The sequence below is a fragment of the Monodelphis domestica genome, chromosome 4 (genome assembly GCF_027887165.1).
Source record: "Monodelphis domestica isolate mMonDom1 chromosome 4, mMonDom1.pri, whole genome shotgun sequence".
Taxonomy (NCBI): domain Eukaryota; kingdom Metazoa; phylum Chordata; class Mammalia; order Didelphimorphia; family Didelphidae; genus Monodelphis; species Monodelphis domestica.
Genome location: NC_077230.1, coordinates 15,977,427 through 16,049,515, shown reverse-complemented (window position 1 = coordinate 16,049,515; position 72,089 = coordinate 15,977,427).

The window sequence follows — 72,089 nt, the reverse complement described above, 5'->3', positions numbered from 1 at the left end:
TCAGATGCTTTGTAGCTATGTGATCCTGAGCAATCACTTAACCTCTTTCTGCCTCAGTTTCCTCAACTACTGCTTCTCAGGATTATGTTGAAGATAAAATGAAATTAATATTTGCCAACTATTTATTACAAATCTATTGCTTCCTTCTTTCTTTCTTTCTCTCTCCCTCTCCCTCCCTCTTTCCCTTCCTTCCTTCCTTCCTTCCTTCCTTCCTTCCTTCCTTCCTTCCTTCCTTCCTTCCTTCCTCCCTCCCTCCCTCCCTTCCTTCCTTCTTTCCCTCCCTCCCTCCCTGCTTCTGACACAGTGGTGGTGCCACCCTGTACAAGTCACAGTGTCTCTAGGCAACTCTGAGATTCTATAAGTTGCAGGAAAAGTGACAACCGTTTTAGTAGAGGGATGTGCCTATATCAATGAAAATACAGGTTTGTACCAGGCACTGTTAGACATGAATACCAAGAAACATCTGTAGTGTTTAGAATCAAGGGGAGGGGAGAAAATGAGACACGTGCTATCCTCATATCATTATCTGACTAAGTGCACACAAGAAGACAGAGATGCATCAGAGCTCCAAGGAGAAGAAGACCTGCAAAGGAATCAGGGGAGGAATTATAGAGCAGAGAGGTATGGGGCTACGTTTAGAAGGAATAGAAATATATCAATAGACAGAGATGAGGAGGAAGAGCCTTTCAGACAGAGTAATTCCAAAAAAACGGTTGAAGGCATGACAAAACTAGTCCAGAAATGGGCCAACGCCAGTGTGAGGAAAGGCTGGGATAGGACTGGAGCAAGAGAAAGAATGAGTCCTGTCACTCTGAAAGATGAAACTTAATCTTAGCACAAGGTTCTAATCCAAGAGCTAAAACATAGCCATGAAGTAACATAAGAAAACTTCTGCTACAGATTAGAACCTAGAGGAAAGAAATAATTCAGAAATTAATCACAAAGAAAACTTAAGGAAAATAAGAAAGAATGAATTGGCCACAAGACTCCAAAAATAGATGGAAGACTTGAAGAAATGCTGAAACAAAATAAAAAATGAGTTGAAAGCTTTGAAAGAAAATAAAAAGACAAGAGCAAAAAATTGACCACCTGATCCAATGACTAAACTCTGAAAAAACAGAACTCAAACAGAACGTGATTCAATGATTCAATTAGAAATGCTAGGACAAAGTCTAAAAAATAGACTGAAAAATTAGAAGTGTAAGGATAGAATTCAATGATTTAATTAAGCCACTTAAAGGGACAAAATGTCAGGTGAGAATAATGAATTAATTCATCAATCAGATGTGTGAACTAGGTTTGAAAGCGGTCTAGACATCTCTATTGAATCAATGAGTCAATGAATCCTAGGCTTTAATCTAAGTTTTTAAAGTTTTTGATCAGCTCAGACCTCCTCAAAGCCTTGGATAAAATGGACTATCGGGAAGCTAGTGGTGGAAGTCTCTAGCCAAGTCCCAGGAATTCACTGACCACATTTTGGGGACCTCTGAATTAGAATATTTTTTAAAAGACTATATATTCTGGCTTATTTTATTTGGTGTTTGCTAAGTTAGGATTTTTCTTTAAAAGAAAAAGAAAAATCAATATACAAGCATAGAACAAACAGAATACTCAGTTTTAGGAATAGGAGCTGATCAACACAATAAAAATATGGCAGTTTGTGATTTTCCTGCTTAGATATTAAAAAGGTAGGTTCACTGGTACTTCTCTTTTCCTTAGGGCAGCAGCTAGGAGGAGAGCCTTGAATAAGTCCAAATTGACTGTCTATTTTATCCAAAACCTATAGGATATGGCCAAAGCTCCTCAACTAATCTGAATATACTCCCTGTGTAGTATTACTTGGTAATTTTTTCCTCCAATGACTTTAAAGAACTATTAAATTCATTAAGAACATTTTGCACTTAGTCTAAAGACTTTGATTAATTAATTCAGCAGAGATGTCTGGGCCTTTTTCACACCTAGTTCACACCTCTGATTGATTGACACAGTGGAGATGTTCTTGCTTGGCAGAGTTGTTGGGGCACGGCATATTGTCAGTTACTTTAAGTGGGGTAGGTTATTTGATTGATTGACTCATTGCCCCCTCCCCCAAACGTACAAATACATTTACACTAGAAATCACAAAAGAACATGTAAAGATAGAAAGAACATACCAGCCAATCCCTGAAATCCCAAATTGAATACATAAGAAATAGCACAACCCAAATCCATACAGTAAGTGCAAGGATATAAACTACTTGGGTAATTGCTTCCCTATTTGACAAAAACTACTGAGAAAACTGGAAAGCAGTCCATCAGAAATTAGGTTTAGACCAATCTCTTAACCCTATTCCATAATGCATTCTAAAAGGGATAAAAATTTAGAGGCCAAATGGAGGAGATACTATGGCTAGGGGGGAGACTTCTTACCTAAATAAGGATAGAGATGATTTAAAAAAAGATAAAATAGGCAATCTCAAAAAATATAAAATTAAAAATTTCCTACACAAGTAAAATAATTGTAGTTAGAATCAGAAGGGAGTGGTGCCTTGATGAAAACAGTATCAGCACAAGCAAAAACACTATTTTCAAAGAGTGGTTGAATATCAGGTGTTAAAATGCAGCTACATGTCATAGAAGGGAAGATGTGGTTCATTCTACTCTCCCAGTATAAAGGAATGTTACTAAGAAATAGTACTGGGGAACCCCAAGTCAAAGTTTTTATAAAAATGACTTAATCACTTTTTATTTTCTTCTTTTCCTCCCTTCTTTACTCTTTTCTTCTTCTTGTTCTTGTTCTACTTCTTCTTGTTCTTCTTCTTGTTCTTCTTGTTCTTGTTCTTCTTGTTCTTGTTCTTGTTCTTGTTCTTCTTGTTCTTGTTCTTCTTGTTCTTCTTCTTGTTCTTCTTCTTGTTCTTCTTCTTTTTTCTTCCACAGAAATGACTCTGAAAATAATGTTTTAGTTTGTGCTGATAGCATTTTCAGCAAGGCTCCACTCTCTTCTGATTCTAACTACATTAATTTTATTTGTGTAGGAGAATTTGTGGGCAAAAGTTATTGTATCTATTATAAGCAGATAATGAACAAATTTAAAATGATTACATATGCAAGTAGCATATTAAATTATCCTGGGGGTTCATGACATATTTTTGTTGTTCTTGTGTTGAAAGGAATTGGAGAAACTATCTTGTTTACTCTCCTGAGGTATTAGTATGAGATGATATACATAAAACAGTTTGTATACCTTAAAGCTCTATGTAAATGCTAATTTGTGTATTTGGCATTTTTATAAACATTTATTTCACCTAAGTTATTGGTCTTTTCAGATAACTTACTTTCTAATAATATGTACTATTTCTTTATTTGTGGATGCTAGTAATTTGATTTTCCTCTTCTTTTAATCAAATTAACTAATAGTTTATTTTATTTTTAAAAGTTCCTATCTTTACCATTTAATGTATTTCTTTATTTTCAATTTTATTAATTTCCTCTCATTTTCTGAATTTATGTTTTGGTATTTAATTGAAAATTTTATTTTATTTTCTCTTTTTTGTCAATAAAAGTGATAGAGATATACAATTCCCCACTGCAAATTGCTTTTTCTATATACCAAAAAATTTAGAATAATGACTCATCATTATCTTTAATAAAAAATTTTATAATTTCTATGATTTATTCTTTGATAGCAATTCTTTAGGAATAACTTACATATGTTGTCTCCAGTTGATATATAATTTTTTCAATGACTCTTTAATATAACTTTTATTGAGCTGTGGTAAAATAAAAGCAATTTATACTGTTTCTGCTTTTTTGTTTTTGTATTTTTTAAGTCCTAAGACATGATCAATTTTTGTATAGCTTCCATGAATGATTGAGAAATATGCATGATTTTTTCTGTTTCCATTCAATAATAACCAGATGTCCATCATATTCCATTTTTATAAATAAAATTTAGATATTTCTAAAATTCTAACTAGGCCATAAACTATCATTTTTCCTTTCCCCCTTCTTCTCTGTAACCCTGTTCAGTTGAACATATTTTTATACCAAACTTTGTGTTCTCTTCTTTTGACAAAATTAGATGAAAATGAAGTTCAATTCTATAAAAATGAAGTGCTTCTCCCACTGATCTTAATTACATGTCAAATGTATTTCTTTTCAAAATAATTTTAATCTATATCTTGTGTTTTCTACCACCTATGTTTTTTCCCCAGTAGCAACATATACTGTTAGAATTGAAGTATAAGGAGACTATATATTGAATTATAAGGAAACTATAATTGAACTGTAAGGAAAACTGAGCTCCGAAGAATCAAAGTTTTCAAATTGTGGTGATGGAGAGGACTTTTGTGATGATAGAGAGCAAAGAGATCAAATGAGTTGAACCTTAAAGAAATTAATTCAAACTATTCACTTGAAGGTCAAATATTGAAGCAAAGTTTTAAACACATTGACCAAAATGAGAAAAAAAATATATATATATACATGCATATATATATATATATATAACTCTAATGTTAGGAAGCTTGAAGGCAAAAGAAGGATATAACAGAAGGTGATATAGAAAGATAGTGTTATGGAAGCAATGAAGATGATTTTGGACAGACCTTGAGAGATAATGGAATATAGAAGGACCTGCCGCTTTGGCCATGGGGTCATGAAGAGTTGGACCCAACTGAACAAGTCATGTGTATTGTTTTTCTGTTCTAATCCTGAGGTAAGTGGTAAATTGGATAGAACACAAGACATAGAGTTGGGAAGATATGAGTTCAAACCCATCCTTAGATATTTACTTACTATGCTACCTTGGTCCAAATCACTTAATCTCTTTATGCTTCAGGATCCTCATAAAATGGAGAAAATAATAGAATATATCTCCCAAGGTTATTGTGAGGATAATGAGATAATATTTGTAAACCTTCTTTCAGATTTTAAAGAACTATATAACAGTAACATAGCTATATGTTATATATATGTATGATATGTATATATTAGCTATTATCATTGCTTACTTCACTTTACAAGAGTTCATATTTCTTCTCATTTTTTGTATTTAGATTCATCATTTCTTATAGAGTAGTTATATCCACTATATTTAAATACCACAACTTGTTTAGTCATTCTCTAAATTAAAATAGGCATTTACTTTGTTTCCAGTTGTTTGTTATTGTAAAAAGAACTGGTACAAATATTTGGACAAATATCAGATCTTTTGTTCTATTTTTGGCTTCCTTGAAGTATATACTTAGCAATGGCATCTTTAAATCAAACCATGTGGGAAATTTTAGTTATTTTCTTAGTATAATTCCAGCATGCTTTCCAGAATGATTGGACTAATTCACAGCTCCACCGGCAATGCATTAATGTGTCTGTCACTCCACAACCTGTCCAACATTGACTATTTACATCTTTTGGTATTTTTAGTAATGTATTTGTTATAAGGTGAAACCTTTAACTTGCGTTTATGTTATTATTAGTAATTTGGATCGGTGTTTAATATGATTCTTAATAATAGGTAATTCTTATGAGAATTGCTTGTTCACATCCCAAATATTTATTTTGAGTATCAATATATCTTGATATCAGACACATTTTTAATATGTCTTAGGAAAATATTTTCCCCAATCAATTGATTTCCTTTTTATTCTAGTTGGGTTACTTTTGTCATACAAAATCTTTTCAACTTTATATGATCAAAATCATCTGGTTTGTTTTGTTTTGTTTTGGTGATTACCTCTATCAGTTTTTTGAGGCAAGAATTTACCTTCTTACCATATCTGTGAAAGTGATCTCTTTCCATTCTCATTGTTCTGTAGTAAGACATTTAATATTCAGATCATATATCCTTTTAAAGTTTAATGTGAAATAGGCTATGATTTGTAGGTCTAAGCTTAGGAATTGCCTAAACCAATTAAATTAACTTCCTATTCCTTATTCCTACCTATATTGAAGTGTGCTTTGGAATATAGACTCCTAGACATTTTATGATTCTTGTAATTATTTTATTTTATTTATTTATTTTTTAAAATATATTTTATTTGATCATTTCCAAGCATTATTCATTAAAGACATAGATCATTTTCTTTTCCTCCCCCCCACCCCCCATAGTCTTGTAATTATTTTAAATGAATTTCCCTTTTCTATTATTTCTTTGAGGATTTTGTTATTGTTATACAGAAATAATATTGACTAGGGAAGTTAAGTGGCTCAGTGGATAGAGGGTCAGAGCTAGAGGAAATTTGGCCTCAGAAACATTTTATCTGGATGATTGTGAGCAAATCATTTAATCCCAGTTGCCTACCCCTGACTGCTCTTTTGCCTTGGAACAGTTACTTAATATCAGTTCTAAAGCAAAATATGGGGGATTAAAATATTTTTGATTTTAGGGATTTTTTCATATCCTGCCACTTGATTGAAGTTTGATGATTATGAATTCATTACTTTGTTGATTCCCTAGGTTCTTGAAGTACCTATAATCTATTATGTCACCAGTGAATGGATTCCATTTTTAATTTTTTTCTGCCTTTCTTGTTTCTCTATTCTTATTTTTTACATTAATTTTTAAATATTTTAGAAGTAAAGAATGAAGTCTGCTTGACATTGATTGGGAAAGCCTGGGTTGTATGTAATTTAAAAAAGATATTATATTGGTGATACTGTTTTCAAACCACTGTGACCTTCCTTTAAATTCTCCCCATGAACTTATCCAATCTAATCATGAAAAAAAATTAATCAAAACAAAACTACATAGTGCCTTCATCAGACACCATGTGCAATAACCTATACAAACAACTCAAAAAGTAGTGCTTTATAATTATGATGACAAATATTAATCCATAAAATAGATATAAGGTGCATGTTCTGCTCTTTGTAGAGTTAAAGACTACTTATTACTCTAATCTGGATGTATAATACTGCATATATTGATGAATTTCATCAATGAGTTTGTTTTACTAAACTTTTTTCTTTGTTATAAAGGATAGCAAGGACAGGGCATATATTTGGAAAGGAAGATGATGTAATCACAAAAGACATGTAAATTTTTTTTTAAATTTACCCTTTAAATGGTTTGTCATATTCTCCCCTAATTTTTATTTTTTAATGAGATGACCTTTTATATTTAGGTTGAATATATTCTTAAGATTTATTTTTGTATGTGTTCTACTGTTTTTTGTTTTTTTCCAGAGGTTCTCATTAAATCGAAAAATTCTTGCTATTATAGTTTGTGTTGCTTCATATAATTTTAATTGGGTCCTCATTAGCTACTTCCAAGTTCTAGGAATAGTTGTTATTACTAGAAGAAATGAGAGAAACTTCCAAAAAATATTTCACCCAAGACATTTTCAACATGTCAATGAACAAAGTCAATTAAATTTAATTTAAGTTTAGGATATGTTAAACCCAGAATGCCTCATAATCACTGGCCAATACTATGTCTAATGTCATAATCATAAGCAGCTTTGAAGTTCAATATGGGTTTAAAATTGAATTATTTTACATTTTACCTATCATGCTTTGTGTTTTTCTTTAAAAAAAAAAGCAAGCCATAAATCAATTTACAAACAGACCAACAATAGTAAAACCCAATATGTTTAAATTTTATATTTAAAAAAATATTTTAATTGGTATCCTTTGGTATTACATTTCCTTGATTAAATGATATTTTATTGTACATTGTATTTTCAATTAAAGAATGAAGAGAAATTTTGTCCTGGTGTTGTACTGAATCATTGTGTAGGGTAGGATTGGCAGCATTTAAATATTTCCATGAATGGTAAATGTGAACATTGAAGTAAAAACATCTCTTTGCCATAGAAAGCTCGATGACATCACATGTAAGAATCAAAATAGGATAGGCCTTTTTGCTAAAGTTTAAAATGGACTTTTATGAAAATGGAAAAGAAAAAAAAAACAAATGAGAAATCAGTCCATAAGAAATCTATCATCACATTTCTCTCCATCCTTCTTTCTGTCTCCTCAGTGGCATACTTCCCTATCCAAAATCATGAAGCTGTTTCCACTGTCACTTTCTATATTTTAGATGAAAATAAAGTATAAGGCACAATCCTATATGCTTCCATATGCTTCCTGTATTGATTTAAATGAATGACAAATGTCTCCTAGTGATCAATTTGGGTCTTGGATGCAAACTGTGCTTGTTCTGTAAATAAGGTTAGGGTTAGTTGGAAGGAGACAATACTTCACATTAATTATCATCAAAAGGAGTTTTAAATGTCAGCCCACATATAGAGAAATGCAAATTGCTTCTCTGAGTGAGCAGCTGGTTGTGGGTCCCTCGACTAACAAAATCTCCAGTGTCTAAAGAACTTTTACGGTCCTTCTCTAGTCAACTTCCTACCTAATGCAGATTTTTCTTTATATTTATTCCCTTACAGTCTGCTACAAACAACACTGATAGACATGAAGGACAAAAGGAGCCCTGGAAGAACACTAAACAAATAATGCAGTAATATACTATAGAAACTTATATATTGTGGGATTGGTGTGAAAGACAGAGTTAACTCTTGCTCAGTTTTCATCTGGGATGGCAGAACTGTTTCTACATTTCTACACTGTCCCAGTCATATCTAATTACCTAAAAGACCTGTCAATGTGATGGTGTGGTCCATGGGAACCTGGAATCATCAGTTGCCCCTTCTCTACTATCATGAAGGAAGCCATCAGTCTGCATCAATTCAAATGAGAGTTCTACTAGTTTGGGACTTTAGTCAAAGTGTTGTTATAAAGAAAGTTCATCTGAAGGTACCATATAAATGAGTTATTACCAAGAAATACCTAGAGACAAACTCAACATGTCCCAAACTGAACTCATTATCTTTCTTCCCAAAGCTTCCCTTCTTCCTAAATTCCCTATTATTGTTGAGAACACTCTTTTCCTCTCAAACCAGGTGGCCTCCTTGATTCCTTACTCCTCCATCTCCAATCAACTGCCAAGTCCTTTCAATTCTACATTGTTAACTAAACTCTTATTCGCCATGTCTTGTGATGCAGACAGGTCTCCCACTTGGCCTAGAGCAAGAGTCTGCTTATTGATTTCTCTGCTTCTAGCCAGGATCAAAATTTTAAAACCCTCTATTTGGCTTTTAAAGCTTCATGATGACCCCTTCATCTCTTTCCAATCCTTTGACACTTTAGTCTTCACATGTGCGATGATACAAGGAACTTCCTTCAACAAGATACTCCCATCTTCAGACTCATGCATTTTCACTGGCTGTCCTCCATGCCTAGAATGCCCTTTCTGGTTTCCACTTCTCTTCCCTGGCTTCCTTCACTTTCAGCTCACCTTCTGCAAGAAGCCTTTCCTAGTTTTTCTTAATTCTAGTTCCTTCCCTTTGAGGTAATTTCCAATTTATCCTGTACATGTTATGCAAAAAATCTTGGTTCATCTTTAAGCATTTATAGTTTAAAACTGCACTAAGGCTTTTAAAACTGCACTTTAACATATCTTATTAGTGAATAATTAACTGTTTGTATGTTATCTCCTCCATTGGAATAGGAGCTCTTTGAGATCAGGAACTGAGGACTGTTTTTTCAGGGGAGAGTGGCTTTCTTTGTATGGTCAGAGCTTAGCAGTATACCTAGCATTTAGTAATTAACAAAAAGTACAAGTATTAATAAGCATTTGTGGATTGAATAAATATTGATTAAGTGCCTACCATAGGCTACATTCTGGGAATATGACACCAATCAGCATCTGCCCTCAAGAAGCTTACATTTTATAAGAGAAACAATGTGGCATGCCTAGAATTACATTAGATTCTGGGAGATACTCAACAAGCAGGAAACTCTTCTAAAGATGTTTACAATATAGGGAGGAAGATAAGATATCTGAAGCATTTAAGTAATAACAAAAGTCCAGTGCAGACAGTGGAAAATTAGTAGGGGCAACAAAATCTAAAATGTGCTTCAGGAATTCCAAAAAATGACCTGTGAAAATTGCTCTGGCATCCTTCCAAACGCAGAGGAAAGCCTACCTTCCAGAGCAGTGCTTTGCTCAACTCTACAGTTGCTAGTGCTGTCTTCTTCCAAATTATCTACCTTCGGTATAATTCACACAGGCAACATTATTTAGATATTATTTCCCCCTATTAGAATGTAATCTCCTTGAGGGCAGGAACATTTTTTTACTTTTCTTTGTATTCCTAGAGTTTACAACAGTGCCAGGCACATAGTAAACACTTAATCAATCCTGATTGATTGGTTGGGAAAAGTCTTGAGGAAAGGGAACTTCACTTTGGTATTCCTTGAGAGGTAGGTCCCCAGAAAAGACTGCACTCCAGAAGACAGGAATATCATGCCCAAAGCCACAAATCTAGGGATGAGCAAGGTACGCTCATACAAACTGGGGGACAGTGAGGATAATGGCTTGCTGAAAGAGTAATTAGGACAGTTCTGCCTTATTTAGCATATAAAACAGACAGTTCTCAGTAAGAGTTAAACATTGTTTAAATAAGGGATAAAATAAAAATCTCACATCCAAATATCAGGCCTGCACAATATGGATATTTCTTGAAATTCTGACAAAATATTTTGGATTGCCAAAGCCACAGCAGGTATATAATTATTTGTTATTTGTTTACAGCTGCCAGGTGTCATTTTGTAGAAAGAGGACTGTTTCCTCTATTTGTTTTTATTATTTTCTTGTTGCTTTTACTTTTGAAATAGGCCCACTTGGGCATACAATCCACACAAACAGATGCAAATTATAAATATTAATAATGGCCACAGAAAAGAAACACACCAATAAATAATGGCATTAATAAAATGATCTGAAGTTAGTATCCAGCCTCTGTTTACAAATTCCTAGGACAAGAGGGGTCATTACTTTCAGGAGCAGCCCATTTCATTTTAGGATAGCCCTAGAACATATCCGCTATTGAAAGAAATATCAGAAATAGTAAACATTTCTATATAAGATCTATTTGCATCATACTCTCTTCATTGGTAGAGATTGATTATTAAATGCTCCATATCTATGTGAAGGGCAGACATGAAAGGCTGAGGAAGCAAAATATTCTTCTATTCTACTGCCTCCCAGCTTCAAGAGAAGACACATAGTTCCAGAATCTCTTTAGGTTCCTAAAGAGAGAGAAAGATTTTTGTCTGAAGTCAGCATATAAAAGAGGTAGCACCTTAATCTTGTTCCTATCCACACCTTGTTTCATTAGTGTTTGAGGAAGTTCTCTTATGGATGAAGGGAATGAAGGGACATAGAGGAGCCCCGTTTGGGTGTTTGAGGAAGTTCCCCTTTTCTTCCTATATTTTTCTAGTATAATTCTTATTTGTATATTTCCTTGATTTCTGTTTGCTATCAGATTGGCTAAGTGGGTCAATTTGCTGGTTGCTACATATGTTCATTGTGGACCTGGAATTTAAGGGAAGTTTCAAACCTTGTATATGTAGCTTGGATCACTCCACCCCATTAAGGGATAGCAATCAGAAACACAACTTGGAGCTAAAAATTATGTCCTCTAGTCTAACAGGGAGGCAGACAGATATAATTCTAGTCTAGTACCTTTCTTTGAGGAGAACAAAGTAGCCAGCATGTTTCTCCCACCTTCTTCTCCTTCTGGAAGAAACCAAAGACTCATTTGAAGAAGATTCAGTGCAGGATTCTCTAGAGGTACTATGCAGTCCTCCCTGTGAACCATGTCTAGGCATATCCATGTGAGCATACCAAACTTATGTGAGCAAAATTGCACATACGACATAAAATCTGAATTTGCTGCTATGTAGCTCCTTCCCAGTGCACCTAGTTGTGGTGTCTGGGGTCAATCAGAACAAGTTCAAGCCAGGCCACGGCCCTTCAAATACTTGATACTGATTGTATCCCCTCCAAGTTTTCCTGCTTTCAGGATAAACATTCCTAGCCCCTTCTGTTAATTCTCATATGTGCCAACCTTACAGTCTTTAACATCTTGATAATCTTCCTTTGGTCACTATTGTTATTGATAGGGATTAGACTTATGATTTTACTGATATAGGGAACTCCAAAATGAGAAAACTCTCTTTATCATTGCAAGCTTGTACCTTCTCTACAATTTAAGATCATAGATTAAAAAGACACTAAAAAAATAAGAGGGGAATAAGAAGGGGGGGGAAGCAAAATAAGGGTGGATGGGAAATAGGAAGACTGATTAAAAACAACACTGGTGTAGAAGGAAATCTTGAAAGAAGAAAGGGCAGGACTAGGACTGGAAATCAAAATGTTGGGAAATACAGAGCTCGTAATCATAACTCTGAATATGAATGGAATGAACTCACCCATAAAATGGAGACAAATAGCAGAGTGGATTAGAAACCAAAATCTTACCATATGTTGTCTACAAGAAACACACATGAGGAAGGTAAGCACACACAGGGTAAAGGTAAGCAGATGGGGCAAAATCTGTTGGGTATCAACTGAGAAAAAGAAGGCAGGAGTCACAATCATGATATCTGACAAAGCCAAAGTCAAAATAGATCTAGTCAAAAGAGATAGGGAAGGGAATTACATCCTGATAAAAGGCAGTATAGACAATGAATAAATATCAGTACTCAACATGTATGCACCAAATGGTATAGCATCCAAATTTCTAAAAGAGAAACTAGTGGAGCTCAAGGATGAAATAGATAGAAAAACTATACTAGTGGGAGACCTGAACCTTTCTCTATCAGATCTAGATAAGGCAAAAAATAAAATAAAATAAAATAAATAGGATAGAGGTAAGATATTTGAATGAAGTCTTAGGAAAATTAGAGTTAGTAGATATGTGGAAAAAAATAAAGAGGGACAAAAAGGAATACACCTTCTTTTCAGCAGCACATGGTACATTCACAAAGATTGACCATGTACTAGGATATGAAAAACATTGCAAACAAGTGCAAAAGAGCAGAAATAACACATGCAACCTTTTCAAATCATAATGAAAAATAATAGTAAGGATACATGGAGAACCAAATAAAAAATGAATTGGATATTAAATAATATGATTCTCCAAAATTGGTTAAAGAACAAATCATAGAAATAATTAATAATTTCATTGAAGAAAATGACAATGATGAGACATCCTTTCAAAATCAATGGGATGCAGCCAAAGTAGTACTCAGGGAAATTCATATCCTTGAGTTCATTATTAACAAATTATGGAGGGCAGAGGCCAATGAATTGGGCATGCAAATTAAAAAAAAAACTAGAAAGTGAACAAATTAAAAATCCTCAGATGGAAACTAAATTAGAGATCCTAAAAAATTAAAGGAGAAATCAATAAAATAAAAAATGAAAGATCTATTGAATTAATAAATATGACTATAAACTGGTACTTTAAAAAAATAAATAAAATAGGCAAAGTACTGGTCAATCTAATAAAAAAAGGAAAGAAGAAAACCAACTTAACATTATCAAAGATGAAAAGGGAGACCTCACCTCTAATGAAGAGGAAATTAAGGCAATCATTAAATACTATTATTTTCAATTATAAGGCAATCAATATGGCAATCTAGGTGATATGGATGAATATTTACAAAAATATAAATTGCCTAGATTAACAGAAGAAGAAATAGAATAACTAAATAACCTCATATCAGAAAAAGAAATTGAACAAGTCATCCAAGTAATCCCTAAGAAAATATCTCCAGGACTAGATGGATTCACAAATGAATTCTATCAAACATTCAAAGAACAACTAATCCCAATATTATATAAACTGTTTGACAGAATAAGCAAAGAACGAGTTCTACCAAATTCCTTTATGAAACAATTATGGTTCTGATTCCAAAGCCAGGAAGGTCAAAAGCAGAGAAAGAAAACTATAGACCAATCTCCCTAATGAACATAGATGCAAAAATCTTAAATAGAATAATAGCAAAAAGACTCCAGCAAGTGATCACGGGGGTTATACATTATGATTAGGTGGGATTTATGCCAGAGATGCAAGGATGGTTCAATATTAGGAAAACATCCACACAATTGACCATATCAACAAGGAAATAAAAAAAATCACATGATTATCTCAATAGGTGCAGAAAAAGTCTTTGACAAAATACAACACTTATTCCCACTGAAAACACTAGAAAGTATACGAATAAAAGAGCCTTTCCTAAGAATAATAAACAGTATTTACCTAAAACCATCAGCAAACATCATCTGCAATGGGGACAAACTAGAAGCCTTCCCAATAAGATGAGAAGTGAAACAAGGATGCCCATTATCACTTCTATTATTTAGCATTATACTAGAAACACTAGCAGTAGCAATTAGAGAAGAAAAAGAAATTGAAGGTATTAAAATAGTCAATGAGGAGACTAAGCTATTACTCTTTGCAAATGATATGATGGTCTACTTAAAGGATCCTAGAGAATCAACTAAAAAGCTAGTGGAAATAATCAACAACTTTACCAAAGTGGCAAGATACAAAATAAACACACATTAGTCATTAGCATTTCTATATATTTCCAACACATCTCAGCAGCAAGAATTAGAATGAGAAATTCCATTTATAATCACCCTACACAATATAAAATACTTGGGAATCTATCTCCCTCCCAAGACAAATATAGGAACTGTATGAACACAACTACAAAATACTTTCCACACAATTAAAACTAGACCTAAATAATTGGAAAAACATTAATTGCTTATGGGTAGGACAGGCTAACATAATAAAAATGACAATCCTACCCAAACCTATTCATATATTTAGTACCATACCCATCAAACTACCAAAACAATTTTTACTGAATTAGGAAAAAAAATAACAAAGTTCCTTTGGAAGATCAAAAGATCAAGGTTATCCAGGGAAATAATGAAAAAAAGTGTGAAGGAAGGTGGCCTTGCAGTTCCAGATATCAAACTATACTATAAAGCAGTGGTCATCAAAACAATTTGGTTCTGGCTAAAAGACAAAATGGAGGATCAGTGGAATGGAGTTAGGGTCAACCTCAGCAAGAGAGTCTATGATAAACCCAAAGATCCCAGCTTTTGGGACAAAAATTCACTATTTGATAAAAACTGCTGGGAAAATTGGAAGACAATATGGGAGAGATTAGATTTGGATCAACATCTCATACCAAGATAAACTCAAAATGGGTGAATGACTTGAATATAATGAAGGAAACTATAAGTAAATTAGATGAACACAGAATAGTATACGTGTCAGATTTTTGGGAAAGGAGAGGTTTTAAAACCAAGTAAAAGTTAGAAAAAATGCAAAATGTAAAATAAATAATTTTGATTATGTTAAATTAAAAAGGTTTTATACAAACAAAACCAATGCAACCAAAATTAGAAGGGAAGCAACAAATTGGGAAAAAATATTCATAGCACAAACCTCTGACAAAGGTCTACTTACTCAAATTTATAAAGAGCTAAGTCAATTGTACAAAAAAATCAAGCCATTCCCCAATTGATATATGGGCAAGGGACACGAATAGACAATTTTCAGTTAAAGAAATCAAAACCATTAATAAGCACATGAAAAAGTGTTCTGAATCTCTTATAATAAGAGAAATGCAAATCAAAACAACTCTGAGGTATCACCTCACACCTAGCAGACCTTGGATAACATGATAGCAAAGGAAAGTAATAAATGTTGGAGGGGATGTGATAAAATTGGGACTTTAATGCATTGCTGGTGGAGTTGTGAATTGATCCAACCATTCTGGAGGGCAATTTGGAACCTATGCTCAAAGGGCGCTAAAAGACTATCTGCTCTTTGACCCAGCTATAGCACTGTTGTGTTTATACCCAAAAGAGATAATAAGAAAAAAGTATTGTACAAGAATATTCATAGCTGTGCTCTTTGTGGTGGCAAAAAAAAAAAATTGGAAAATGAAGGGAAATCCTTTGATTGGGGAATGGCTAAACAAATTGTGGTATATGTTGGTAATGGAATGTCCAAAGGAATAATGAACTGCAAGAACTGGAATGACCTCCAGGAATTGATGCAGAGAGAAAGGAGCAGAACCAGGAGAACACTGTATACAGAGACTGATACACTGGATCCTTGGATTTCTGGTAATAATTGTCATTCAGAATTGATCATTATATTTTATTGCTACTACTGTGTGCAACATTTTCCTGGTTCTGGCCACTTTATTTTGCATCACTTAATTTGTTTTTCCATGTTTTTTATTTTGTGATCATCTTGTTTGTCATTTCTTATAGTATTTCATTACAAACATATACCACAACTTTTTCAGTCATTCCCTAATTGATGAACATCTCTTCAGTTTCCAGGTCTTTGCCACACAAAAAGAGTTGCTATAAATATTTTTGTCCAAGTAGGTCTTTCCCCCTTATCTTTAATCTTTTTTTGGGATACAGACCAACAATAAACAAATTAGAGGAGGAAAGAATAGTTTACCTGTCAGATTTATGGATAAAGCACTGTAAAGTTTAGAAACTACTTTCTTCACAATAACCCTGTGAAGTAGATAATATAAATGGTTTTAGTCCATTTTAAAGCTGAGAAATCTGAGGCTACATAACCTTCCCAATGTCATATTTAGTCGATTTTGTAGGCAGGATCTAAACACAGGTCTACCTGATACCAAGTCTAATATTCTTTCTAATAGAAAATGTTGCCTCTCTAATCTGGTATTTTCCACCTTCCCCATTTGACAGATAAATAAGCCTAAAAAAGATTAAAGTTAAGTGACTTGACTCAAGTTATGATACACAATGGAAGAGATGAGATAATAATTTAGGGAGTCCAAAATCTTGGTGAATACTTTCCCCTTTGAAACATGATAATGCTTTGGTAAAATTTCCATTTCTTTTTAGATTTATATATTTTGCCTTCTCATCTAAAATTTAACCCCTCTCCAAATCCTCCAAATCTCTCTTATCCATTTAAGCCTCCACCATGTACCACATAAGCAGTGCTATGTACATAATAGGCATTCAATAAATGGTTATTGAATGAAAATTTTATTCTTTAATTAATCATTTGTAGGAAGAAAAGCTGCTGAATCTTAAGTAATTAATCCTGTTCTCAGTAGCCTCTCCTCTAGCTGAATCTAGTTTAAACATTAAAAAAGTGAAAGTAACAATCTTTAAAAGTTGGTGCTTGTCTGAGAAAAGGATCATAGATAGTATACTGGAAAAGGTAATGAACCTGTTGTTGGGAGAGTTATAGAGTCAGATTCAAATCTTCGGATGGACTCTACAAATCACTTAATGTTTCTCTTTCTGCATGTATAAAATAGGCGATGATGATTTGTGAGGGAAATGCTTTGTAAAATTTAAGGTACTCCATAATATAGCTAGTATCAAAAGTGAAGATCAACTAAATTTTTTAAATTTTAAAAAATCTTAAGAAATGTTATAACTTTAAATAGAAGTGAATTTCTTTTTAAAAGTATTTTTATTTAATTAAATCTTTCCTCATTATATGTCAAAAAACCCCACCCTTATCATTTAAATAAATTTTGAGTTCCAAATTTTCTCCTTCCTTCCCACCTTTCCCCCTCCTTGAGAAGGCAAGTGATTTGGTATTGATTACACATGTGAAGTCATGCAAGAAATATTTCCATATTGAGAATACTATAAAAGAAGAGACAAAAAGACAAAATTACAAAAATTAAAAATTAAAAAAAAGTATTCATCTGTTTTGAGAGTTAATTAGATTATTTCCAGAACATGGGGCCTTTGGAATTGTCTTTGATCTTATTTTGATCAGAATAGATAAGCCTTTCATAGTTGATCATTCTTATAATATTGCTACTATTGCATAGAATGTTCTTAGTTCTGCTCACTTCGCTTTACATCAATTCATGTGTTTTTTCTGAAATCCTCCTGCTTATCATTTTTATGGCAAAATAGTATTCCATCACAATCATATACCACAAATTCTTTGACATTACCCAATTGCTGGACATCCCCTCTATTCCCAATTCTTTGTCACCACAAAAAGAGTTGCTCTAAATAAATATGTTTGTGTAAATAAATTATTTCCCCCTATCTTTAATCTCTTTGGTATACAGACCTAGTAGTGGTATTACAAAGAGTATGTATCTTTCTTAGAGCTCTTTGGGCATAGTACCAAATTGTTCTCCAGTATGGTTGGACTAATTCACAATTCTACCAACAATGCATTAGTGTCCCAATTTTTCCACATCTCACTCCAGCATTTGTCATTTGCCTTTTCTCTCAAATTAGCTAATCTGATAGGTGGGAGGTAGTACCTCAGAGTTGTTTTAATTTGCATTTTTATTAGTAGTTATTTGACCATTTTTCTACCTCATAATTGATAATAATCATCATTATTTTATTAAAAAAATTAACAAAACTAATCAATATATTGAAAATGTCTTGTGTTCCACATCCATAGTGTTCCATACCTAAAGTCCCCTGGTTCTGCAAAGAAGCAGGGATAAATACTTTCTTTTATTTCTTCCTGAAGGACAAACTTAGTCATTATAGCATTTCATAGCATTCAACTTTGTTGTGTAGTTCTTTTTTTCATTTATTGTGTTGTAGTTATTGTGTTTGTTATTTTTTTATTCCACTTACTTCACATTGTATTAGTAGTCCATATAAGTTTATTCCTGTCTCTCTGTGTTCATTTGTATAGTCTTAATCATTAAATATCTACTTTTTTCCAAGTTATATACTACTCCAAAGAGTGTGGCTGTATTTTGGTGTAAATGGACCCTTCTTTTTGTCATTTATTTCTTTGGGTTATATACCTACCATTGGATTCTTTGAATCAATAGATATGGGCATTTTAATCACTGTCATCACATAATTCCATATGGCTTTGCAAAATGGTTGTACAAACTCACAGCTCTATCAACAATGTATTATTGGCCCTATCTTTTGATAAGCCCTTAAAATTTTTACAATGTTAAACTTTGGTTAATTTTGACAATTTGCTGTATGTGAGATGAAACTAGTTTAAAATTAGTTTTAGTTATTAAGCTAAAATTTTAGTGAGAGTGAAATGTCTATGTACCATTAATAAATAAAAGATTACTTCCAAAAGATTACTACAACATTATCCCATCTTTAATTTTGGAAAATTTTTATAATATATGTAATTTTCAGGAGAGTTTTGCATAACTAAAGTTTTGGTGGAAAGAAAGCCCCTTGAGGGCAGGGATTATTTTGTTCTTGTCTTTCTAAACACAGTATCTGGTACAGTGCCTAACAATATGGTAGGCACTTAATAAATGCATGCTGAATTGAAATAAATTTGAATTCATTCAGGAGTATGTCTTAACAAAAACTGAATTTAGAACAGAGAAGCCTGAAAAACAAAGTAAAACTAACTCATCCTTAGAAAATATTAATTGATGGTAATGATGGTGAGAGTGATAATAATGAGACTGAAAAGGAGATGTGAACAAATGAATCAAACAAATTATATACTGAGTACTTATAATGATAATAATAGTAGTTAATGATAGCTATTAAAGGATGCTTGCTCCTTGGAAGGAAAGCTAGGGCAAATCTGCTAAATCTGCATGCTAAAAAGAAGAGATATCACTTTGCCAACAAAGGTCCACTATAGTCAAATCAATTGTTTTTCTAGTAGTAAGGTATAGCTGTGAGAGTAGGACTATAAGGAAAGCTGAGTGCTGCAGAGTTCACACTTGAATTGTGATGTGGGAGAAGAGTTTTGAGAATCCCTCAGACAACAAAGAGATGCTTAAAGAAATTAATTCAGACTATTCACTGGAAAAACAAATACTGAAGCTGAAGTTTAAAATACTTTGGCCTCATAATGAGAAGACACAATTCATTGGAAAGACCCCGATGTTGGGAAAAATTGAAAGCAAAAAGAGAAGGGGAAGACACAGGATGAGATATATAGTGTCATGGAGACAATGCATGTGAGCTTGTGAGCGTGGGCAGATTTTTGGAAACAGTGGAGGATAAAAATGCCCGCCATATTATGGTCCATGAATCCATGAGGTCAAGAAGAGTCAGACACAGCTGAATGACTAAACAACAAAAAAGCCATAGCTAACATATAGCACCTACTGTGTGGTAGGCACTTTGCTAAATACTTTACAAATATTATTTCATTTGATCCTTACAACCACCCTGAAAAGTAGATGTTATTATTATCCTTATTTTACAGATGAGGAAATAGAGTCAGAGGTTTAATGACTTGTCCAGGATCACACTAATAACTAAGGTCAAATTTGAACTCAATTCTTCCTGAGTCTGAGCCCACCATTTTTTCTACAAGGCTATCCTTGTTCTTTACTATAGGGGCTGGCTTTCAGGAAGGGAAAAATGAAGGGGAAACATTGGGAAGTGTAGGTGATATAAAACCAAAATACATGAATTTAAAAAAAAAATCTCACTTTAGATTTTGAGATGGTCATATGAAACTTTGATTTTTTAAATATGCTACCTGGTTTTAATACAAAAAAATGAAGACCATGCCTCAAAAGAAGATGACTTTTTACACATACTCTTTAATCCATTACCATTGACCTCCTGGCTGTTCCATGTACAAGACCCTCCTGGTGTGACAAGGAAATCACTTTAAAAGACTGATATATATTAATTTAAGGTCGCCAAGGAATCCAGCTATGTAATTCCTTAATGAAAACTCAAGTCAGCAGTCAACCTTTTATGGAGTTTAATTACAAACAGGAGGAAGAAAGGTATGAGAGAGAGAGAGAGACAGAGAGAGAGAGAGAGAGAGAGAGAGAGAGAGAGAGAGAGAGAGAGAGAGAGAGAAGGGAATAGGGCTTAAATACCCCCTCTGTTTAGGCTGGGCCAAAAGGCCCAAGCCCTTAGATAGCTGAGGCAAAGAAAAGAGATCAGTCCCTATCACTCACGTGACCAAAATGGAGAAACAGTCTCAGGGGCCTCCACCTCCAGCTTCCTTCAGAGCAAGCTTCTCAGAGCACAACCTCTCAGAGCAAAAACCTCTCCAACCAACCACCTCTCGTCCTCAGACCCCTCTATCTTTAAGGAAACCATCCAAGTTCCTTCCCCTCAGTTCTCACATCTACCAATCACTGTCCATGTCTTCCCTGTGCCAATGGTGGCTCTACCTTAACCCAGGACCGCCCAGAGGTCTGTGGCTTTGCACATGTATGTTGAAGGTCATATTCTCAAATAATTAAATCTTGATCCTTTGCTACAGCCCTTCCTAAATCCTGTTACCCTGAGTAGGGTGGAGATTGGAATAATTAAATTTTAATCTATGCTGCAGCCCTTCCTAAATCCTGTTAGGACTGAGTAGGGTGGAGATTGTAATTTCCAAGACCTGGTTCTGTCATTCCAAGTATCTCTATTGTATCAATTCTAAAATCAATCATGACTCAAAGAACTTCCTGTTCTATGCTTAAGCATAGGTCAAAGCCCTTTCCATTGTTCAGCAAAAGGTTTCTGTCCTAAAGTAATCTTAAGTAGGGAGGAGAAGGAACCTCCCATGCCAATGGGGTTCACATTCCAATAGACTCTCAGAAATTTTCCAAGTATGAAATTTCCCAATGGTGAAATTTCCAACATTTATAAGTCTAGGAAATTTTAAGGTTTACACTGGTTCTGGACACTTTCCCTGGCTGTCCCTGCCTGGAATGCTATCCCTTCTCTCTATTTGCTGAACTCCTCTTCTATCTAATGAATTGCTCCTTTATGCTCCAGTTAAAATCCTCATCTTTTAATGGAAGTCTACCCCAAATGCTCTTAATTCTAGTGCCTTCCCTCTGTTAAGTATTTTCCATTTCTCCTCTGTGTAGTCTGATTTGTACATATGTGTTTGCATGTTATCTCTGCCATTAAATTCCTTGATCCTTTAGGGCAAGGACTGACTTTTGTCTCTTTATGTACCCCCAGCACTTAGCATGGTACCTGTCTAATGGTAGGGATTTCATAAATGTTTATTTATTGATGATCACAAAATCTCAATGAATTCAAATGGAAGAAATTAATCAATGGCGATGCTAACTTCACTAAATCATGATACTCATTTTTAATCCTATCCACCTATTATATAAAGGTTTTTGTTAAAATTCAGATAGCCTACAAGGTTATATCTTCCCCGATGTCAGTCAAATTAGTTATTTTAAAAAAACTAATGAGAAAGTGTTATATTTTTACATTTTGAACAAAGGATTCAAAACCCACTGATATTCTGCTGAAATTTTAAAATATATTTTCCATAGATGAGAAAATTCCATTTCCAGTTTTTAATGTGTTGCTAAAAAGGAGTCCAGGGTTTCAATGAGGAAAATCTCCAAGCTGGTCTCACAAGAGTCAGAAAGCAGAGTTCCTCCCAAGGCATGGTACCAAAACTATCAAAGAAAGAATCCAGCATTACATGACTAACTGCATTGCCACGGTCTTCCTGACTCTTAGGCTTGTTCTCTATCTACTACAACAGGCTCCCTCTCACTAGAAAAATACTGGTAAATAAAGTATATATTCAACTATGACTCTGAGCTAAGGGATAATATATGTCAGAAGTAGGGCTTGATCATGTACAAATTGCTTTGAGTAACCCAGGCAAAAAAGAGTCAGCAGTGTCAAATGTTATAGAGAGATAAAAGATGAAGATTGAAAAAAAAGCAATTAAGAGATCATTAGTAACTTTGAAGAGTGCAATTTCAGTTGAGGAGGATAATGAGGAGATGGAGAACCTAGGAGACTTGTAAGAAGGATGCTCTCAAGGAAATAAGAAAGTCTGGAAAATGTGTGCTACAATGTAGACGACAACCTATCCATTCCTACTCATCCTTTGCTTCTTACTCTTCTTACCTCCCTCTTCCACATACTATATACACAAAGCAATAAAAGAAGGATCTCATCAGCTACCTGAGAGTAGAGTGTCCCAGAGCACTGATACCCGTCTGTCTCCCCTGGCAGTCTTGAGATAATCTGGTTAAGGAAGGATGTGGGAACTTGGTGTGAGTGGAAGAATTTTGCAGCTACTTAATGTAGGTGTCCTGGTAATGGCCAGGCTCTAACTGTCCTGAAAGAACAGTGCCCAAGCCCATGGAAGGCCAGTAATTGGAGGACACAGTGAGGAAGTAGTGAGCTGTAATGGATAAAGGGTTGTATTAGAGACAAAGGTACTCTTGACTATTGAAGGGAGGGTGAAATGGCACCCATCTTCTTCCTCTTGGCGTAGTTGATCACACATCTCACAGGTAGAGGCCACGGTCTTGTGGGGTTGGGGCACAGCACCCTGCTTTGAAGACCACTGTTTCAGGGGCACTCCTCTCAGAAATGTGCGTTGGTCAAGCTGTGTTTTCACTTTTTGATGATCTCTTTCAAGAAGCTCAAGAAAGAGTTCTAATTTTCTTTATCAGGAAGGAGTCCAGAGTGTTAATGAAGAAAGATCTCCAAGATGGACTCATTAATCACAAAACAGAGCTTCTCCCAAGATATGGTACCAAAACTCAAAGAAAAAATCCAGCAATATGGATGGCCAAGGTATATAATTAAGCACATAACTACTGGAGAAGGGACTTGTACAAGGACAATATATGTCAGAGGCAGGACTTGAAACCAGATCTTCCTGATGCACAGGTCATCTTTCTATGCACTACACCAGGCTGTCTCTCATCAGAAAAAATGTTGGCAAACAAAGTGTGCCTTTGTTTTGGGGATTATGTACTTAAGTTATGTTTACTATTTAGCTAGGAATCTCCCTGGGAGTCTATGTATTTTATGATGTTCATTAGCTTCCCACTCCTCAGAGAACAAAATTGGACATTTTCCCCATTAGGGTTCATCTATCCAGCATCCTTCATCTACTTCTAAAAAGATTCCTAAAGAACTGACCCTTAAAATATTTGAAGTAGTAGAGTCTCATTAACAGATAATTAGTGGATAATACTGTTAGCAGCCATGTGCTTTAGTTTCATTAACACTAGATAATCTCTAAAGTTCCCTCCAGCTCCAATCCTATGAATTATTGAATAATTGCATAGTCCTTAACAAATATGCTATTAAAAAACTGCTATTAAAATTAAATTTGTCTGTTACTTAAAAAATAAAAACATTTACCTTCCAATTTAGAATTAATATTGTATATGGGTTCCAAGGCAGAATGGCAAGGACTAGGAATTAAGTGACTTGCCCAGGGTCACAAAGCTAGGAAGTGTTTGAGGACAGATTTGAACTCAGGACCTCCTGTTTCCAGGTATGACTCTCAATTCATTTAGCTACCTAGATGCATGCCCCTTAGTCTGTCACTTTTAAACATCAGGAGATGTGAAAGTTTTTAGAGACAAAATCAGGGATAATTAATATTAAGTAGGAGTCCCTTTTGTATGTAATCCAATCATTTTATACCTTGTAGGCAATCTGAGACTTCCTTACTCTTTTTCTTTCCCCTTTTTTTTTCTCCCTCCCAACACCATTGCAATAAAGGGTGATGCTGAAGTAATGGAATCCATCAATAGCAATCTCTTTCCTCTTACTCCTAGGAAATCTGGAGGTCTTTAAATATATGGTACCTGGAGGAGGTTGGGTGGCTCAGTGGATTGAGAGTCAGGCCTAGAGATGGGAGGTCCTGGGTTCAAATCTGGCCTCAGACACTTCCCAGCTGTGTGACCCTGGGCAAGTCACTTAACCCCCATTGCCTAGCCCTTACTGCTCTTAGTTACTTATTGCCTTGGAACAGATACACAGTAATGATTCTAAAATGGAAGGTAAGTGTTTAAAAAAAATAAGTTAAAAAAATAAATATATGGTGCCTCCTGTTCACTCAAGGTATCCCCAGAACAAAACAAATTAGCCCCAACTTTGCAAATAGTCATAAGATCTCTTCTTTGTTTCTCTTTTTCAGGATGAAAAGCATCAGGAGAAGAAAACAGAGACACTAAAGAAAGGTCCAAACTATTTTTAACTGCTTTAGCACAGAGTCAGGTTTCTAGGTTTGACCAAATAAGTAATACTGTGGTGGAGAAGCTTGTGGCGCAGTGGATTGAGAGCCAAGCATGAACTTAGAAGTCCTGGGTTTGAATCTGGTCTCAGACTTCCTAGCTGTGTGACACTAGGCAAGACACTTAACCCCCATTGCTGAGCACATACACAGTATTGATGCTAAGGCTAAAGGTAAGGGTGAGTTGATTATTTAATCATAGCATCATAGATTAAGAGGTGGAAGGAAACTTTAGAAGCCATCTAGCTCGAACTCCTGATTTCAGAGATGAAGCCAAGAAAGTTGCCCAAGGTCACACAGATAAAAAAAATGCCAGAGGTGGGATTTGAACCCAGGTTCATTGACTCCAAATCTAATGCCTTTTCTTTTTTCTATATAGATGAATGTTTATAAATAGTCAGTGGTGCTAGGGTTCAAGAGCCTGGAAGGAACCAGTATGCTCTACCATAGGTTCTTACTACAGCTGAGGACTATTTTCAAAAAGTTAGGAATTGGGCCAGTAGGCAAACTGTGAGTCTGTCTCTGTCTTTTCTGCTGGAAATTTCCAAGGCTGGAGTTTCATAAAAACCTTTGGCTCGTAGCATGGTAGACGGCTTTGCCTTTGTTAGCCAGAGGCAGAGTACTTAGATGGCATCCGAAAGTTCTTTCATGCCTTGTGGGGCTCAAGGCTGGGTAGGGAAACATACAAAGAGTTAGGGTCTTAAGAAAAATGATTTAAGAAAAAATCTCTGTCCATCAAGAAGAATGGAATATACACTAGGGGAGCAGGTCATGCCACCAATCAAGTCTTCTCAGAATATTCACATCTAAGGTCCCGAGATAGGAATGGGAAAGAGGGTCCTAACTTGGAGATTATAAGCCAGAGACGTCTCTATGAAGATCAGAAAATGCCAACAAATGGACTGTCTGCTACAGCCTGTTTCCTCAGTGCTTGAGCATTTGTAATATTTATATTTTCTTGATGCCAATCCTGCCGTGCTGACTTGGTCATGGATGGGCTGGAGCCATAATGGTCCATCTTGATTTGTCTTCACTGTTGAAGTCCCGATTTCATCATTTCCACATTCAACGTCTCCTAGAGTGAGATCCCTGACTGCTCACAGGAGCAGAGCTCATCATTGGCTGATTTTGGCGCGCACACACACACACACACACACACAATTTCAACATAGAACACCTCTACAAATAAGGAGATATATTCAGAGCTTTTATTTAGGCACAATGAGAAGCCTTTGTCTGGCCAGTGTTCCTGCACACTGTCAATCTTACTGCTTGGATGCTATGGAGACCTTGGTAAAAGAGGGTGGAAAATGAGGTGCATTTCATCGCTATTAAAAATGCATTCAGTTAACAGTTGGAAGTCTGAAATGGGAAATCAGATCATCAGTAGAGAGAGATAGTAGGGTGGTTGCCAAATTTGGAGAACAGCATCTCAAACGATTTTGCTTCTAAAAGAATATTCACTTTTTGGATGTGTGCTTTTTATTGAATCTTGAAAACTTATTATTTTAATCATTTCTTATTCTATTCCTATTTAAACCATTACAAATAGTGTTATATCACATAAGGTCTAGGATCTGAGAAAATGTGTCTCTTTGTCTGTCTGTCTCTCTGTCTGTCTGTCTGTCTGTCTGTCTCTATCTCCTCTCCCTCTTCCAGACTTGGAGAGTCCTCTCTCTTCTAATCATCTTTCAGTCATTTACCTTGCCATGTCCACTACTAAACTACAACTGTGAAATTGTTTATTGTGCCCTGAATTGGATGTGCCCTTTAGTAATAGTGTAAGGGGAATAGGGCACTGGATCAGGAGTCAAAGGACTTGTGTTCAAACCTCAGCTCTTCTATTTATTGTTTATGTAACCATGAACAAGTCCCTTCCACTGTGCCCTCTGGGATGTTTACTACTTTATTAGCAAATTCCCTCATGATAAAATACTTCCCTTCTCACTACTTCCATCTTCTGGTACTCACTGAGACTCTCCTGACGGCATTGCATCTCTGCCCACTCTTTCCAGTACTGGCAATATTGTAATTCACAACCCAGATTTACTGGTTATGGAGGGGAAGTTGGAATACTTCTTCTTCCCCATGGCCACTTATAGACAGTTTTTCTATCTCATCATCAGTGACATCTCCTCCTCTGAAATTAATACTGTGCAAATTTACCAACCAAGGCAGAGCTGGGCGACCATTATCTACTGATCTTCAAGAGAGTCTCCTTCTTTTATTGAGTTCGATTTCTGCCTCACTTTTTCCTCCACTTCAACTCCTCTTCCCATACTACTAGAAACACACTCATACACAAACCCACACAATACACATTACACATACATATATATGTATGAATAGATACTATCTCAAACACCCTAACTTCATAGTTTCTTAGTCTATTCAATTTTCATAAATCTTCTCTTACCCCACCTCCACTACGCAGAGATGGTCATGCCCCGATCATGCCACACTCAGAAATATTCCATTTTCATGTTCATAAACTACACAGTTCCTCTATCTGATCATTACCTTTTTTCATTAATCTTTTCCTTTGCCTTATAACCATGAATTCTATTCTTCATCCTTACCCCACTTTTAACTCTCTTCACCTCTCAGTTTTTTCCAAGGTTGATGATACCTCTGTACTGCTTATACTCTCCTTTCTTTGCTATTCTTGTTGTCTTATCACTGTTCATACATCCTCTGGTTCCAGCCATCAGCCTGCTGCCTTCTTTTCTCCAATCCATGCATTGCTGCATATACCAGAAAGTCATGCAGACTAGGTTCTCTACAATATGTTATATAATTTCAACTATGACAATTCTATAGCAAAACAATCTTTTTAGATCTCCTCGATGCTATCCCATTCATCCCAGGGGCGGTTCTAATTTTTTCCATCTCTCCTTAAACCTCTTGTCCTACCCCCTCTAGCCAATCCTCCCAGCTAAGGACCAAGTTTCCTATTTCACTGAAAAAACTGAAGGTTATTCATCTCCTCTCCTCTGCTCATCTCATATCACTCAAAGGTCTTCCTCTACTATTTCTTCCCTTTCTTCTGACTATAAAACAGTGAGGGCAATTCAGGAAGGACTAAACCTCAAACCTCTGGTTTGAGGACTTATTGAGCCCTTTTCAGGGTTACTCATCCACCTTCGTGGTCCACCTTTCCCCCAACTTTCACCTGTGACTCCAAAAAGCTGTAGCATGAAAACTGTTTTAGCAGGTGGGTTAAACCACGTTAAGGATAACCTGTAGACTTCAAAACCGTTGTGAATTAGGGGAGTGTCTACTTCAAGCACGTGAAGACTTCTTCCAATGGAATGGGCAGATAAAATCAATTTGTTCCAATGACCATGAAGGCAGTTGATGTAGGAACTATGTAACAATTAGAAACTGGTCAGATATCAAAGATGCCAAAGTCATCCACCTCAGTCTGGGCCATTTCCAGTCATCTGGACTTTTGTCTTGTCACTGTTCTTGGATGACTCTGGAAGAGAGTGCAGGGCAGATGACTTTGTGCAACTCTACCTCAATTAAAAAAATTCAAGCAGGAGTCAAGATATGATGTCACTGGTCCTCTTCAAAAGCAGATAAGAAATGACAAGCACAATGATTCCAGAAAAGCCTGGGAAGGCTTTTGAACTGATTCAAAGTGAAGTGAGCAGAACTAGGAGAACATTTAATATTGTAATGATTAATTAAGTGTGAATGATGTTTCTTTCTATCTAAGATAATTCCAAAGGACTCATGACAAAAATACTATTACTAATAAATAAATAAATAAAATAAAAAATAATCAGAGAGAGAGAATGAACTGAGTATAATTTTAAATATACTCTTTTCACTTCCTTTTTTCTTTTTCTTTTTTGCAGCATAGCTAATACCAGAACATGTTTTTCATGACTTCCTGTGTATAATTGATGTGTGGAAGGGAGGAAGAGAATTTGGAACTCAAAAATTAAAAAAAAATCCTCTAGGAGATTTCTTCCACCATTATCTAGTCTTCAGTCTTTCCTCATTTACACACATGCACACACACATGAATGTTACATTCATTTTTAGATGAACTTATCTTGTTGTTAGTTTTATTTTGTTATAAGAGAGCTCTCAGGGAATTGGGGTTATCTGGAAATATAATGAAAACAAAATAAACTCAATAAAACTTTAAGCAATTTGAGCTGGAAAAAAGGCATAACTAGAAATCCAACACTATTTAACATAAAGATAATTTTAGTCTCTTTGGCTGTCCTATCAGTCAACTAACATTTATTAAGAACATACTTAGTGCTAAGGAGTATGAAGGTGACTTAGTGGACAGAGCACCAGGTCTGAAGTCAGGAAAACTTCCTAAGTTCAAATCTGGCCTCAGATACTTCCTTACCTATGTGACCTTGGGCAAGTCACTTAATTTTGTTTGCCTCAGTTCCCTCATCAGTAAAAAGGAGCAGGAGAAGGAAAGGGCAAACCACTCCAGTATTTTTTGTCAAGAAAACCCCAAATGGGGTCACAGAAAGTCATTTAACTGAACAAGAACAACATGTGCTAAGGCACTATGCTAAGTGCTGGGGATACAGAGAAAGGCAAGCAAACAAAATCTGTCTCTACCTCAAGGATATCAAAATCTGATAGGGGAGACAATATGTAAACAAAAACAGGATAAATTTAAGTTAATCTCATAGGGTAAGACAATAAGATTAAGGAGCCCTGAGAAAGAAGATGGTAAAACCTTAGCTTAGATCAAAACTAAGTCTGAGTGTTCCCCAAAGCTCTGTCCTAGGCTCTCTTGCCATATTTTCTTAGGGATCTCATCAGCTCCCTCAGGCTTAATTGTGCATATGATGTCCAGGTTCAGTATAATTCCTGTGCTCTAGACCCACATCACGTCTCTAAGACAGAATTCATTATCACTTCCCATAACTTCACTATTGCTTTGAGGGTGCCAACCATCTTCCCAGTCACCCAGGCACACATACAACTTTAGTATCTTCCTGGACTCTTCACTTACCCCACCATGTTCAATCTGTTGTCAGATAGTGTCATTTCCACTTTTTATAATATCTTTCCTCTAACCACGTCTCTCTATTCATTTGGCAATAGACTAGCATAGACCTGATCACCTCTGCCTGAACCATGGCAATAGTCTTCTGGTTGATCCTTCTGTCTCAAGACTTTCCCCACTCAATTCATCCTCCATCCAGCTACCATTTTCTTAAAGCACCAGTATGACCATCATGACTTCATATTCAATAGAGTACATGACCAAGGTAATTAAGAGTTCATTGGTAACTTTGTAGAGGATGGTGTCAGGTAAATGATTATTTCAGATGCCAGATGGTGAGAGTTCAATAAACCAACAGGGTCCTCTGTTTATCATTTAAATCTTCATAGCATGTCCCCTTCTTATACCTCCTCTCTTACATTTTACTTCATTTACTCCACAATTCAGAGACACTGGCCTTCCTGCCATATTTCTCATTTGGTCCTCCATCTTCTGATTCTTTTCCCTTGTATTGGCTGGAAAGTTCTTCTTTGTCCCCAGCTCCTTAGTTACTTTGAATTCCTTCAAGATGAAATCTCATCTTTTACAGAAGGTCTTACCAAGTTTCCCCAGGTTTCCTCTGAGATCACATTCAGTTTACTCTATAAATATCATTATATATGTATGTATGTATGTATGTATACATGCATCCCAGATGACCATGATGGAAGTTGTGAGTGTGGAAGGATAGACTCGTTTTGGTGGAGACAATGCCGATAGGATACTGCATGTTTGTGTGAAGAATGAAGTTGATGTGAACTCTTTGGTAGGGAGAGACTTTCATTCTTTTCTTTTTCACTCACATGACTCCAAACTTTCTTTGGGACTCCCAACATCTGGGGAAAGAGAGAAAAAGACTTTGAAAGTTATAGATAGATAGAGGAAGCTGACTCCTTAATATGTTTCTCATTTCCATCTTGTCTCTCTAGGAATTTCCCATTGGGTGAGTCTAAAGTCTCTTTATTGGTTGATCTGTGATTTTTTCTTGTCCTTGTTATAAGGAAGAGAGGGTTAGAGTAAGAGATGATGGTCTGCAGAGGACAGATGCAGGAGGAAAGATTCCGGAATGTTGAAAGGAAGGTTGAGCTGGAAACTCAGGAGCAATTAGTCTCTCTGGGGGTTTGCTGACTGCAAGCACCTGGAAGGATTTTGCTGCCAAATACCTGGTGGAGTTCCTGTACCTGTCCTTGCTGTTGAGACCCAAGTTTCCCTTGAAAGAAGATCTTTGAATATGAAGCTAGCTTGAACCAACAAACAGTCATCTGCAGCTGTCAGTAAGCAGAGATCTGAATCCATCTGGACTTGGGATCTTTCCCTTGGGTCTAATCTGCCACAGACCAATATCTTAAGAAATAATCAAAAGAGGTTTGGATTAGTGCAGGATAGCTAGTCTTTAGGGTTCCGGATTTTAGGTAAGAGAGGAGAGGGAGATAAGAGTAGTCAATCTATGAAGATCCTTCTTGGGAAGGTTTAGTTCCTGGGTTGCTTAGCTAGTAAAATAGTGATATTAATTCCTTTTCCCCTTCAAACGTCTCTTAAAGAATAAATTACAACTTCCAGTGACTTTTGCCTACTCCGTGACTGAGTGGTCTGTGTGCTGGACCCTAGACCAGACTCTGACCCGGGCAAGTCTGCCCTTTCACCCACAGTGCAAACCTTTGTTATTGGCTCAAAGTAGTTCATTTATCCCATCCAATCCCATCTCCAAAATACCCCCCATAACATCCTCATCTAATGAGTCCATTCACTGTTGGGTATTTTCTGGTACATTTTAATCTGCATAACTTCTCCGATTTTTGTTTCTGTTCAGTTTCATGTAATTTGAAAGATCTTTTCTACTACCGACTTTAACAATTGGACTTACTTGCTATTTACTATCGTGATGATCTTTTATGTAATTAGAATTTGATAGAAAAGCTAAGGGTTAGTGGCTTGAAAAGTAGTTTGGGTTTTTTTTTTCTTGTTTGCTCCCTTTCCTAATTTAGTAAGCAGACTATAGCCAAAATTCTGCATTGATCGTAAGTAGGCACCGTGGAAAACAGGTGTCATCCATCAAATAAGATCCCTTGAAACTATTATCAGATACTTTTAAAAAATCATTAATTGGGGGGCAGTGAGGTGCCTCAGTGGGGTGAGAGCCAGGCTTAGAGACAGGAGATCCTGGTCCAAAACTGACCTCAGATACTTCCTGGCTATGTGACCCCAGGAAAGCCACCACCTCCAATTCCTAGCCCTTATTGCTCTTCTGCCTTGGAAGCAATACACAGTTTTGATTCCAAGAAGGAATTTTTAAATTTAATTTTAAGGGTTTTTAAAAAAAAGTTGTTCATTTACTTTTTTTCATTTTGCAGATTAGGAAATCAAAACCCAGCAAGTCAAGACCCAAGAATCACATAACGTGGAAATGGCAAAGTCAAGATTCAAGCCTAAAAGTCCTTATTTCATATTCAGAACCTGTTCTAATTAGGTTCTAATAAACTGAGATGTTAACCTTTTTGGTTATGATTCTTTTAAAAGCACCTAACCTAGAGATAGAATTAGGAGAGGTCAGGTAAGGTAACACCTACTAAAAGACAAAGAGGAAAATACATTTTGGGGATGAATATTAATTTTTGAAAGCTACTTACAAAGTTGAATTAAATATAAAAATGCTAAGTTAATGCATAAATACCTAATAAAAGTGGTAATCTGCTAACCCAAATTTCCAGAAGTTATAGCACAGGATACTGGAGCAACATGAAAGAAGGCCCTTGAATGCCACTCAAGTGAATTGCTATAATGTTGAGTAAAATGGAGGCACTCAGCAAAGACCTGTTGAATTGAATTTAGGAGGGCAATAAAAATTGAAGCTCTGAGCACTTATAAGGGTCATCAGCAATTTTAAATGTATGTTAATTCAGATGACAGGCCAGTTATTCAAGAGCAATGACATTTTTACATGCTCTTAGGAGCATTTTGTTGACAGCCAGTTTGTATCCAACCATAGATTCCACAAAAAGCATGCTAATTATAATCCCATTGAACCTGTGAATGGAGTAGAGGTTTCTAGCCTATTTTGGCAACACTTCAATTCAGATAATGATTCATTCTGCTTAAATTCTTATCATGTGTCAGGTGGACCAACTGGTTCTTCTTCAACTTTCATATAAAAAACCAAAACGTTGTTGTTGTTCAATCATTGCAGTAGGGTCTGTTTTTTGTGACCCCATTTGGGGTTTTCTTAGCAAAGATGCTGGAGTGGTTTGCCATTTCCTTCTCCAGCTCATGTATAGATGAGGAAACTGAAGCAGGTTAAATGGTTTTTCCAGGGTCACACAGTGGTGAGGGTCTGAGGCTGGATTTGAACTCACGTTTTCTTAACTCCCAGTCTGGTGCTCTACACTCTGGGCTATTTAGCTTGGTGATGTGATTTTTTAAAAAAAGCTTCCCTACCATTTCCCAGCCCATGATAGTATTCTTTATTTTCAGAAATGATGTTAAGCCATCTTTGTGTTTGGATCTGCCAAGAGTTTGGAGATCCATTCTGAGGTATAGGAGATAATGAAAATATATGACTTCCCTAACAAGTTGATATTCTAAAGAAGATGGTTCTGAATGACTTTGATTTGCACATTTCCAATACATCTGTCCAAAGTAAGTATTCACAATGATATTTAGACAAACAGATACATAGAAAACAGTAAACTCAAAATAAATTTGGTTGATTTTTCTGTTTGAGATTTCTACAGGAAGAATCAAAGTATTTCTTAGTCTATTGAGTTCAATGACTTCCCAGGTACTTGTGAGGACAAACATAGCATTTTGTTAATTCTTTTCCTTACTTCCTTCAAAAGTATTCGATGGATATAACTGATGTTATTTTATAAATGGGTAAAAATGCAAAACCTTTCTCATTAGTGAATTATCAATCAATATTTTCCAAGCTCCTACCCCAGTAAAAACAGGGAAAACTTTTTTTCCATAAGTTTCTTCTCTCAGTTTCAGACATTGAATTCATAGGCTTAGACAAACATTTATTAGCCAAATAATTTATTGATAAATAATAATTAAATTATTAAATATTTATTAACATATTAATGACATGAATTTTAACAATAACTTCAAGATGTAGATAACGATCACAATAATGAATTAGCTGTACTAAAGATTATGGCATGAGTTACTTCTGTGTTCTTCAAAAGCAGGGGAAAAGTTGTTGACTATAAATCTTCCACCAGTGGTGACAAATGCTAATTCCTCCAAAACAATGGAACCACAGTTCAACAATTCAGTTATCTCAGAATCATAGTTCAAATTTTTCAGGCATTTCTATTCAGATCGTATTCTCTATTGAAGATTTAAACTCAGTTCTCTCAAAATGTCTCTCCACATTTGCTAAGATGACAAGTCTCCAAATCCCTCAGTAAACTCATTCTCAAATGTCAGATTACTATTGTCTCTCACAGACTCCTGCTTCCGTATTATCTCTCCCAGTATCTCTAGGAAAATAATTTTCTTAATATTCTCTTAGTGTCTCATAGCCTCCTCCTGCATGATATAATATTGTCAGTGACCAAGCTTCTATTCCCTCTTTCTTAAAAAAAATACAGAAACAATATCACCATCTTTGTGAGAGACCATCTAAATTGGAATTATACATATAAATATGACATTCCAATAACAATGAGCAAAGCCAATTCAAGAAGACAGTACAATAGGGGAGAGAATTCGAAGTACTCTAATTTTTACTCTTCATTACCTGTTTCTGTGACCTTAGCTCAGTCATTTACTCTCACTAGACTTCAGTGTCCATATCTGCCAAATCAGGGAAATGAACTAGTTTGGTTTCTAAGATTCATTCAAATTCTGTAAATTACATGTGGATGACTTTTTCTTCCCCCACCATCCGCCGCCTTTGAATGGGCATTAGCATGCTGCTTACTCCTAATCCATTAACCTCCTACTTCCACTTCAACTAAATTTATTTATTTATTTATTTTTATAACCCTCATTTTCTGTCTTATAACAACACTAAGACAGAAGAGCAAGAGCTACGAAAACAGGATTAAGTAACTTGCCCAGGGTCACACAATTAAGAAGTGTCAGAGGATAGATTTGAACCCAGGTCATCTTGACTCCAGACTTGATGCTCTATCCACTTGGACACTTAGCTACCCCTCACTTCAATTAAATGTAATAAGTCTTTATAAGTTCCCAACTAATTGTCAGGTACAATATAAAGCATTGTGGAACCAAGGCAAACCTGAAACAGTTCCTGCCCTCAGACAGCATACATTCTTCCAGGGGGAAACAACATACACATAAAGAAGTCAATATAAAGTATGTTACAAGATGAATACATTTTTTTAGATGAGAGGAGCACCAGCAGCTAGGAAAACTGGGAAAAACCTTTTGTAGGAAGTGATCCTTGAGCTAAGTCTTAAAGGAAACTAGAGGAGGGCAATTTGGAACTATGCACAAAGGGCGATAAAGGACTGTAGCACTGCTGGGTTTGTACCCCAAAGAGATAATAAGGAAAAAGACCTGTACAAGAATATTCATAGCTGTGCTCTTTGTGGTGGCAAAAAATTGGAAAATGAGGAGATGCCCTTCAATTGGAGAATGGCTGAACACATTGTGGTATATGTTGGTGATGGAATACTATTGTGCTCAAAGGAATAATGAACTGGAGGAATTCCATGGAGACTGGAAGGACCTCCAGGAAGTGATGCAGAGCGAGAGGAGCAGAAGCAGGAGAACATTGTACACAGAGACAAACACACTGTGGTATAATCGAACGTAATGGATGTCTCCATTAGTGGCGGTGTAATGTCCCTGAACAATCTGCAGGGATCTAGGAGAAAAACACTATCCATAAGCAGAGGACAAACTGTGGGAGTAGAAACACCGAGGAAAAGCAACTGCCTGACTACAGTGGCTGAGGGGACATGACAGAGGAGAGACTCTAAACGAAACTCTAATGCAAATAATAACAACATGGCAATGGGTTTGAATCAAGAACACATGTGATACCCAGTGGAATCACGCATCAGCTATGGGGGTGGGGAGGGGAGGAAAAGAAAATTATCTTTGCCTTTAATGAATAATGCTTGGAAATGATCAAATAAAATATTACTTAAAAAAAAAAAAGAACCAGGAGACCATTGTACACAGAGACTGATACATTGTGGTACAATCAATTGTAATGGACTTCTCCATTAGTGGCAATGCAGTGATCCTGAACAACTAGGAGGAACCTACGAGAAAAACCACTATCCACATCCAGAGGAAACACAAGGGGAGTAAAAACACCGAAGAAAAACAACTGCTTGAATACATGGGTCGAAGGGAATATGGTTGGGGATGTAGACTCTAAATGAACATCCTAGTGTAAACAACAACATGGAAATAGGTTCTGATCAAGGACACAAGTAATACCCAATGAAATTGAACATTGGCAGTGGGAAGAGTGGGTGGAGGGGAGGGAGGGAAATAATGTGATTATTGTAACCAAGGAATAATGTTCTAAATTGACTAAATAAACTTATTCAAAAGGGAAAAAAATAAAATAAAAGGAAACTAGAGATTCCAAGAATCAGAGAGGAGAAGGAAGACAATTACACAGATGAGGGAAAATTTTTTGGTAGTTATTGTACATTTTTTATTTTTTACCAATTATATATAATAACAAATTTCCACATAAGTTTTCTGAAATTATACAGTCCAAATTGTGTCCCTCCCTCTTTTCCTCCCCCCTCCTGGAGCTGCCAAGAAATTCTATCTGGGCTATATATTTATTATCATCATGCAAAATACATTTCTAATATTGATCATTTTGTGAATGAATAATTTTATAAAACCAAAACCCCCAAACACAGACCCAAATAAACAAGTGATAAATCATATACTTCCACTTGCATTCCTACTCTAATAGTTCTTTCTCTGGTGGTGGGTAGCATTCTTTTTCATAAGTCATGAGGGATAATTTATACAAAATCATAGGGCAGAATATTGTATAAAGGAACCACCAAGAGCCAAATCTTGTTGGGCCTATGTTATCTACATATTCATCTTTTATTGATTCTCCTCAAAAGCTCATCTTTTAGCCTTACATTATTTCCTTTCATATTCTTGATAATACAGAAATGGTCCTCTTTTCTAATCTTCATGCTATCATTCATGCTATCCTCCATGTTTTGATTGGACATTTCCTTCCTCTCCACTTATGCCTCTTTCTGCTTAATTTTTTTTCTTCCTTTCAAGACCAACTTTTGATAAGGTCATCTCTATAAAGCCCTTCTGTAATCCCTTCTACTGTGACAGAGGCTGGCACATAAGAAAAGTGCTAGGCTGAAGAGTGTGTAGAACTGATCACCTCAATGGAAGAAGGGCCCCAGGAATTTGGAATCTGGAGGAGAAGAAGACTCTGGCTGATAGAGGAGTTGGTCTCTCAGTCTAGAGAAGCTGAAGAGAGAAGGTTGAAAAAGACTTTCTCCTGAGGGTTATTCACTTTTTCCTGTCTGTGACTGGAAATCTTTCCCCCCAACATTTCCAAATTAAAAAAAAAAACTATTAAAGAGGAAACCTGAGAAAGACATTTTAAATGTCTGTCTGACTTTACTTCAGTTCCTGTTGCCCTGAGTCTGAACTGTGGCCAAGGGGCCAAACCCAGGGTGAGTAAACCTGACTTTTTCTCAGGGGGCTCAGGCTGCCAAGGTCTGAATTCCCCCAAAAAACTAGAGGAGGGAGGGAAAAGTGTTTTAGAGAGAGACAGGGACCCCTTTTTCCCCACTTTTCTCTCCCATTCTTTCCCTGCTAGTCATTCCTTTGTATTATCCTGATTGAGTTGACATTAAAATAGTTATCTTTTCCCCAAGCTGTGAATCTAGTGTGAGTTAACAGATCAAAAGGAGACCTTTTGTTCTTGAGTAGTGGAGGGGGGACAAGAGGTACAGAAGAATCTGGGAAAGCAGCCTTAGCTAAGGAAGGAAGAAGGGGGAAAAATCTTCAAATCCTCTCTTCTCTCTCTGGGCCAACCTTAAACATCAGCTGTCTCCCCTAAACCCCCCTTTGAGAAGGAGGGGTCTCCTCTCTTTTCCCCCTCTCTATATTGAAAAATTGAACCTCTCTACTACAACTAAACAACCCCTCAAATACATTACTAGACATCATCATCCTTTATTCAAATTCTTCCCAAGACTTTACCTCAATCTCCCTTTTGTCCTTACCACATTGTGTTGTTGTTGAGTATTATCTGACTCTTCTTGACCTCTTGTAAAGTTTTCCTGGCAAAAAAATTTTGTGAATGGTATTTAAGCAGCGTGTGGTCTCTTCTTTGCTTTTTAAGAGTTGGACAAGATGGCATAATGGAGAAGAGTAAAGGATGGGGAAAGCACTCAGAATACATAAAATGATGAAAGAAGGAAAAATAACAATGAAGCAGAAAAATGTTTCGAAAGGAACTGATTGACAAGGTCTGCCATTTTCTTTTCCAGCTCATTTTATTGATGAGGAAATTGAGGCAAACAGGGTTAAGTGACTTGCCTAGGAAAACAGAGTAAGTCTCTGAGGCCAAATTTGAACTCAGAAGTAGGAGTCTTCCTTAATCCAGGTCCAGTAGTCTAACCACTGCACTACCTAGCTGCCCTTAACACATTCTACCATGTGCCATACGTATTTGTCATGTGTCCCCTCCTCTTAAGTTGTAATGTCTTCAAAAGAGCCTTTGGTGGCAGGTAGCTAATACAGTCTGTAGAACACCAGACTGGAAATGGGAGGTCCTGGGTTCAAATAAGGCCATACCTCCTTGGAACCAATATACTGTATTGATTCTAAGATGGAAGGTAAAGGGTTAAAAAAATTAAATTCATATTTCTAGGCTCTACTTTTCCCCTCTACCTTCTATCTGTGTGAGGTCCTAAATGAATAAGAATATCTTAGCTCACTCATACAAACTGTTAGACTTTATTTAGTCCAGATCATATCTTAAAGGATTCTGTGAGACATATAAAAGTAGATTTTGTAAGAAAATATTAATCTAAACTACATTCCAGTTTTAGGACACTATGAGATGACAACCTCATTTCCATATATTCCAGTATCTATGCTAAGGAAGAAAGTAAAAATAAAAGAATGGATTTCTTGGAAGAATCAGAATGGAAGCATTTTGAGAGACTTAATTTTAATCAGAAAAGTCTCATTAACAGTACAGTTAATGCCTTGTCAATCAGTCCCTTTCCAAACATTTTCCTTCCTCATCGTTATTTTTCCTTCTTTCATCATTTTGTGTATTCTGAGTTCGTTCCCAATCCTTTACTCTTCTCCATTATGCCACCTTGTCCAACTCTTAGAAAACAAAGAAGAGACCACACGCTGCACAAATACTCTTCCCCAAATCACATTTAAACCTCTCTACCTTTTGACAGAATTAGTTATGTCCAACTTTCATCTGTCATATTAGATGATCATCTTTCCCAAGAGCTGTAGGATGTCGACAGAGACTACTTGGCAGTTTTCAATAGCTCATTAACACTTAAGAGAATGTAAACTGGAAGGGTCCCCCTTCTTTCCTTCCCCCCCTCCTCAGCAACTAGTATATACAATACTTTGACATAGTAGGTGTTGTAAAATTTTGCATTCAGTTGTGTTAGGTGATCCTCCATAGATATTTTTAGCCATCATTGGCAACTGGGGAATACTAGATTGTTGGCATTTTTTAGGTGTGGGAGATGTCTGGTCTTGTGAATTCATTGAGATAGGAAATTCTTAATGAGGAAACCTCTTATTCTAAACAAATGCAAATTGGTAACTCTTCTGTAAATTATCATCTAGGACAGTTTCGACTGGGGACACTCAAGGATTAAATGGATTGCTCTGGGTCACCTAGACTTTATGTATGAGAGCCTAGAATTGAACGTGTCTTCCTACTTGGAAGCCAGTTTCCTAGCTCTACATCACGCGGTCTCTTTATCAGGAGAATATTGTTCAAAATATGCCTTTGTTTCAGGGAAGTGTTTAGAGTCATGAAAAGAAATTTGCAGTTCCCCAAGACCACCTGGCCTACCCTCTTCCTCCTACTGCTCAATTCCAAGCTCAATTCATTGTCCATTGGTGGCAGCTGTCCAGGACACATGCACCCAATGGACAAGCTCTACAGATTGTCCATTCAATTGCATATCATATCACAATAGGCATTTTTCCTCTACTTGGTTTTTCTTGCCCAGATAATTAGTCCAAACTCTGTAGAGTGATTACAGATCTCATTTAGGAAGCTCTGCAGTGTTCCAGGGCTTGATGCAATCAGCACAATGCCATTTGCAAATGGAAGCATCTGGAGAATCTTGCCGTCAAAATTGAGCATCACTCCAAAGGCAATGGAAAGGCAACAACATATCAGAAAATGTCACGACCCTCTCAGCTAACCCCACCTCAATCATAGTCATATATTGAGTTCTCTCAAGGATGACAAGCACAAGTTTAAGGGACTTTATGGGTCCAAACTGCTAAAACTACAGCTCATGAGGGCTCATCCCTATCTGGTGCCTTTGTCTTGACTTCAGGCAGCCAGGGAACAAAATTAGCTCCGAGCAAAAGCATTTACTAAAATGGCCTAGTAAGAACATTAGCAACAAAATACTCCTACCTCAAACCTGGAATTCACCGTCCCATAAATACAATATCAGTGGGTAGATTGGACACAAGGAGAATTTAAAAGTAGTGAGGTGTATATATAGGAAACACATGTGGCCAACACAGATTGCGATGGCATGGGGGGTAGAGGAATTCCAGTCACACCTCTAAGACTGCAGAGTTTCTGGGACACTCTTGTGCTCTCACTTTCCCCAACAATATTTATCTTCAAGTTCCTGGTAGGAGCTACTTAATTTTTTTTTTTACTTGATTTTGATGAAGGCTGCTATGATGGATATTGTAGTGACCATTATTTCTACCTTCAATCTCGGCAGACATCATGGTCTCAGGTATTGCTTTTGGACTTTTAGAAAGAACCTCTGACACATGGGATTTTCCATTCTGAGGACTGCCATCTTTAGAACAGTTTCAGGCACTGGATGGACTCGACTCCTGTCAATGACTTGCCTAGACTGCAGCTTAGGTCTCCTCCACCATGTTGCTGCCTTTTATGAGATGATATTGGCAGAGGAGTAGGGAGAAAGGTAGAGAAAACTCAAAAGTCTTACTCAAGAGATAAAAATGGGCTATTCAAAATCTGGAAGGTCATTTGGTTAAATATGATTATCTCCATTATCTTACCCTTTGGTCTTATAATTTCATTAAGAATTCAAAATTCAAAAGAATGTTAATGGCAGCAATGTTACAACAGGAACATCTCAGAATGTTAAGGGGGGAATTCAGGATATAGCATCTCCTTTATTGCTTGTGTCTACTGAAGCTCTATGTATCTGGTTTTGGCCTGCGCATGGATAATGGCTAGAGACAGATGTAAAAAAAAAAAAAAACCCTCTATCTACTAACTTAAAGGTTAAGGAAAGGTAAGGAAAGATAAACAAAGTATTTGAGGATTAGCATTCCCTAATCTAAAAGGGGACCCAGCTTTTTCCCACTCCGTCTAGTCTGCAAAGGTTGTCTTCCTGCTCAAGTATCTCAAGCCTCCTTAAAACTATCACTAAAAAACCTGAAACTACACTAAATGACCTTATGCTAATTACTAATCCTCTAATTATATATTTACTGTCTCTGTAAATGTACTTCAGCTTTTAATCAGTTGGTAGTCCTTTCACTCTCTGCCCACTGCCAGTCTTTCGGGGCTAGCTAGGCTTTTCAGGCCTGAGTAGGCCTCAAAATGGCCTGGCCCTCAGCAGCCACTCAGAGGAAAACCAGTCTCTCTCTTTCTCCCCCACAAAACTTATTCCAGAACTCTACCCTGTTTTCCTCCTTCTCCTGCCATATGGTTTTTCCAGTGTTCCAGGGAACAGAAACATCAGACTTCCTCCTAAGACAAAACCTACTAGGAGCCCGATGGCAGTTGGAAAACACCAACTGATGCTGGTTACCCAGAATTCCAACCACCACTCTTCCCAAGATTCTGTCTGGTCTTAAAGAAACCTTACCTGCTATTCTTTACCGTGTCCTTAGCTGCTATGATCCCACTTACTCCAAGTGGTCCTCATTAGCCCTATGGCTTAATTAATCCTAAGAGGGGGGAAGTTCGGTTGACCAAAGGCACCCTAATTGAATCCTACTACATAAAAAGGAGTCATGAAGGAGAAGCAGTCTAAAGAATGCCATCAGATAAATGTAAGGGATAAAAACAAAATCCAGGGCAGCTAGGTGGAGTAGTTGATAGAATACTATGCCAGAAGTCAGAAAGACCTGATGTCAAATCCAAATATCATAACAAGTAATGACATCAAAGCCAAATGTTTGTTGTCTGTTTCTTAGCTCTACTTGTGCTACAGTTCTGTTGCCATATGAAACATGATAGACCTATTAAAACCCATACACATATCCTGGAGCATTTTTGGATGGCAAAGTCAGTGGCAAAATGGTTTCTAAGTCAATACCTCCTAGTTTCAGAGAGTTTTGAAAACTAAGATTCTCTGATTTTGTTATGGAGGATATCACCAATTTTCAGTTCTTCACCAAGATTTTATGTGAAACCAATGGAAAAATATAATTAATGATATTAATGAATTAATTCTATAAATGAGCCTGTCATCCATTTTAATCTTCTTTTATTCCTAGGATCATAGCTACTTTCATCAAAATATAAGAATTTTTTCATCTTCTTATACTAAGTATTAAAATGACTTCTAGTTTGAAATTAAAGGAATGGATTTTTCAGCTAAGATTCTTTGGAGCACTCAAGGCTCTTAATAAGATTCATATTAGAGTACAGGTAGGATCAGGTGGTCTTTGACTTAGCATAGTGTCTGGCACCTAGTAGGCCCTTCATAAAATTTTAATGACTTTTCCATAACACTGAATACATTTCTGAAGTCTTTGTTTTTTTCTTCTCTGGGGCAAAACATCTGTTGATCTCCCTCTTTTCCTCTCTCAATTCTTTCTTCATTCCCCTCCATGATATTCAAAAGAGGGCAAATACTAAGCATTTTGCCTCTCAATTTAGTCACTCTGTAGGTCCATGAATTTGAAAAGATGAACAGAAAGGTGTAAAGCAAAAATAATGCTAGACTTGAAATCAGGAAAGATTTTGGTTTGAATATTTAATTGGATCTTATTTTATTTTATATATTTTACATTATATATATTATATATTATATATTTATTTTACATAAATAAATTATCTCTCTCTCTCTCTCTCTCTCTCTCTATATATATATATATATATATATGTATATATATATATATATATATATATATATATATTCTATAAACGAGCCTGTCATCCATTTTAATCTTCTTTTATTCCTAGGATCATAGCTACTTTCATCAAAATATAAGAATTTTTTCATCTTCTTATACTAAGTATTAAAATGACTTCTAGTTTGAAATTAAAGGAATGGATTTTTCAGCTAAGATTCTTTGGAGCACTCAAGGCTCTTAATAAGATTCATATTAGAGTACAGGTAGGATCAGGTGGTCTTTGACTTAGAGAGAGAGAGAGAGAAGGACAGTGAGAACCATCCTCAGAGTCAGGAAGACCTAGGTTTGAGTTTGGCCTTTGATACACACCAGTTGTGTGACTAGGGTCAGCCCCTTGCCTCTAGGATAGAATGAAAACTGGATTTAAAGCCTTTTGCCTAACCTGTCTTTCCATTCTTATCTGACTTTATTTTTTCATCTGCATTCTGTGTTCCAGTCCAATTGGTTGTTGAGAGCCATCAAACCCTCACCAGCTGACAAAGTCACAGTTTGGCAGCCCCCAGAAAATGGGGCTCCCACCGATCCCCCTCTGTGACTTCTCTCTCTTTAACTTCCCTCACTAAGGGATGATTATTGTTGTTCTCTCTCCAATACAAAAGAAATAATATAAGAGCAAAGATTTATAGAATAAACATATATCCCATCTTAATTCCCCTAGATTATTACCCTAAAAGATTACATTCACAGAATTAAAACCTAAAGATCAATACCAATTACCCCCCTCCTTTCCCTCTCCACAGAGTTACATTCACTCCCATTACAAGTCAGGCAAGCCAAGAACATCAATCACCTATAAGTCCAGGTCAACAGGACACACTTCGCTGGGTTGCTATGTTACAATAGCCAGAGCAACATCTTCAAGTACCCGAGTGAAACACAAGAAAAATGTGACTTGGAAATTGAGGAAAAGCCCAAATCTGGTCTGTCATTAAATTGTCCTCTAACCATGTACTTAGCTATGAAATGTTTTGTTAACCATCTCCTAAGTAATCGTGATTGATTGTAAAAGCTGACCAAAAGTAACAATGATTCTCCTAACTGGTCAACTCCTAAGTCAGGGAAAACTAACCTCTAGATCACCCTGTTTATGTCATTTATCTATAGCAACAATGTTTCATTGCCTATCTCCTTGGGCTACACATCTGTTGTTAAGTTCTATGGAAACATATATGTAGAAAATTGATTGTGTGCCAAAGAAATATGTAATCATTAACCTACATAATAAATGAGCCTCTGTGCTATGGCAGAATGTTATGTGACACCTAGGCATGTGGGACTGAGCACATAATGCTTTTCATCTTCATTACTTGACTAGATTGTCACACTTAGACAGAGTACACCCTCATCCTCTGAGAGTCTGCTGGACGGATCTCAAAGCCTCCCCCCTACTTCCTGGCATGGGGTTGGTCTTTCTGGGCTTGGGATTGATCTATATAAGGACCAATCCGGCACTAAGGAAGGAACTTTGAATATGAGAAGATTCAGGGTTTGGGGGGGTAGTTAATTTCAGGCAGGAGAAACTCATGGGTTTGGAGGGGGGGGGTTATTGAAGTTTGTCAGACCTAAGACAAAGAGTTTTTTTTTCTTCATTCACTTACTTATTCACTTCATTATTTAAGGAAAACAATAATAATAACTGACATACTGATGCAGTACTTTCAAATTTGAAAAGCCCGTTATTTGGGTTATGTTATGTAAGCCCTTTGATGTAAATGCTAGAATTATCATTTTCAAATGAGGAAATTGAGGCACTGGGAACTGAAATAACCTGTCTAGGGTCACATTACTAGCAAATATCAGAAGTGAAATTTGGACCCAGTTTGATAGCCAAAGTCTGTGATGTTAAACTGCTTTATATACTTTAAATGTCAGTAAATGAATGTGAGGATAGCTAGCTGGCACCGTGGATAGAATGCTGGGTCTGGAGCCAGGAATACTTATCTTTGTGAATTGGAATCCAGCCTCAGCCACTTGTGTGACCCTGGGAAAGTCACTTAACCACATTTGCCTCATCTGAAAAATGAGCTAGAGAAGGAAATGGCAAACCGCTCCAGTGTCTTTGCCAAGAAAATCCCATATGGGGTCGTGAAGAGTCTGAAACAACTGAACAAAAGCAAATAAATGTGAGCTACTATTCTAGTGAGTTTTGATTTCTTCAGATGTTGAAAATAAGTCTTCTCTGGGATTCCACTGTTGGACAAGTAAAAGCCAGGTAGGTTAATTCTAACAGATAAGCCAAAGAGAGGGATTTTAGCTGAGGATAGAAAAAGAAATAACAGCATGTGGGTGGGCGGGTGCTGGGAAAACTCTTCCAGTCAAGAGTATGGCTAGTCTAAGGAAAAATCAGCCTGGCTATAATCAGCTATAATATTGAGAGGTTGTAAAAATCCCAGCTACTGGTATAAGAATTTATTATTTGTCAAAGCTGTTAGGAGAGTCAGATATCAATCACATACAAATCAGGATTACATCAATACCTCCCATCATCTATCAAGATGAACATTAATTAGATATGTGATATGGATATTAATGGTCATATCATATAGCAATGAGAGGAACAAAGAAGAAATTACCTATTAGACCTATGAGTAGGGAAAGAATTCATGACCAAACCAGGGACTGAGACAGCAAGATCTTGCAGTGCACTGAGATTCAGGAATACCTGAGTTCAAATCCTGCCTCAGACACTTACTAGCTATATGACTGTGTAAATCATTTAATCTTTATTAACCTTGGTTTCCTCATCAATAAAATGAAGATGATAATAATAACATCTATATCTCAAAGTTGTCAGAACAAAATGAGATAACTGAAAAATGAAATATTGAAATATTTGGAAACTTTAAAGCATTATTATGCTAGCTATTATCACAGAAGATAAAATAGACAACCATGGACACATAAAATTAAAAAGTATAGGAACTAAATCAATAAAACTATGATTAGAAGGAAAACAATTAACTGGAATAAAATATTGTAGTAAGTTTCTTTGATAAAGGTCACATTCCCAATGTACATACAGAACTGACTTAAACTTATAAGACCCATTCCCCAATTCATGAATGGTCAAAGAATATGAAACAGGCAATTTTTACTAGCAAGAAAATGAAACTATAAATAACTATATGAAGAAAGGATCATCCACTTACTAATAATTAGTGAAATAAAAATTAAAGCAATCAATTAATAGACATTTATTACGTAGCTTCAATATGCCAGGCATTGTGCTAAGCGCGTTACAATTATTATCTCAATTGATCCTCAAAACCATCTTGGGAGGTAGATACTATTATTATCCTCATTTTACAAATGAAGAAACTAAGGCAACCAGGGATTAAATAACTTGCCTAGGGTGACACAGCAAGTGTTTGAGGTGGCATTTGAACTAAGGTCTTTCTTACTCCAGGTCTGGTATTTTATTCACTGTACTACATAACTGCAGGAATTCTGTGGTTCCATATTAGGTCTATGAGATTGGCAAGTTCACCAAAAAATGAAAAATGAAAAATGTTTGGGGCACTGAAAAAAGACAACCAGGTGCATTTAGTGCACTATTTGTGAATTGGCTCAGCCTTTCTGAAAAGCAATTTGGAATTATGACTAATAGATTAGTAAATTGTGATAATGATACCACTACTAGACCTATACATAAACAGACCAAAGAAAGCAAAAGGAAACCTATGTGCCTGAATATTTATAGCAACTCTTTTTTGTAGCAAAGAAACATCTGTTTAAAATATTAATGGTATTTATCTCAAATTTTGTTTTTAAGTTTATTGCATTTCTTCCATGATTTTTTCTCTACTATAATAAGTATCTTCTTTCACAACATGATGAATATGGACAGATGTATTGTATAATAACACATATACAACCTATATCATATTACCTGCCATCTTGGGGAAGGAGAAGGGATGGGAGGGAGAAACAGAGCATGAATTGTAAGATGTCAGAAAATGATTATTAAAAATTATAATGACATGTAATATGGAAAAAAAACTTTTAAAAAACTTTATTGCTACTTGTATTCCTGAGCCTATGTAGTCTGATACTAAAAAGATTAGTGTAGAACTGAAATCAGACAACTCTTGGAATCATCAAATATTAGACTTCTAAGAATCCTTGAGATTATTTCAGCCAAACTCTTTAATTTAAAAATGAACTAGCATTTATTTCCTTTCCATCCCATCTTACTCCGTTATAAAAAAGCAGAAAAAAGAAAACTCCTTTAGCACATATACATAGTAAAGTAACTGCATTAATGTCCCAAATCATCACATTCTGCATCTTGAGTCCATCCCTCTGTCAGAAGGTAGAGAGCTTGCTTCTTCCTTAGTCCTCTGGAGATCTGGTTGGTCATTGCATGATTAAAATTCTTAAGTCTTTCAAAAGCATTCATCTTCATAATATTGTTATTGTTGCCTAAATTGAAATGCTGTTAACACTTCCTTGTCATTAGATATTTTCAGAGCACATGAAAAATTAAGAACTTACAGAAATGACCATCACTTCCCAAAACAAGAGTAAAGACTGACAATACATATACTCTACTGGATTTATAAAATATAGTTGAAAGTGCTATATAGATGGACATGACCCATAAAACTGCTAGAAAGCAAAGAAAATGGAAAGAAAGAAAGATTTATTTTATTCAATATGTATTATGTGCCAAGTTCTTTACAAATATAATCTAATGTGATCCTCACAATAAATCTAGGTATAAGTCCTGTAATTCCCATTTTTATGGATGAGTAAATAGCAAAAGTGTCTTGCCCAGCATCACAGAGCTAATAAGTCTTTGAGACTGGATTGAAACTCAGGTCTTCTATGGGGGCAGCTGGGCAGCTGGGTAGCTCAGTGGATTGAGAGCCAGGCCTAGAGACGGGAGGTCCTGGGTTCAAATCTGGCCACTTCCCAGCTGTGTGACCTTGGGCAAGTCACTTAACCCCCATTGTCTAGCCCTTACCATTCCTCTGCCTTGGAACCAATATACAGTATTGATTTCAAGATGGAAGGTAAGGGTTTAAAATAAAATGGGAAAAAAAACAAAAACTTTATGTCTTCTAGACCCCAGTCTCAGAGCTCTATTCACTGTTACCACTTGGTTATCCCAAAGTTAAGAGTGGAGTTTAAAGCCCCCCTGTTAGTAACATCTACCTTAACACAGCCACATTGCCATCAGAACAAATGATTGAGTGATATAGATTTGTTTACAAAAATGCTAGAGTTTCGGATTGTAGTCCAGGACTTGATCTTTACAGATGGGGTTTCCTTAAGATTTATGGAGCTTATTGATGGAGATTTTGTAAGAAATGAGTATATATTGTAGAGTATATGTCTGTAGGTTGCAAAAACTTGATTTGCCTGATATTTTGCAGGACATATAGTTCTGATGGCTTAGAATTTTATATCAGGAATTCCTTATCATTCATAAACTGATGATAAACTACCATATTACAAATGCTAACCTTAAAATATTTTTGAGAATGTAACCAATACACTATACCGAGACCAGGTCATTTTCACAAATAGAACTCTTGCTCATAGTTGCCAAACCTTAATAATTTTGAATCATAAAAATTTAAGAACAAGGTTTATAATTAATGTTGTTATATCAAGAGCTCACAATCTTCAACCTATGTGGAATAAACATTTTTAAAATCTAGAGACTTAAGAGAGGGGGAAAAAATCATGTGGGAAGAGGATGAAATTTATATCATTTCTATTATCTTGTCAGAAACAGTTTGGGGATATAAAGGACTGAGCTTTGAGTTCAAATATGACCTTAGATATTTAGTAGCTATGTTACTATGAGTAAGTTCTTTAATTGCTATTTGTCTTAGTTTCATTAACTGTGAAATGGTGTAATTATAGCACATATCCCTCATGGTTGTTGTGAATACCAAATGAAATAATATTTGTAAAGAGCTTAGTAGAGTGCCTGACACATAGTAGGTGTTTAAAAACGCTAATTCCCTCCCTTCCTAGTTGTTCCAAGAGATGCTTTCAGTGAACCTATGGAGCATGAGCACAAATTCTTCATTTCAATGAGGATGTTCAGATCAGCCATGTCTTCATTCCTCCCTAGGTTGCATACCTGACTCTCTCTATCCTTTGTTAATACAGATATTACTGTGATCAAATATTCTAATATTTCTAATAAGTCTAAATCCACAAAGATTTAGTTCCATTTCCCAAAACAAGTTGATTGATCATTAACATAAAGACAATGATCTTTAAGAAAAGATTTAGTAGACTTCAGGAAATAGTAGAAAAGATGGTATAGGAAAGCACTGCTTAAGAGAAGAATTTTGACAGTCCAAGGAGAATCCATCTCTTTAAGAAAAATAAGAGCAGAAAAAGAAGATAAACATTACTGACTAAAAAGATCTTCCTAATGACCTGAAAGATAAAAGGAAATGCCACAAAATGTGGAGAGACCAGATCATCAAAAAAAGAGCACTGAGAAATAATAAAGGCTTAAAGGAACAAGACCCAGAAAGATAAAGACAGTAAAAAGGAAAACCACATCTTAAATCAATCAAATATAAGTGAAAGATCAAGAAGAGTATTTATTCTACAGGAAGGCAATTTAATATATTTGATGCCCAAAAAAAGGAACTTGTCTTTACATGAAAAGAGAACTGAAAACAGAAGCCAACAATGTACAGATTAAAATGGCAGGAATCCAGTCTTTTGCAGAAGATGTGATGAAGCTGATAAATGTTCAGCAGCAAACCAAATTAAATTTTTAAGGAAAAATGCAGTACATAATGGATCCTCAAATATTTGTTGAATCTCTGAATAGGGAGGTTAAACTGCAAAAAAAAAAAAAGACATAGGAATGGATTTATAAGGTGCAAATGTACCTAAGCTAATAAGAATGTGATTCAAGGGGCAGCTGGGTAGCTCAGTGGACTGAGAGCCAGGCCTAGAGATGGGAGGTCCTGGGTTCAAATCTGACCTCAGATACTTCCTAGCTGTGTGACCCTGGGCAAGTCACTTAACCCCCATTGCCTAGCCCTTACCACTCTTCTGCCTTGGAACCAATACACAGTATTGATTCCAAGATGGAAGGTAGGGGTTTAAAAAAAAAGAATGTGATTTAAAAAGATCAATCAAACTTCTAAGAGTCATTCATTTACCATTTATTATGCACCAAAAATAAGCATAGAATGATGCTAAGTTCTGAGGAGAACAGAAAGATGAAAAAGATCAAATCCCCCCTTTCATGGAGTTTGAATCCTAGTTGGGAAATAAGATACCATTTTAGAATCAATATTGTATATTGGTTCCAATACAGAAGAATGGTAGAGGTTAGGCAATGGAGATAAAATAATTTGTCCAGGCTCACACAGCAAGTAAGTGTTTGAGGTCATATTTGAACCCAGGAACTCACATCTCTGGGTTTGGCTCTCTGTCCATGGAGCCACCTGGCTGTCCACAGACTCATAGGAATTAATGCAGAGTAGAGTGAGAAGAGCCAGGCTAACGATTTATACAGTAACAATGACATTGTAAAGAAAAATACTTTTGAGTTACTTAAGAATTCAGACCAATGCAATGAAAAATAACTATTCCAGAAGACCCATGATCTTCCAGGTAAACATGGTGGCAGTCTAGATTCAAGATTCATCGTCTCCTCAGCACCCACCGATATAGACTACCTCAAAAGACCAAAAAAAAAAAAAACAAACAAAAAAAAAACAAATTCATAAGAACGAAGGGACTCTACAGTAGGGCACAGCATTGAAGGTATGTGGGATTTGGGCATTTCCACATTATAAGGGGGTAAAAAAGCTCCCACCAAAACACGAGCTAATTTACCCTCTCCCACCCCACCTACGGAGCCAGAGTCAGAGCCAACATTCACTAGAATCAGCAAGTGAGTGAGGGACACCTCTAGAGTGAGTAAGGGGCACATCTAGGTCCTTGGGAGCTGACTAACACCAACAAAGACCTACCCCTGAGGGCAGCTACACCTGAAACCCCAGCAGGCTGAAGAGCATAGACCATTGGCACTTGCAGGAAGATAGCACAGAGAAGGGCAGCAAATAGCAGAAGCTGCAGAGATTCGAGAGCTTGCCTCAGGCAAAATCCTTGCTCCTTAACTCCATACACAGAGAGCCTGCTCATCTCACTCATATTTCTGACTAAAAAGGGAAGGAAAATCCTCCACAGTGATGGCAAATTGTGCCCAGGAACAACAACCTCCCTCCACCAAAAAAACAAAACAAAACAAAATAAGAAGAGGGTGTTGACCCTGGAAAATTTTTAAGGAGGAGAAACTCAGACTACAGAAGAAATAGAGGAGGAAATTCAAATAAAAAAAACGGAAATTGTCCATAAGCTCTTGAAGAATTTAAATTGGAGCTTATCAAAAAGATGGAAGCCTTCTGGAAAGAAAAGTGGGAAATAGTTCAAAGAGAAAATAACAGTTTAAAGGACAAGAACTCCCAATTGGGGAAATAGCTGGAAGCCACGAAAAGCAGGATAGACCAAACTGAAAAGGAAAACCAGTCTTTAAAATCCAGAATTAGGCAATGAGAAGACAATGATCTTGTGCAAAAGCAAGAATTAATAAAGCAAGGTCAAAAGACTGGCAATAAAAGAAAACATATAATATCTCACTGAGCAGATGACAGATCAGGAAAACAGATCATGATGAGACAATTTAAGATCATCCAAGAAAACTGCCCTGATGTTCTTGAACAAGGGGACAAAATAGACATTGAAAGAGTTCATACAACACCCTCTATGCTAAACCCCCAAAAGACAACTCCCAGGAATGTAATTGCCAAATTACAGAGCTTTCAAGCTAAGGAGAAAATTCTACAAGAAGCCCAAATGAGACAATTCAGATACCAAGGAGCACCAATCAGGATCACACAAGACCTGGCAGCTTCCACACTAATGGACCACAAGGCCAGGAGCATGGTATTCAGAAAGGCAAGAGAACTGGGTCTTCAACCAAGGATCACCTATCCATCTAAACTGACTATATACTTCCAGGGGAAAGTTTGGGCATTCAACAAAATAGAAGATTTCCAAGTATTTATAAAGACAAGACCAGAACTAAGTGGAAAGTTTGATATCCAAACACAAAGATCAAGAAAAACATGAAAAGGTAAATAAGAAAGAGAGGGAAAGGGGGGAAAATGTTTTTTTTTTTTTAATTCAGAAGACTCGTGATGAAATATGATACTTCTTGACAAAAGAATAAAAGATATAAGGTACAGAATGAAACATAAGTTTTTATAAATGATAAATGTTTATGTGGATTTGCTCTTGCTTGACTATGTTTATTTGTTTCAAGAATTATAGTTTTCCCTTTTTATTTGTTAAAGGGATTCTGAAAGGAAAGGGGAGCTAGTAATGATGTGACAAAAGAAAATAAAGAAAATAAAGAGAATCATCAAATTTTTTTTAATGCACATAAGAGAACAGAAGGAAGATTAGAGGGAAACACAATCAGGACAGCTTTGAAAGTAACATATTTAATTCATTGTGTTATTTTTTTAAAAGCAAGCAGTATGAAATAGAAGTTTACAGTATCAGAAGAAATATTCTTTTTCTGTTCTATTTTGCATATGGAAATGTGCTTTTTTTGGAGGTATCCTTTAAAAAAAACAAACAAAAACAAAAACCTACACAATGTAATTGGTCCCAAGACAGAAGATTTGTAAAGTTTAGGCAGTGGGCATTAAGTGACTTGCCCTGGGTCACACAGCCAGGAAGTTTCTGAGGTTAGATTTGAACCCAAGACTAAAGTCTTTAGGCCTGGCTTATTCACTGAGTCACCTAGTTTCCCCCATTCATTAAATTCTGATCTCTAGCTTTTAACTTGCAGGAAATACTTTTTGAATCTTCTTTCTGGAAAAACTTGGATCCAGTTCTTCCATTTTCCTTTACAGAGATATTTTTGTATGAGTAACTATTTTCTCTTTCAAAATAAAAAATCCTGGTAATTGACTGATGATGCAGTCAATGGACTTGATATTGAGTTTTGTGAACCTGTTACCATTCAGTTGTTTGTGGATTAAGAGTTGCTTGATTAAAGAGTAATTATGTTCATAATCTAGTCCATGAACCATAGCAATTACCTTAAGTTAATGCAAAACATATTAGTATGACCGAGTATCAGTTGTGTACAAAGCTAGAAAACTGCCAGTTTATCCAGGAAGAAATGAAATTCTTTGGTCCATATAATAAAATTCCCAGGAATGAGAATGGAACCCAAGCTTGAAGGCCGTTCTCACTCATGCATCCCCTAAAACTCTACTGAAACTACAAGATTTCCTGTAGCCAGTAGTCAACCTTGCATAATCATTACTAAACATTCCTCTCACTGACATCTTGAAAAACTCTTAAAAGTTTCTAGGGTCTGGAAAGAGCTAAAAGCACATTTAATGGACTCAAGAGGCACTTAAGCATCATTTCCTTTATGACCTAGCCTGATTCTTGACATCATTTCATAGTGGAAGAGATGGTAGGAGCTATAGGGGCCATATGACTACTCTGGAGTATGCTCCAGGCAGACTAGCCTGCCCACTGGTTGTTCAAAGAAATTAAAATTCTAACTTCTGGTTTTGTACACCAGTCTTTAAAATGTGCACTGCCTCAGATCCACTTCTTTGAATCCTCAGCTTCCTCGAAGGCTCAACTCCAGGGCTACCCCCTGCACAAAAAAAAAAACAAACAAAAACAAAAACAAAAAAAGCAACTTTCTTCAGTATCCTACTTTTTAGAACACTCTCTCTCTCCAAAAGTATATTGTATTTAATCATTCGTTTCAGTAGAATGCAAGCTATTTGAGCAAAAACAAAAACTATTTATTTTTGTCCCCCTGTATTTTCAGTGCATAGGTCCCTGTAAATAGCAAATACTAACTAAATATTTGCTTTGTTGAAGCAAATTAAATAGCAAATACCTTATTCTTTTTATTAAAAAAGGCAAATTCTAGTACTTTAAATTTTTCATAGATAAATGTCTTTCAATGGAGTAGAAAAAAGATGGGTTCAAAGTTCATAGATCATAGAGTCACAGATTTGTAGCTGGAAGGGAAATTTGAAGTCATTTATTCCAACCCATCATTTTGTAGATAATATACCTAGATATATCTCTAGTATGAGCAGGGTGGACAGTAATAATGGAAAGGAATAAAGCCTCCAGATAATGTAACTGACTAAACATCTCCAAATAAATACTAGAAAGCAAAGGAAAATAAAGTGCCATCTGATGGGGTAGGTCTTTGTGAATTCTCAAGAGATCAGGGAACCACTTTAGAATCTTCCAAAATGATTCAAAAAAGAAAGAATAGTGAAAGAATTTATGCATGGTATATATAAATGGCAGAATAAAACCTTGAATTTATAGTAGTAAATCTCATCTCCCTAAACAGAGAGAAAATGGTAAGATGACACATTGCACCCCTTTTAGTTTAGTTTAGTTTAGTTTAGTTTAGTTTAGACTGGAAATGCAAAAACAGAAGTGGACAATTTAGAAGAAGAGAAACAAAAAGCAACAAAGATAAAGGAAAATATTGTCTCTATATGAATAAAACATATTGATCTCAAAGACAGAACACATAGACAATTTAAAGATCATGGGTCCCCCAATCACAAGTCCAAAACTATAGTGCAATTCATGAAATACTGCTCCCCAAATGTCTAAACTAGAAAACAAAGAGCTAATTGAAAGAATCCAGTTTATCTCTCCAAATTCCACAATCTTATACTTGCAATAGACATATAATAGTTAATTTTATAATTCCAATTACACATATCAAACTCTGCAAGCAACCAGGAGAAAGACCTTCAAATACAAAGGAAAGAAATTAAAATAAAACAAGATTATTTTGCACCTATCAGAAACTGCAGAAAGGAAAACTACAAGATCAAGATGCAAATTAAATGACATATTCTGCAATCCTAAACCTGATCAACACTGAGAAAAGATGAATGTTTGATATCACATGAGCAAAAAGATGGAGGAATGGGAACACACAGAGGAAATGGGAGGAGAGAAAGAGTTGAGATAATAGAGAAGGGGAAGAGATTGACCTTCCCCTCTCTTCCTTTTGGGGGAAGGTAACCCAGTCTTTTCTCCCTGAGGGAAGGAGTATGTCTTCTCAGAGGAAGGTTATGGGAGATGGGGGATAACAGCTAGAGGTATACGCTTTGGTAAGATGACACACTGCACCCTTTTTAGTTTCAGCTATTCTTTTTTTTTAAAATATATTTTATTTGATCATTTCCAAGCATTATTCGTTAAAGACATAAATCATTTTCTTTTCCTCCCCCCCACCCCCCATAGCCGACGCGTAAGTCCACTGGGCATTAGATGTTTTCTTGATTTGAACCCATTGCTTTGTTGATAGTATTTGCATTAGAGTGTTCATTTAGAGCCTCTCCTCTGTCATGTCCCCTTAACCGCTGTATTCAGGCAGTTGCTTTTCCTCGGTGTTTCCATTCCCATAGTTTATCCTTTGCTTATGAATATGTTTCAGCTATTCTTGAGAGGCAGGATGGACTCTTCTGCCTCTGGATCCTTCAGATACATCAACTGCCATTTCCCTCCGAAACCCTGGATCACTCCACAGCCCAGGAGAGATAGTTGCTCCTTGGGTCTATTTGTTTGGATCACTGGGATCCTGGGCTAACCCTTCTTTTTGGGTAGAGGTATATTTCTCCCCAAATCTTCAGCCCCTTTTCCTAGTATTAGCAACTAGCCAGAACTAATTCTAAGTAGTAGACAATTTATTTGGGTTTTCACACAGGGAAGGACAGGGAAGGGGTCAGGTAAGAGAAATGGGTGAGCACGAAGCCCTACTGATTTGTCCCCTATCCCCCTCCAACGTTTCAAAGTTCATTGACTCCTCTTCTGGCCAGTTGATGGCTTGGTCCCTACTCTTGTGCTAAGTAGCTTGAGTACTGGAGTTGAGGAACAATTTAGGGAGAGAGATGGAGAATGAGATCCTTGGAAAGAGAATCTCAGTGGATGGCTTTTGTCAAGTTCCTCTCCACAATATTCACTGATGACTCTGAGCTGTTGTTGAGAGCTGATTGAGAGATATCCAGGGGTTCACAGGGAAATAATTGATCTGCAGAGTGACCCAAGCTTCTTTCTAGACTGAGAGAGCTGCTTCTTCTCCCTGGATTCTAGCTGGAAGAAGTGAAGGAGTGATTACCAGTTGGAGTTCTGCAAGCTTCTGATTCTCTGACTGGAATCTTGAATTTTTCTTCTTGTACCTTCCCTGCTCTCTCTCTGTAGCTAATTTCTGTCAGAGATTTCTCCTTGAACAAACCGGATAAATTCCTTTCTTACACTTACTAGAGAACTAAAGAACAGAAGGATTAGGGCATCAACATAGGGTGTAAGCCTTGGTGAAAGAGCACATCTTCCAGCTGGGGTGAGTTTTGATTACCCTAAGGTCAGTTGGTGCAGATACTTAGACTGGTATACCATGAATTGCCCAGTGTAGAAGAAGGTTGAGATGCTTTGAGATCCAGTACTTAAGGAAATCATTATCACAGGGACCAGAATTTAAAAAAAATTAATATAAGCAGATAAATGAACAGGGAAAACAATAACAACAGAAGGGAATATGACCTCCAGCTCTAGTAAATGAGTTAAGGCATCAATGGATAAATACAACAAAAAAAGGAAAATGATTCAACACTTAATGTGACAGAAGACTGTGGAAGGTGAGGAAAACACAGAAACATAGCATTCTGTTCCTTCATGGTTCAAAAGAGAAATGGGCAGGATAGGAAAAAAAAAAACTGGGATCTATAATGTCAAGTCTCTCTAGAGAAAGGAAAGGGAGAACCATAGATTGGGAATGAAAACATACAGAAGTGAAGAACAATCTAGAAGAAGAGAAGCATAAAATAATAATATTAAAAAGAAAATATGGTCTTATCCAAGCAAAATATATGGCTCTTGAAGACAGGATGCATAGCAACAATCTAAGGATCATACACTTCCAGAAGAATGTGACAGGACAAAAAAATCTTAACACCACAACAAAGGAAATATAGAAGAGGACTTCTTATAATTTTGAAGATAGAAAATGAAATACTAATTGAAAGAATTCACAGGTCACCCCACAAAACAATCCCAATGTGCAAACTCCAAGATACATAATGATTAAATTTAACAAATCACATGAGAAACAAGTTATTCAAGCCATCAGAAGAAAGGTTCAAATAAATATTCAAATAAAAGAAGGGAATTTCAAAGAATGCTAGACTATTCTGTGCCCACCCAAAACTTGGGAGGGAAGGGGATAAAGTGTTCCAGAGAGCAATGGAGCTCAGGCTATAGTCCAGAGAATTTACCCTGTAGATTTAAACTTCGTCATAAATGACAAAGAAGATGGACATTTAATAATAAAGAAGCATTTGAAACATTTTAGAAAGAAAACAAGAACTGAAAAGTTTATTTCCTTCTCAACCATACCAATCAAAAGAAATTCAGAAGGAGTGAATAAATGCAACAGCAAAGGACAGCAAAAGCAAAAGAATGTTAGAAAAGATGTCAGTAAAAGACCTTTATATTTTTTTGTACACAAAAAGACAGGGATGAAGTCCAATGGAGAAAACAGTGACTAGGAGAGCATGGGACACTGGATAGAACAAGTTGACACCCTTGGATAGGATGTCAAGCCCATGAAGTTGGGTCGTTTTTGTTTTTAACAATAGTACATTAAAACCTGATGCAATTCATGAAAGTGTGGCAAGAACTAGGGAGATAAAGAAGAATGTGGTTGTACTAAGGGAAAATCAAGAATTCCCATTATAAGGAGAAGATGCCCCCTCTGGTAGGACAGATAAGTGGTTGGAGTCAGGAAGTCAGAAAGACTTGAATACAAATTTGTCCTTAGACATTTACTAGTTATGTGACCCTGAGCAAAACACTTAACCTATGTGTCTCCGTTTCCTCATCTGTAAAATGAGCTGAAGAAGGAAATGTCAAACTACTCCAAGATCTTTGCCAAGAAAACTCGGAATGGGGACAAGAAGAGTTAGACACAACTAAAATGACTCAACAACAATAACAACAAAAATCCTCGTGGTTTCAGAAAGATAAGAGCCTCCATAGAGGTGGATGAGGAGGAAGTAGAAGCACTTGAAAAAAGGGAGAAAGAAAGGAGGACTTGTTTTGGTAGTGAGAAGGGAAGCCTGGTGAGGGACTGTATTGGACCAGACTATCATGTAGTCAGGGGCAAGTTAATTTCAGAATCCAGGCTTTCTGACTCAGGCATATTTGTCTCATCAATATACTCTCCTATCTCTCACAACAAGCTACCAAGTAGTTTCCAAGGAGTAGAAAAGTGCTACTTCCTTCTCTTTCCCATTTACTGACCTTCTGGGAAAAAAAATGCAAATAGAACCAGTTATTCAGGGGCATCTAGGTGGTGCAGTGGCTATAATACCAGTTCTGGAATCAGGAAGACTCATCTTCTTGAGTTCAAATCTGGCCTCAGACACTTACTAGCTGTGCGAATCTGGGCAAAATACTTAATTGTGTTTGCCTCGATCTCCTCATCTGTAAAATGAGCTGGAGAAGGAAATGGCAAACCACTCCAGTATCTTTGCCAAGAAAAGCCCAAATGAGGAGTCAGACATGACTGAAACAACTGAAGAACAACAACAAAAAGGTATTCTATAGGCCACCAAGCAAATCTCACTTACCCTCAATGTCTGTCCAACCCTCAGAACAAGTTAAATACAATGAACAAGAATCCTGGTATTTTGTTGAGTTGCAAGTGGTAAAGGCTGCCAAAAATCCCCAACATCCTCTGTGCCATTTATTTCTTTTGAGCTCAGTGTCTGAAACATGCAACTAGTTAAATGGGTTCTGTGTTCCTTGTTCTTTCTGAGAGTTCACAGAAAACCCTCTGAAACTTATAACACTGTGCTTGACAGAGAAATAAAGCAGAGCAATTTTAATCCATAATCCACAACTAAGTACCTTTAAGATGCTTAGCATTATAGCAATTATTACTTACTCAAGGTAATGAAATCTTTCTCTATCTCATCCTTCCTTCCTTCCTTCCTTCTGTGAATGAAGCTGTCATGGGAATAGATATGATAATCATACTTTTTTCAGCATGATCTAATGGGGGAAGGAGGTTTAAATGGAGGAGGAGGACAGGAAACCAGAATGTAGCAGCAGAATCTAGCTTTGTTTCCTGAAGGCTCTTTTATAGTCTTTCGTTTTATTCTTTACTCCCTCTCGTGTTTTATTATTTTCTCAGTCTTTTCAAATTGTTTGTTGCCAGAAAATGTTTAAATTCTGACAAAATGCCATAGAAAGAAAGGATCCCCTTTAAGCCATGGCTGATGAATGACAGAATCCTGAATTTAATAGTAGATTTCAGGTTCCTTTGCTCCTAATAACTACTCTCATGAGAGCAATGGACAGCTAGGTGGCATGGTGGTAGAGCACTGGGCCTAGAGTCAGGAAAATCTGAGTTCAAATCTAGCTTTAGGCACTTACTAGCTGTGTGACCCTGGACAAGACGTTTAACCCTGTTTGCCTCAGATTCCTCATCTGTAAAATAACCTGGGGAAGGAAACAGCAAACCATTACCAAGAAAACTACAAAGACTTAAACATGACTGAAAAATGTAAAAAAAGAACATGAAAGTAATTGGTCCAGGAAAAGCTCAAGTTCATTTTTTCCTTATCAATTTTCTTTTTTCCATTTTATCTTGAGCAAAGTCATAACTACAAGTTGTTGAATCTGAGGTAATTAATGAGGCAATGTTTTGGTCTTGGAATTACCTAGGGCCATGTTGGAGAACCTATGGCATGTGTGCCAGAGGGGGATGCTCTGTTCCCCCTCACTACATGCATGTGAGTACATTTGTCACATGACTCACCCCTCTGCCCAGGAGCCCAATGGGAGTGCTTCCTCTCTCCCCTGTCTGGGGTAAGGGGTGGGGCTCACATGTGATGTGAGAGTTGCAGTTCACCATCACTGAGTCCTAGAGTAGAGATCAAGGGTAACTTGGTAAATGTTTTAACTGACTCTCAGAAAATATAAGGCTTTAAAAGTTTAATCTACATTATTAACAATTTTTCCACTGCTTTCTTCACTCTAGACCATCAAAAAAAAAAAAAAAACAAAACCAACAAATCATGCCCTGATTTTTAGCTTTTAAAGATTTCTGAAGTTTTTACACTAAAAATTAAAAACTAGCTGTGAGTTGGCTTGAGAAGACTCCAGCACATCCATGGTGCAGACTCTTGTGGGGAAAAAAAGAGGTTTCTAATTTGCTGAAGAGAGAGAAAGTCTGATAAAATGAAGTGCTTGCTGCTTTTGGAGCAAATAGGGCAGAAGGAGCATGCCTTATCAGGGCAGCAGTGGATTGAGAGCCAGACCTGGGTTCAAATGTGATCTCAGATACTTCCTTGCTGTGTGACTCAGGCTAAGTCACTTAACCACCATTGCCTAGCCCTTATCTATTGTTTTTCTGCCTTGGATCCAATATTTAGCATCGATTCTAAGACAGAAGGTTAGGGTTAATAAAAAAGGAACAAATCTGGAAGAGTGTGCTGGGAACCAACTTCTATTGGGTCATGAGCACTTATTAAGTTTTCAGTCTAAGCACCTACACCTTGCAAATCAGCAAATGCTACTATTCAGGTCTTAATTCATTTTGTTTTGCTCATCATCTTGACTCAAGAAAGTGATCGACAATGTAGTAATAATATAGATTAAATCTAAGGGTGTGCCATGTGTAAATTTTTTATGAAACTCCATGTTTAAACATTTACTAGCACAGCACCGAAACCTTAGCATTGGTGCCTTCTCCTTTTCCTGTCCTGGGACAAATCTCTAGTCATTCCATGATGGAATAGCTCTAATTATGAAAATCAATCTGCCTATCTTTACAGCCCTTGGAAAAAAGAGTGCAAGGCTTTTGCAGGTTAAAGGTAACCGATGACTAGAGACCCTCAAAAACAAAATTAGCTTAGGCAATATTTTTGCTGACTTAATTTTTAAGTTACTGCTTTCTAAGTTTATGGGAAAAGCTATTCATGAACACAAACAGGTGTGTTTACAAGTGGAAACCAAGTAGTTGGTTACAGGGGTCCTCATTTAGCATATGATTAAGTGTTGATTATGTATGCAGATTTGAACATTAAAATTTGTCTGCAGACACAGGCAATTCTGAAATTGTGCTTCTGAATGTTGCTGTTTATGCACAGTTGTAGTATATTTACATTACTCCATCAGGAGTTGGATTTTCTCACACATGGGAATGTCTTTAGAAATCTAGAGAGGGGAAAAAAAAGAAAAAGTTCTTCTTTATGATGTAAATCCTATGCCTCCATTTGCCAAGAATAAAAGGGTGGTTAGATAAAAGGGAAATGTTCCTTAATTATCAATTATCTTTTAAATTGTCTTGCCCATACGAGAGTGGTGTGGTGGAGCTTTTCATGGAGCAATCTATATGCTGGAGGTACTGGCAGAGTGTTATCGGAATCAGCTTTATAGTTCGGAGGCATCTGGTGAAGTGGGATTGGGTATTGTTGTTTCTAAATCAACTAAATGCTTGGCTGTGCTGAGATCCAAGAATAATTGTAAGAGAAATGAATGAAGGTTTTCTTTAAGGAATGTGAGTGTCCTGAACCAGGCTTTTGATGTTCAGGGTCTTTTTACCCTCTCATAGAACATGCCAGTAGGGTGTTCAGACACTTTGGGAGACCCAGCCAATGAGAGAAAAAGGTGGGGGGATGGTTTGGGCAGAAAGGAAATATCAGTGCTTCTTCTCCCTCTACCACTATGGAAAATGAAGTGCTTTTCCCCCCATGTGGACTTCATCAATGTGTAGCCCTTCCCTCCATAGTCACTGCAGTGGAGACTTGTGGGGCTTCTGGGAAGGGAATGACACTCCCTTATTTACTAAGAGATCCTCAAGGTTCCAGGAGCACTGAGGATCAAATGATAAACACTCTTTAAGCATAATCCCATTCTCAAAGCCCTCTGATATGGAATTCTGTAGTGGAGATCACTGCCTTTGCCTGTGGGAGTGGGGGAGCATAAGTAACTCCTACTGCCAGGTACTGCCACAGGGGCTATGAAAATAATTGGGAAGAATGAAATACTTGCTGGAAAGAGCTTGCCTTCTCATTTAGAGAATTTGAAGGAGGAGGAAGAGGAGGAGAGGAGAGTTGGCACAGCCCCTGAGACAGAAAGTTAGGAAAGCATGTAGAAAAATAAGACCAATATGGTGGCTGAGCATGGAAATGGAAAGAGATGAAAGTAGATCCCAAAAGATCGGAGTAGAAAATAGATGGGGTCAAACAGGGTAATTATAGTTGATGAGATGATTGAACTTTTCCTCCTCTACATCCCTAGAAGTCACTTTAGATAAACTCTTTGCCTGTCCAACCACTTTCATCTCCTGTTTTCACTTCTAAGAATGGGAGGAGAAGCGCCCACCCTTCCACTGCTATACTGTAGTCTACTATTGTTATTTTATTGTTTCCTCCTGTGCCATTTGAAGTTGCTATTAAAATATATGGCCATTCCAAGACAATAAGTATATAGTTTAAGATTGCGAGAAGGGAGACTAATTCCAAAAAGAGAAATTCTCCTCAGCTCAGACTGAGGCAAGAGCCTGCTGATTTGAGAGAATGGCTGCAAATTGTATAACCTTTAAGTTTATTCTTACCTGGACTGTTTTTGAACCTGGGGTGAGACTTGCCAGAGAAATGAGTCAATAGCAGTCAATTAGTGTGGTCCCCTAAGCATATGGTACTAACCAACACTTCACTTGACTATATAGGGGTTCATCTGGGTTTTGAACCTGTGATCTCTAGATATAAGTATAAAAATAATCAATTGATTTGTTTATTATATTAAATTTCCAAGGAACCTCCTTTTCTCTTTCCCCTCCCTGCACTAAAGAAGGCATCATTTGATTAAAAAAGGACATATAAAACTATGTCTTGCTTATTTCTTTTTATTAGGTCTTCCTTTAGAAGACACACACAAATAATTTTTAAGCAGTATGTTGCTGTATATATAATGTCCTCTTGGTTCTGTCCATTTTACTTTTCATGATTTCATGTGGGTTCTTCCATGTGTTTTTAAATTTAATCTGCTTGTCATTTCTTATAGCAAAGTAGTATTCCATCACGATGCCCCAATTGATGGACATTCCTTTAATTTCTAGAGCTGCTATAAATATTTTAGAACATTTAGCTTCTTTTCCCTTTTCCTTTATCACCATAGGAAACAAACTTAATAGTGGTGCTACTGAGTCAAAAGACATGCATAGTTTGCTTGGTTTTTGTTTTTTTTCCCCACTTTTAGGGCATTATTTCATGTTGCCCTCCAAAATGATTGGATCAGTTCACAGTTCTACAAACTGTATTATTGTCCCCATTTTTCCACATCCCCTCCAACATTGATCATTTTACCCTTTTATCATTTTGGCTAATCTGGTAGTGTAAGATGATATCTTTGAGTTTTCTTTTTTAAATCCTTACCTTCCATCTTAGCATCAGTACTGTGTATTAGTTCCAAGACAGTAAAGCAGTAAAGGCTAGGCAATGGGGGGTTGGGGGGCATAAGTGACTTTGCCCAGGGTCACAGAGCTAGCAATTGTGTGAAGTCACATTTGAACCCAAGACCTAATATCTCTAGACCTAGCTCCAGAATTGTTTTGATTTCCATTTCTCTAATCAACAATGTTTTGAAACATTTTAGCATATAGCTATATATAGTTTTAATTTCTTCATTCAAAAACTGTTCACATCTTTTTACTATCAAGCTGGGGAATGACACATATTCTTGTAAATTTGATGAAGTTCTCTATATATTTTAGATATGAGACCTCTATCTCAGAACCTGTCTATATCTTTCCCACCCAATTTACTACTTTCCTTCTAATCTTGGAAACATTAATTTTATTTGTACAAAACCTTAATTAATGTATTAAAAAATTATTTCTTTTATATCCCACAATGCTTTCTATCTTATTTTTTCATAAAATTTTCTCCTATACATAAAACTGATAAGTAATAGGTTTCCTGTTCTTGTAACTTGCTTATGATATCTCCCTTTATGTCTAGGTCTTGTATCTATTTTGATCTTTTCTTGGTAAATGGTTTAAGATATTGGCTGAGATCTAGTTTATGTGCCATAATGCTTTCTAATTTTCCTAATAAATTTTACCAAGCAACAAATTCTTATTCCCAAAACTTGAATCCTTACTTTTATCAAACACAAGGTTATTATAATCTTTTATGACTCTTTGTTCTATATCTGTTCCATTTCATTGATCTACTTTTCTTTTTTTTTAATTAGTACCAGATAGGTTTGATCATTACTGCTTTATAATACATTTTAAATTCTGGTACTTCTAGAGCTACTTCCTTCACCTTTTTCATTAATTCCTTTGATACTCGACTTTTTGTTCTTCCAAATGCATTTTGTTATTATTTTTAAAGCCCAATAAAATAATTTTTGGTAATTTGATTGCAATGGCATTGAATAAGTAGATTAGTTTAAGCAGAACTATCATTTTAATATTGACTCTGACCACCAATAAATAATATTTTTACAGTTACTTAAATCTGACTTTATATAAAAATATTTTATAATTATGTTCATGTAGTTTCTGAACTTGTTTTGGCAGGAATGCTGCAAGACATTTTATTTTATCCATAGTTTTTTTAAATGGATTACATCCTATTATCTCTTCTTGCAGGATTTTGATTGTGATATATACAAATGTTGGTGATTTATATGGGTTTCTTTTATATCCTGCTACTCTGCTAAAATTATTGAGAGCAATATTAATTTTAGTTGATTATTTAGGATTTTCCATATACATACCATCATATCATTTATGAAAAGAGATAGTTTTATTTACCTCTTTGCCCATTCTGATTCCTTCAATTTCTTTTTATTCTCTTATTGCTAGCACTTCTAATACAATAATAAATAATATTGGTGATAATGGACATCCTTGTTGCACTGCTTTTCTTATAGGGAAGGCTTCTAACATCCCCATTACAGATAATGTTTGCTGATGGTTTTTTATATATAATATACAGCCATCAAATAACCCTATTCTTGATCAAAGACTTTGTGTTTCCCTCTCTGTGCTATATTTGTTTTACACAAGCATGCTAATGGTTCTTTCTTCTTTTTTTTAACACCCATATTATTAATATATCACTAAAATTGTTTGTGATTTTCTAGAAAGGGGAAGGAGGAAGAAGGGAGGTTAGGATGTTAATCTGTAATTGAACATCTCTTCATGCTCTGCATAGGTATTAAGTATCTCCAGGATTTTTATAAAGAGTTGGGATCAAGTCTAAGGACAGGTAATTCTGGGACTCTAATAGGGCTCTATCTCCCCTTATCTCACACTTCCTATGATTGGTTATCACTGAGAGTCAGGAGGCTCAAATTCTATCAGCTCTTTTCCTTCCCTTTTCTGAGTCTCAGATTGATCGTATGAGAAATTCAATAAATATTTATTAAATAAGCCTTCCTTCATGGAGCTTATTGTCAAGTATGGGAAGAAGACCCAAACACATTTATCAAAGGCAGAATCATGAGGGAATACTAATAACAATATTGATATAGCACTTTTAGGTTGACTAAGTCTCTTACATATATTATATCAATTGATTTAATTTGATTTGAAGGGTCTATAGTCATCAAGGATGTAACAAAGGCTGGTTCATGGAGCTTTGTCCCAGAGCACCTGGATGTATAATGTGTAGATAGAACATATACTCCTTCAGCAAACTTACTAAGCAAAATAACTGAGCTTAGCACTTAGAAAGACTAATTAAAGATAGGAAATTACCAGATGGCAGGGCTTCCCCTTTTTCCTCAGCAACATTCCCAAATAAGTTTTTACTTGGCTCAAAAACACCTTCATCCTCCAACTTACAGTGTTTTTTGTTGATTTATTGTCTCTGCTTTTGTGGATGGTATCCCTAGGGACTCTATCTCTCAGTGTTCATGTCCTAGGTTGCTATATCATATGGTAGTGGGTATCATTACCTTCAAGATCAGTACTTTTAAAAATAAAAAAATATTTTGTCCATGGAGGTTAGGTGTGTTTACATGAGTCTCTCTAGATGTGGCTCAAAAGCAAGCAAGAATAGATCTCTATAAAGTCTTCCCCACCTGCTCTTCTCCAAAAGGCTCTTTGATTCCTGCCAAGAGGAGAAAGAGGGACTTGGATCTCAAAGCTGTACACTTCATTCTTCTCAGAGAGTTGGGTTACCTGCTCAGAATTGTGTATACATGTATGTGTGTATACGAATAATTCTGATACCCACTCACACCTATACATATAATACAATGTATAATACAAAACATGTGTATATACCTATAGCTACATATATCTATGTATTTATGTATGTATATATGTATCAATTTATCTGTCTGTCTATCACTCTATCTCTGTCTATTTGCTTATCTATCTATTTATCTATCTTTCATCTATCATCTGCCTACCATCTGTCTGCCCTCCTAATTATTGTTAGTATGGGAGAAATAATTTTTTAGTTCAAGTTGAGATCCTGATTTTTATCCCTTAATGAAGAATAAGTACCCCAACCTATAGACTTGTCATTGTTGTTAAGTTGTGTTTGACTCTTCATGACTCCATGTCAGCTACTTCTACTCACCATTATCTCTCAAAGTCTGCCCATGTTCATATTCATTGTTTCCATGACACTATCTAACCATTTCAACCAGAAAAGCAGAAATATTAAATATATTTTCCAAACATGATAAAATAGTATTTAATTAAGGGCCTTTGAAGAAGGTTAAAAATTAATTCAAAACTAAATAATCAAATGCGGAACAATGAGTGGGTCAAAAAATGAATTATAGAAACAATCAATAAACTCACTAAAGAGAATGACAGCAATGAGACAACTTAAGAAAATTTGTGGGCTGGAGCCAGATGAATACTTTAGGAAAAATGTACATTTCTAGATGGTTAAATCTATTAAAAAAGAGAAAGAGCAGGTCAATGAATTGGGCATGCAACTAAAAAAACTAAAACAAATTAATCCCCCATTAAGGACTCAGAGAGAAATCCTGAAAATCAAAGGAGAGATTAATAAAATTAGAAAGTAAAACAAACCATTAAACTAAGAAAATCGGAAGTTGTTTAAAAACAAATAAAAATCCTCATAAAATGAACCATGGCTTAATTTGATTTTAAAAAAGAAAACAAGAAGATCAAATTAATAGTAGCAAATATGAAAAGAGTGAATTTTCAATCAATGAAGATGAAATAAAGACAATATTAGGAGCTATTTTGCCCAACTATATACCAAAAAACCTATTTAAATTAATAATCTAAATTAAATGGATCAACAGAAAAATCATATGCCCAAATTAATAGAATTAGAATACTGGAAACACTCTATCTTAGAAAAAAGAAATTGAACAAGCACTAAATGATCTCCCTAAGAAAAAAAGCCTAGAATTAGATGGATTTATCAGCAAATTCTAACAAACATTTAAAAAATAATTAATTTTAATACTACATAACTATTGGAAGAATTAAGTAAAGGAGTTCTACCAATTTTCTTCTGTAACACAAATATTGTTTTGATATTTAAATCAAGAGTCAAAATAAAAAGAAAACTATAGACCACTTTCCCTAATGAATATTGATGCAGAAATTTTACTAAAATGCTAGCAAGGAGATTACAACAATATATCATAAAGGTCAGACATTATGACCAAGCTAGATTTGTTGACTGCAGATCTGGTTCAATATTGGGAAAACTATAAGCATAAGAACAATTAAATAATAATAATAACAATATATATGTACTTCAATAGATGTAGGAAAAATATTTTGATAAAATAAACTACCCATCCCTCTTAAAAACACTAGAAAACACAGAAATAAATGGAACTTTTCTTAAAATGATGAATAATATCTTTCCAAAACTAAGAACGAGCATTATAAGCTTTTCCAATAGATTGGAATCAAGTAAAGCTGTCCAATAACACCATTACTTTTTGTAGTTTTAAAAACAATATTTTATTTTTCCTCAATTACATGTAAAAATAATTTTTAACATTAATTTTAAAACATTTTGAGTTCAAATTCTCTCTTTCCACCCTTCTTTCCTCTCTCCCTCACTTGGCAAGTGATCAGATATAGATACTATAAGTTCAAGCATGAAAACAATTTTCCATATTAGTCTTTTTGTGGGAGACATTTAAAAAAAGAAGAAAGGAGAAGATGGAGAAGGAGAAGGAAGAGGAGCAAAGAAAGAAAGAAAGAAAGAAAGAAAGAAAGAAAGAAAGAAAGAAAGAAAGAAAGAAAGAAAGAAAGAAAGAAAGATCCAATTTGCCCTCCAGAAAGGTTGGATCAGATTCCAACTCTACTGACCATATATTAGTGTTCCAGTTTTCCTGTATTCACTCCAACATTTATCACTTTCCTTTTCTCTCATATTGGTCAATCTAATAGGTGTGAGATGATACTTCAGAGTTGGTTTAATTTGCATTTCTCTAATCAAGAGTGATTTAGAGCATTTTTTTCATATGATCATAGATGGCTTTGGTTTCTTTATCTGAAAATCACTTGTTTATATTCTTTGACCACTTATCAGTTGGAGAATGATTTATATTTTAAAAACTTGACTTAATTCTCTATATATTTGATAAATGAGACATTTATCAGGAATACTTGCTATAAATTTTTTCATAGCTTTCTGCATTAGTATCACCATTATTATTCAATATTGTACTAGAAATGCTAACTATAAGCAAGCATAAGACAAGAAAAAAGAAATTGAAAAAATAAGCATAAGAAATGAGGGGGAAAACTATCACTTTTTATGGATGATATGCTGATTTACTTAGAGAACTCCAAAGAGTCAACTACAAAACTAGTCAAAACAATTAACAACTTCAGCAAAGTTGCAGAATATAAAATAAACCCACACAAATGATTTGCATTTCTATATATTACCAACAAAAAACAGAAGGAAGAGATAAAAAGAGACAATCCATATGAACACAATCAGAAACATTCCACATAAAGATAGATTTAAATAATTGGAGGAATATTAATTCTCATGTACAGAGTAAGTCAACACAACACACATGACAATTCTACCTTAATTAATTTATTTATTTGGTGCCATACTAATCAAACTACCAAAGAATTATTTTATAGAGATAGAAAAAAATAAAATTCTTCTAGAGAAACAAAAGATTAAGCATATCAAGGAAATCCTTTTTAAAAATAGGATAGCATTAGGACTAGCAGTGCCAGACACGAAACAATACTACAAAGTTGTAATATCAGAACAGTTTTGTACTGGATAAGAAATGAGTGATGGATCAGTGGAATAGATTAAGTACCCATTATATAGAAACAAATGAGCACTGAAGCCTAGCTTTTGACAAATCAAAAGATCCCAGCTAATGAGGCATTGTTCAACAAAAACTGTTGGGAAAACTAAAAAGGAGTCTGGCAGAAACTGGGCATAGACAACAATTTCACATCATATATCAAGATAACCCCAAAATGGACACATGGTTTAGACACAAGAGGTGCTATCATCAACAAATTAGTTAAAAATAGAAGAAATCATCTATCAGATTTATGGATAGGAAAAAGTACATGACCAAACAAATATTGGAGAGCTTCATGTTAGGCAAAATCTATAATTTTGATTAGGTAAAACTAAAAAGTTTTTGCACCAACAAAACCAATGCAGCTAAAATGAGAAGAAAAGTAGGAAACTGAGGAAAATCTTTGCTCTAAGTTTTATTTATTAAAGGTCTTAATTATTAAATATATAGGGAAATGAGCCAAAGTAATAAGAATAAGAACCATTCTCCAACTGAAAAAAATGGTAAAGGGATATGAACATAAAATTTCCAAGGGAAAAAATAAAAGCTCTCACTAGTCCTATAAAAAGTGCTCTATATTACTATTAATTAGAGAAATACAAATTAAAATTCTGAGATAACATCTCATATGCATCATAATTGGCTAAAATGACAGAAAAGGAAAATAATAATGCTGGAGGGGTACTGGAAAAGAGGTGCACTTACGCATCTTTAGTGGAGTTTTGAATTAGTCCAACCATACTAAATTGCAATTTGGAACTAAGCCCCCAAATCTATTAAGCTATGCATACCCTTTGACCTCTTAATAACACTTCTAGTTCTATTCCTTAAAAAGGGAAAGAGGAAAAGAGGAGAAGAGAGAGTGAAACACAGAACTTCAAAGAATAGTCAATTTAAGATTAGGAAAGAGACAGGGGAACAGAAATGGAAGGTGCTCTTAAAGAGATAGATCTGTGTAGTGTCACAGTTCCAAATGACACAGAACAGGAGAAGGGATTGAGGATGGGGAAAGACCATACATAGCATTTGCTGTTTAGAAAACCACTAATGCCAATCAGAAAAACTTTCTTCTAGACCAATTCTTTTGTGATTCTAAACATTGAACAGTTAAGATAAATCTCACTTGAAGAATTCAGAATCCATCATTAATCTGAAAAAGTGGCATTGTTTTCCCTTCTCTTCCCCTGTGCCCTAAGGGTACCTAATGGAGGTGGAAGGAATGGAGAAATTCAAACATCATCCTTCTGACAGAGCTCTGGATGATATTTTTCCAATGGTTTGGATAAAAATGTGGGGGCTCAGATGAAGACTATAGATTTGAAAATCTAACATTTGTTGTTGTTGATTAGTCATTTTAGTCATGTCTGACTCTTCTTGACGCCATTTTGGGTGTTTTCTTGGCATAGATACTAGAGTGGTTTGCCATTTCTCTCTTCAGTTTTTTGTACAGATGCAAACTGATTAACAGAGGCAAACAAGATTAAGCAATTTCCCAGGGTCACATAACTAATAAGTGTTTGAGGTCAGATTTGGACTCCAGACCCAGTGCTCTTTATTCACTGCTTGTAGTATATACTCTTTAAAAGTTCATATCACCTAATATAGCCATGTGTCTGGATTTCAAAGATTATTTCAAAGGTTATATCTGTGAGTTGTTCTATGGCATTAAAAATGAATTCTTATCCTTCCAAAGGAGCCAGTAGTAATGATTAAATATGGTCTTATTGAAAAAGGAAAACATCTAGATCCTTTTCTGCATAAGAGAACCATTCTGGGAACAAGAAAATAAATACTGCAGTCAAGATATATTGTATATAACAAAATAGCACATGGAACAAATTCAAATGAGTTATACTTGTTTTTACCCAGCTACTAAGTGATAAATAAGTAAGTGGTATCTAATAGAACCACTTCCTTCTGATTAAGTACCTTCCACATTCAATTTTAAATGGCTATTATGCTCAGAGACCTGAAAAGCAGAAGCTAGCCTCATACCCAGAGACCTGATCTTGTTTACATTAAGCCTTGTTTTGTTAGCAGAACTTAAATTGTATACTACCAAGTATGGTAGAGGAACAGTTTTTGTTTAATAAAAAAATCTGCCAGAGGTGAGCTAGTTGGTTGTTGCATCCCACCAGGGTTGTTGCAGCCCTCTTCATGAGGCTGAATATCAGGGCTTGATCTATATTCATGTCTGGGGATACAAATAGAAAGACAGTGCCTGCCCTGAAGGAGCTTATCATCTAATAGGGCAAAGTAGCATACAAAAGGAAGATGAAAAAGGAGGTGAAGTATCTGGCATGGGTCATGCTAGAGAAATATGAGAACTCCCAACGTAAGGCAGCCAGGAGGGGAATGAGACTGATGGAATCATCGTCTTCTGATTCCTAGCCCAGGATCCTTTCTGCTAAAAGAAACTGCCTTTTCTTCACCATAGACTAAATCAGTTGGTCAAGAGGAATAAAAGGGAGAATATACTGATTAGAAAT